This window comes from Dermacentor albipictus, unplaced genomic scaffold, assembly GCF_038994185.2.
Source record: "Dermacentor albipictus isolate Rhodes 1998 colony unplaced genomic scaffold, USDA_Dalb.pri_finalv2 scaffold_34, whole genome shotgun sequence".
In the NCBI taxonomy this organism is placed as follows: domain Eukaryota; kingdom Metazoa; phylum Arthropoda; class Arachnida; order Ixodida; family Ixodidae; genus Dermacentor; species Dermacentor albipictus.
Genome location: NW_027225588.1, coordinates 1392402 through 1464490, shown reverse-complemented (window position 1 = coordinate 1464490; position 72089 = coordinate 1392402). Strand labels below are relative to the sequence as shown.

The 72089-nt window shown below is 46.8% G+C and overlaps 2 protein-coding genes across 2 annotated transcripts; both read right to left on the bottom strand.

Annotated features, from left to right (window-relative positions):
* Positions 1 to 18691: 18691 nt before the first annotated feature.
* LOC139052781 (uncharacterized) lies at positions 18692 to 25695 on the bottom strand. Its single transcript, XM_070529855.1, has 2 exons — positions 19847 to 25695; positions 18692 to 18807 (listed from the first exon to the last, which is right to left on the bottom strand). The coding sequence occupies exon 1, from the start codon at positions 25241 to 25243 to the stop codon at positions 22637 to 22639; it is 2607 nt and encodes an 868-aa protein (XP_070385956.1). The 5' UTR covers positions 25244 to 25695; the 3' UTR covers positions 18692 to 18807; positions 19847 to 22636.
* On the bottom strand, positions 18692 to 51669 carry LOC135921227 (uncharacterized). The gene is made up of 5 exons (XM_070529856.1): positions 51071 to 51669; positions 50126 to 50225; positions 42212 to 42280; positions 30549 to 30737; positions 18692 to 18820 (listed from the first exon to the last, which is right to left on the bottom strand). Exons 1-4 carry the CDS (start codon positions 51163 to 51165, stop codon positions 30645 to 30647), a joined length of 357 nt encoding a protein of 118 aa, XP_070385957.1. The 5' UTR covers positions 51166 to 51669; the 3' UTR covers positions 18692 to 18820; positions 30549 to 30644.
* Positions 51670 to 72089: the final 20420 nt, after the last annotated feature.

Genomic DNA, 72089 nt, shown 5'->3' with positions numbered 1-72089 from the left:
CATATGGTCACGGGCTGTATTTCAAAATCTAATTAAGCAAGAGTATTAATTTCTTGCATGTGAATTATTAGTATAAATGTAAGTTAAGATATGTCATTTATTTCAAGATAGCAAGAAAATAAAGAAACCGGTCCCTAATGGATTAAAGCCAAGGTGGCCAAGGGCAACAGGCAAAGGTAAACCCTAGGAAAAACCCGCGAGCGGTATCTGCTCTTCCATGAACTACCGATACTCCCCGCAAGTACAGTGTACTAGATTTCCTAGTACACTGTACCGCAAGCGCCGCCGTTCAGAGGGTGCCGCCACGAATTGAACAGCAGCGCTTCCATCAACTATCGACCCCCCCCCCCCCTCCAATGATTGTTGCGTGCGCTGTAAAACTCTCAAAAATGTTGAAAAACCCTTCCGGAAAGCAAACAAACACGCGGGATAGTGAAACGCTACGGGTAGGGTCATAGAGCAAACATAAAATTGTAACTACGTTGTAGCTCCCGTTGGTCTCGCTTTTTTTTTTTGCGGTGCCATGTTTTGGTTTCGATTGTAAGTCGAGCCCCCAACTTGAGATTTTCAAACTTAAAAAAAGTGGTCGACTTACAATCGTGTAAATACGGTAGAAAGCAGACGCTCTGCGAGCAGAGCGACTTGAAAATTTTGCCAGCAGTTTGTGCTCATTGGCTGGCTTCGATCACATAAAGTAATGTTGACATAATTGCGAAAATTTTTATTCAGGATATACTCATGACAGCCAACATGCAGGCATGTTTTACATTGTGATAGCAGCTGACTTCTCAGGGGCAATGTAGTGTGGCCATGAACATGCTAAAGAAGACACGAGGCGAAGCACCTCTTTCCGTAGTCGTTCAGCACAGCTGAACCTGTGAAAAATTAAGATCAGTGAGATAGCCACTTACAGCTTCCAACATCCTACAGCCACGAATGATAGGTAGCAGTAAGCTTACAGATAGATGAAAGCTAGTGCACCGGAAAAACATTTAATGGACATACTTTGCAGGCCCAAGTCAGTTTAAAGCACATTTGCTAATGACTGCATGCTGAATGAATACAAGGATACAAAGTAAAGCACTTATCAGGCACATAATGCTGGTACTTGTGCTACTGTTTGCTTTAAACTGAAGGCTCATGCCGAAACAGGTGACACGAACCAGATAATCAAATAGGGTGGATATACAAAGTAATGGCAAACTTTCGATTACCCAATTCTGCCTGCATTAGTAACGTAGCTAGCCATGGCTAGCTACGTTACTTATTTTTCCTCACTGCAGTGAGGAAGAACTCTAGGCAAAATTTCATTCACACATTTCTGCTGGCTGCTAGCTGAATATCGTATGTGACCGTACCTGTGACACTTCTTATTACTTGTCTTACGTGTTCATTTTTACATTAGTATTGCTTTTCGTCAGAAAATGTAAAGTTTGTACTTAATAAGAAGGAAGTACCCAGTTACCTATAACGTATTCATCTACCATGCCACTGGTGTCATCACAAACAGACTGTGCTTAGTCACCAGCCAAAAACAAGCAGTAATTAGGATTTCTGGTTATATGTAAGCCGCTTGCCTCACAAAATATAAAGCAATTTACTTCATGAAATTTAGAAATTCTCGCTTTTCACACCAATGTCCCCATGATAAAAGGAAGCTTGGCTGCCCGAAATTATCAGTCATGACATTAGTGCTGTCAGGCGTGTGCACACTTCAGGACAAGGCTGTATCTCTTGACGCACGTAACTATTACGATGTTCCCTAACCTCCCCCAGAATAGAACTACCTTCAAAAGTGCAGTAACAACTTCTGAAACAATTGATACGTGCACGTAGCAGAAAAGGTCGGTGTGATAGGGCTTACATGTACGGGTACAAGTACACGCACATCGCGTAGAACGAGGGCTTCTACACCCAGCAATGCTGCGACACATCGCACATATATATCACAGTTTCTATGTACAGGCGCCGACTAAAGTGGTATATTCCATAGAGTTTCCTACAAAATTACTAGGGGGAACACTCTGGCGCTAGTGTCTACGGGAGCTACAATGGGAGCGGTTGTCCCAGCATGGGAATTATGGGAAGTACATGGATTTGCCTAAACTTCGTCCTTTTGGCTTCAAACAGCTTTGTGACTTTGTAAACTCGTCATTTTCAACAGTTTATTGCGTAATAAATAATTAAATAAACATCATTAAAATTGCCCGACGGCAGGATTCGAACACAGGGACTCTAGTACAGAAGCCTGATATCGAAACCATTAAGCCACGGATGCATGTATCGGCAAGCGAATGAAACGCACTTATGAACTTATCGCGGGCATGCCAGTGCTTTGAGACGCTTCGATTTGGGCACATAGACAAGCTCAATCGTTGCAATTAATAGCAATTGTACACGTTCCTGGTGTCTTCTGCACTTCGAAGAATATAGATTGCGCTGAAACATACGACAATAAGATTTATATAGCGTAATATACAAAGCCACAAGAACGTTTGAATCCATAAGCACGAAGATCAGACAAATCCATTTACTTCCCATCATTCCCATGGTAGGACAACGACTGCAGCGCCAGAGTTCCCTCTAGTAATTTTGTAGGAAACGCTATCGTATATTCCACGTTTGCCGGAGCAACGGATGGATGGATGGATGGAAGGTAGGAGCGTCCCCTTTGAAACGGGGCGATGGCAGTTGCCACCATGCTCAGATTTTTATTTTGCCTTTTATTTTTATCTGTGTTGTGTGTTATTTAATTTCTCGATTTTCTTTAAATACGTCTTCCTACCCTTTTAACCTTATGTCACCTCTCTGCTTTTGAGCCACCAATCCTCCAATCGCCTTTTGCTAATTTCCACCGCACATTTATTTACATGACTATCATTATCTCTGAACCCTAGGGCCTCAGGAAGGGTGACTGTGGCCGCATCGACATCGGGATTGATACCATCACATTTTAGTATGAGGTGTTCCATTGTTTCTACATATTTACCACACACAGTACATGTGTCTTCTTCTTCGTCAAATTTCTTTTTATAGCTCCGCGTTCTAAATCATCCTGATCTAGCTTCAAAGAGTAGGGCACTGCCTTTTGAGTTATCATAAAACGCTTCCTTCCTGATCTGCTGTTTCCAGTATCGATATAGTTCTACACTATGCTTCTTTTCCATTGAATTTATCCAATTTTTACCTTCCGCATTTTTAACCTGTCGTTTAATGCTCTGTCCTTTTTCGTCCTCGTGTCTGGCATACTTACTGGTTAGCTTCCTAGTTCTTTTCCGCCATTGTGAATCAACGCTCTTTCTGTATAGGTATCTAAGCACCTAGCTTAGCTGCCCACCTGTTATCATCCAATTTCCTCAGGCGTTTTTCGTATAGGATTTTACTCTGAGCTTCCCGTGCTTCGAATGATGCCCAGCCCATATCTCCCTGTACTGCTTCGTTTGTGGTTTTCCCGTGGGCACCTAGTGCTAACCTTCCCACAGCTCTCTGATTTACTACAAGTCTCGACTGAACCTCTGCCCTTAAACACAGGACCGCATTCCCGAAAGTAAGCCCCGGCACCATTACTCCCTTCCAAATGCCTCTCAGTACCTCATACCTGTTGTTACCCCGCAATGCCTTATGTTTCATTATCCCGGCATCTTGAATTCGCCCTTTTGCTATTAGAGACTGTTTGTTCGTACTTTTCCGTGTACATCTGCCCTTTGTTTATCCATACCCCGAGATACTTGTATTCGGCCACTCGGGGTATTTCGTGGCCTTGTATTGTAAGCTCCTGATCAGTTGTATCGTTGAAAAACATCCCACCGGACTTAGCTGCACTAAAACTGAAACCTAATTAAACTGTCTCCTTCGTCCCCACAGTAATTAACCAGAGTTTGCAAATCTTCCTGGCTATCTGCTAACAGTGCAATATCTTCCGCATACATTAAACCTGGTAGTCGTTGCTCAACAACGTTTTCGCCTAATCTGTACGACAGATTATACCCTAGATTGCTTCGTTGTAACCTTCTTTCCATGCTTATCATATAAAGCATGAACAGCAGCGGTGATAGAGGACAACCTTGCCTTAATCCTTTGTGAATCTCGACAGTTGTCGTACTCTTGATTCCTTCCCATGTTATTTCAACATTATTTTCTCGATATAATTCCTGTAGAAAATCAATTACCTCATTACCGATACCTTCAGCTTTTAACATGTTCCACAGGAGTTCCCTGTTCACATTGTCGTATGCACCACTTATGTCCAGGAAGGCTAAATACAGAGGTCTATTTCCGCCTTAGCTATTTGTATGCACTGGGTAAGCACGAACAGGCTATCATCTAAGCGCATACCACTTTTGTCGGCGCCTGTACATACATACCTTGGGAATACATTTCGTAACAGCAAGAACACAGCTCGAACGTCGCGGTCACCTCGACGCATCGCAGCCGGCAAAGCGGCTCACACGCTGAATGGCAGCGATAACGAAGCAATATAATAAACGACTTACTTCTACTGATCGTATCATTACTTCGGAAAGCTGCGAAGGGCTGGCGTTCACCACTTCGCGGCAACGAGCCGCAAACAGAGAACAGATACCAATCGTGTTCGCTGGGTGCGGCCCTATCGGACACCACTTATTTCGCCATGCACTGAACATGTGTCCTGCTCAGAATGCAGGCGTATGTGATGGACTTCTGGTTTGCGACGCGCACGCGTAGCGTGGAACAAAAAATCACGAAGCCGACAGCTTCAAATATTCTTTCCGACGCTCTCGATCGTAAACACAACACACACTTCCTGCGCTCCCGTCTGTTTCTATCGGCGATCGCACTCACTGACGAGGCCTGGAAGGGTGCACCGGCTTGCTGCCTTCGGTGGCTAACTCCGTGGGTGCCAGAAAACTCTAGCAAAAATCATAAGAAGGAGAAAAAAGATTGTTTCCTACGCGGCTGTAGTTTCGGCCTCGCGTGTCCGCTTCGCTTCCTGCTCGACCGACGAACATACGTCGGCCGTGTCAGTGAGCGGCTCCGGCCCGCCGAAGTTAAGCTAACACAGGAGTGTAAGAAGCTAAATAACCTTGCTTTAATTGTCAGATGGCAGAGGGGGCAGCTCAAAAAGTGCTGTCCCCTAGTGAGAGTTCAGATCTCAGCCGACCATCATCATCCGTACAACCGCCTCAAGGTCTCCAACACCGCGAGAGTGAAGGAGATTAGGGGTTCGAGATGGCGGTCATGTTCGAAACGAGATCAACCCACCGTTCTCAGGCAGGAGCGGCTTTCGGCGCCATAGGATCGTATTAGGGCCATTAGGGCGCGCTACCAGCGCCTTCGTAAAGGTAGTTCTTCAAAACTCCACATCTATCTTCATCGTTCGTAGAAAGAAAACTCAGGACCATTGCGAGCCTCAATAGCGTTGTACAAGACATCATCGCACGCCTTCTGCACTGCTATCCTATCCCGTGTGACTCGCACAGGAGCACAAGTGACACGATAAGATTGCTTAAAATTGGTGTTTTAAGTTCCTTAGATAAAAAGAATGTTTTAAGTGCGTAGGTACAGAAAGTCATAGCGCACAACGTCTTTAATTTAACGTTTCATTATTACATTTATTACAAAGATTATTTTTTGAACGAAGTATTGTCATTACAACTGCACTTGTTCAGATTAGTCTTGATGTCGTTGTTTCTGTTCTCTTGTGTGCTGCACGCAGAGAATTCGTTCGGCGATTATTTTTAGTGTAATATGGCGGGATACCGTGCAATCCCGAATAAAAGATTCTAAGTTAGTTTTTTTTTCTTTCTTTTGAGGAAGCCGATGTGTATACACCATATTGCCCATAGAATTGCTCGCATTACCTAGAGGGAAATCAGGCGCTGCTGCGCTGTGGTATGCATGGGAATGCCGGTATGTTGTCACTTCGGATTGGCATCGTTTTCGGAGAGCCAGGCAAGCACCGTACCGTCTGTCACAATGATTCATTTTCTACTGAAAGAGCACGCAAAAAGCTGTTTTAGCTTAAATATTACACAAAAGCATTTTTTCGCTAACTATGAGAACTTGTTATTGCACGTACGGACACTTATATAGTACGTAAAAAGTATCAGCGGGCCGCTAAAGTTGGAAGACACGACGAGATTCACGCTCGCTTTGAAACAGTTGGTCGTCTGTTCTTGCTTTTCTTCGCTTGGTCATGCATTGCAGGCGAGTAAAGATGCGTGAATCAAGTCGAAGAAGCCGTGTCCAACGTGAGTTTGTTGTCATTTTGTTGCGACGGTAGCATATTAAATTTTTATAGTCGCAGTGGGATACCTTTGGAAGTGAGGCGTCTTCTCGGATGACTTTAGTGGCAAAGCATTATATTGTGCCTATGCATTGGTCATTAGTGTCGTTGAGCAAGGTCAGCATACCGCCCACTTCAGGAGATTCGCGGGAACGGAAACAGCCTAGAAATTCAACTGCCACGTGCCGATGCGAGGTAGTTGCATTATTATTATTTTTTATTTGAGGCGGTAGCATATTAAATTCTGATAGTCGCAGTGGGATACATTTGAGCGTGAGGCGTTTTCCTGGATGACTTTAATGGCAAAGCATTACGTCGTGCCGATACATTGTTCATTAGTGTCGTTGAGCATACCAAACACTTCGGGGAATCGCGGTAACGGAAACAGTTTATGAATTCAATTGCTGTGCCGATATGTAACTGAGCATACAACACACTTGGAGATTCGTGGGAATGGAACATCTTGTACTCTGTATGTGAAAGTACTAAACTTGCGTCGCCGTGCAATCTGAGCCGTAGATCGTTGTGAGAGCTGTACAGCCACACTGGCAAAACACTACGCCCTGCTGATGAATACGACACAAGTGTACGCTGAGGAAAAATGGTCGTCATGCAATTTCGCAGCAGTAGACCGTTGTGAAAGCTGTACAGTAACACTGATATTGGCTACGTGGTGCAGATTCGTAACGATTCTGAAGTGCTTGTGCGCAAAGGTAATTAATGAAGGAGCGCGTATTACTAATCCCGGCTGTTACGATGTCTAGCTCGTATACGGGGCGCTCTATGTGGGCGAAACAAGGGCTCGATTCGCTACAATCGCGTGGGGAATAGCTCTGAAGGGCTGCCAGTACACTTGTTCGGCGTCTCCGTGCTTGTACTGCCACAGGAGACGTGACGGCAGGTGCGCACGTATATCACACCATATCCCTTGACAGTGGCCGCTTTCCACTCTTGGTATACTTCGCCGCAATACGCTGCGCATGCTTGATTGCGCGGCACTGTCGCCGTGCGGCGAAGCCGACTTAAAGCAAACGGCATTTTGCAACGCTCGAGGCCATCTTGTCCGTCACTTCGGATAGAAAGCGCATACACGTTCAAGCTATTTGAGCTGCATCATTTTTTCGACGTTTACCCCTCTTTACTAAATGAAGAGGATAACGTACGCCTTTGTGTGTGCGATTTAAAAGATTGATAAAAAGCCTAGTAACCTATGTGCAGTCAGTCAAAAAACACCATTTATGCAGGTGTCCACGCTTGTGTTAAAAAAAAATTCAATTCAGTGATGACCCTTTAGAGGTGGATCCGCACCTATGTTAAACACAGCCGGCTCAGCTCAGTCACAAAGTAGGAGTTGAAGAGAACTTTTTAATGCTCATTATACGACATTGATAGCGATTAATTTGTGGTCAGCCAGTACGTGACACGCATTGCACCAAACAGTAAGACTTCGTCTTAATCCGCAATGCTTATGTGGCGAACAGGAGAGCAAAAGGTGAAAACAATGTTTTCGTACAAGGCAAGTCATCCATGTAGTGGAATTGCGTTTATCGTTGGTGTAATGTTGACGTACTTACTTTCCGAAGTCCAACTTTTACTGCAACTTAGTTTCCGTTGGTGCAGGTGCTTCTACTGGAAACATGCAAACTATGATTCATCAACTCAGTTTGCCGTCTTGTAGATTTAGAAATTTTCCTCTGGTCCTAAGTATTTTCTGAATCTGGAAGAGCTGGCTGACTGCGCATTTCATCTCGAGATAGCTCACACACTTCCAGCAGCACAGGTTAGCACACTTTGTTGAGTGCAGAGGAGCACTGCAAATTCGATCATTTTGATGAGGCACCTATCTAATGCCGCTCATTCGTGCCACAACACTTTTTCAACTTGTACTGTACTTGTTTCCTCCACCTTCCATTTGCAGCACCAGGGCTAAGGCACAACAGCAATAACATTTCTAGCAGAAAATTCTTGCTCCTTGGCATCTGATCCCTCCGTTCATTTGCTACAGCCCTGTGCACTGTAACTCGATGGTTCCAAATTGCTGGCTTTTAGGCCCTTGCCCAACTGGTTTGTTCAGCTAGATGTTAAAATGAATGACAGCTACAATTGCCTGAACACTTATCAATGAGATTGCACTGTAATTTCAGTGGTGTTCACAGCAATAACATATTTGGTGAGGTAAAGGACAGGCAGAGAGTTAAAGAGGACTGTGAAATCCATCAAACGGATATGTTGAGCTAACAATGTGGACTGATTGTACGAGGCGAGCAAATTGCCGGGAAATGCCAAGCTTGATGTGCCGACCTCACATTTTTTCAGCAAATAAACTGTGCAATGTCTTGTTTTATTATTGATGACTGCTCTGCCAGAGTGCCCGAGTTGTCATTTTTTGTATTTATCAAAGCAGGCACTTTCATGCTTTTGTGTGACACAGAATCATTTGTTTCTTACAGCTGTCATCTTCTCGGAAGCAGGCGCTCATTCTTGGAGACCTGCAGAGCACGAACTGCAGCATGTATGCCGAAATAAACAGCTATTGCCTATTTCAAATAGAACCACTGTAAGGCAAGGCCCCTTCTTGCTGCACTGTACTTGCTAATTGCAAAGCAATGATAAGACACAATGTAGAAGGATACATTTTCTTTTATTTGGCGGACAATAGAGTGGCATCAGAAAAAAAAAATATTGAGCAGCCCCACGTCAGTCACTACACTAAGCAGCTCCACTGCAATTCACACGACCTAGGAACCCCAGCCATACAACCGAATGATTATTCGTATACGTGACGCTCAAAATCATTCTTCACTTGAATGCCACGGAGCGCTGTTCAGTAACAACAGTCAGTTTGTGTCCTTGCAAGCAGGAATATTAATTCGTGTTTTGGTTATTGGTGACATAACGAAATTTATAGTTTTTTGGCCCATCAGATGTTTGAATCAGGAATAACTTCTGCAAAGATGTGCACCTTGTCAGCGGTACATGCAGGATGATTTGCAGTGGCCAGAGACTTTTTGGTTGGACTTTGGTATCAATGGAGGTATAATGTGTGTGCATGCTTCAATACATGGGAGATTGGAGGCAGCATCAAGGCAACCTATAGGCACTGTGTGAAAAATCTTGAAAGCTATGGTATTTGCTAATGCTCTTCTGCACTTCATAGAATACTTTCCAGGTTTAATTTCCATCAGAAAAGAAATTCAGTCTGATGTTACCTTGATATGTAAACAGGCTTTTGTCATGTAGAAGGGGGGTGGGGGGTTTAAACTACAACACAATTTATAAGTTTTTCAGCGTTCTATTTCATGTGTGGTACACTTTCTTTAATTTGCCTTGTTGACCTGGCAGTCGCGTAGTCTTGGGCCAGGGATGACTGGATGAGGTGTACTGTTCATTGTTTAATATGGGCTTGTGTACTATAACATGTAAAAATTTTAAAAAGTGATATTTTTATGCTTTAAGCATTTTGCAGAGTGAAGTAAGGTTATAGCGAATTTTTCTTTTTTTTTCTCTCTAAGAGATGAGAGAAGATGGTGTTGCTTGCTCATGATGTTGCTGGGATACCCTAGTACCCAGCTCATGACTCTTTAGAGCAGTGAAGATCACCAGGTAGAAACCACACCAATTTGTAAAAGTTATGAATCTTCAGCATGGAAGTAAATTAGTGCTTTATTTTATTGGATACGTGCCCTTTTGGAAAGTTCTGTGAACAAAATGAAAATTTGCAAAAGGAACAAATAAGAATTTGGAACAAGCATGCTATCAACACAAGTAATGCAGAAGCAGAATTTACACTACATACCAATAAGAACAGTGTAGGTGTGAGAATGTTGCTGATACTTTACTTTTCCACCCATGACAAAGGAAAAAGGATACATCAGTAACTCAGATGAGAGCACAATTCTTGTTATACCAGGTGCGGCTAGCCCGGGAGACAGCAAGAGCCGCAGGAGCCCGGGACTAAGGGCGCCTCCCGCACAAGCAGAAAGACACCTGCTTTTCCTTTCTTTTTTTTTAATAAATGTTTTTCCTCCTTCTCCTTATAATGTTCTTTAATACAATAGTTTACCTGACTTGGAGGCAGTTTTATCTCGGGAGCTCCTACCTGGATACATGGGAACAGAGAAATAGTTTTTCTCTGAAGTCAGCGCACAGAATTCGATGAGGTTGGTTACATGTAAAAAGAAAAAAAAAGGTGAAATGTGAAATGTAGCGACTGTTTCACGGGGCAATTTTTCGTGGCAAAAAATTTTGAAAAGTGCGAAATAAAAAAGAATTCCATGTGAAGTTTACAACTTGATACAAAAGCCATGAAATTGTAAACTTCGTGCTTATATTTTTTAAATCTTACTGACTCTCAGCAATTTTTCCTAAATACTCAAGGTACTAAATCAAAGTTGTACAGCCCAGAATGACTAAAATTTAACTTTATCTCTCAAATGCAACAAATTTCATTGAAGTTGGTCCAGTAGTTGTCTCAAGAGCACTTCTGCATTTATACATGTATTTGAATAAAGATATTACAGTTGGCATTGAACTAAGGCATCCTCCTCAAGGTAAGCGCATCATTTCTGGCCGTAAGCCCAGTTATCACTCAACACTCTACACTACAAAAGAGAATTGCCTTTTCTTACACTTTTCCAGTAATTCCAACTTATAGTTTTCCAGTAATTCCAACTTATAGCACGCTTAACTGAATGCAGCTAGGAAGAAGGAAATTTGACAATGTTTAGTTTATGTGCAGAATTAAAGCGTTTGTTTGTCACTGAATTTTGGCCTTCATGAGCATTCATAGCCTTGAATTTTCTTTGAATGTTGAATCGAACATTCTGTACAATACCTGAAACAGCCATCAGGCCACCAAGCAACATAAGGGCAAATAAGAACTTCATGTGGAAGCACTTTAAAGGTCCGTTCAATTCGCCTGCACCACTGTGAACCAGTTAACGGAGGTTCACGAGAAGTTCAGAAATTGTGCAGCTTGATTTCTGCGGCGCAGGCACAGTGCAACACTCGAAACGAATGCCAAGGTGCAGATGCGGTGCAGGCGTTATGTTATGCGCGATTAATGTGCATGCGTACATTTGAAAGATCCTGAACTACAAGTATTATCGGCTTGTGGGCTTAACTACAAACCACACTTGTAGACACATCAGACGTGCGTAAGCGAGCTTTTTCATGGCGCTTGCGCCCGTGTGCTGGATTGTCTGCTGCACTGCTGTTTCGCACCTGTACGCCTGCACCAAGTCGGCACCGAGAGCGGAGTACGTGCAGTAAAATCATGAACCAGCCCTGCACCTTTTGAGACGAACGGAGTGGTTCAGCGGGCGCACCGCTGGAAATGAATGGTAGGGTGCAGCACCTCGTGAACTGGTTCAGGTGGTGCAGGCGAATTGAACGCACCTAAAGTAAAGCACATTAAGGGGCGCTATAACAGGGTGTCTACAAAGTTGACATTTCCAAATTCCCTGAGTTTTCCAGGTTTTCCCTGAGCACCTTTGCGAAATTCCCTGAATGAGCCAGAACTTTGTTTTATGTCAAGACAGGCCGACACCACGTTGCCCGATGCTGTCACTCTCTAATAAGCATACTGAAACAAAAAAAAAGACTTAATCCAGTTTGAATAGTAAGGAGTAATATCTATTTTATTTAAAAAGAAAACAGAAGGAAGGTGTAAAATGCACAGAGAAAGAAATGGTAAAGCCCATTCCAAAGTGAGTCGAACATTTTCAAATACGAATGAAAAGGAGATGCATGCATAAGTAAATATTTTTTTTTAATATCAGCTATTTCCATCAACTGATAGCAAGCTCATCTGTATGAGGTCCTGAATTTTGTCACAACTAATTATTAAGGTTCTCTCTTAGCAGCTGGAAAGTCAACCTCAACTGTCCTGACATACTCTCAGCCCGTACACAACATCTCAGTGTTGGGTTTCACTGCTTAAACAATTTATTTTGGTTTGGATGAGGGTCACCTGTGTCTCAGCGTCAGCCAACACTTAGTTTTTTTAGCTCAAGCTCCTTCAAAAAGGCGCCGGCAATTCCTTTCCCGTTAATTCCTCAGTGCGTCGGTCCTTTCTGTTCTAATCCTCCTTCTACCACGCTTTCACCACATGGATGAACTGAAGCATCCTCTTGGTCAGTTGTACAGTCAACATTTGATTTTTCGGATTTCCGAGGGGCCGGAAAAAAAACGAAAAAAAAAACGGGCAGTCTGAAAAAAATTAATGCATGTCTTTAACTGCCTTTAAGGGCTAAAATTACCACAGGCAAGTCTGAAAAAGCTCTGAAGGCCTGCCAGTACGCTTATTAGGCATATCAGGGCTTGTACTGTGACAGGAGACGGGGTGAACGCATGTGTAATTAAGGAATACATACTATGTCCCGTGACAATTGCCCCCTTCCCACGCTTGTTATGCTTCACCGCCTAACACAACTGTACTGAGGCAAAGCTAACTTTCGGAGACTGGCATTACGCAACGCGCTGTGCTCTGCGAGTTTCAAAGCCAATCGCGAGGATTACAAAGGGGGAGTCGGTGCCATTACTGATAGCGGCGAATTCTTTCAATGAAAAACACGGCACCGCACGGCAAGAAGCTTAATAGCGAACATAGAAGCAGCTAGGCCTAACGTTGCCGCGGTGGTGGTTACGGCTACCAGCGGATCTGCCTGCGAGAGTGCCGGTTCGAGGCGGCGAGATAATCAAAATAGCGGCGGTGGCGGCTTTGATTAATGCCATTTCAGACCTGCAGTCAGGGCAGTATACATTGACTATATGGAGTACGTGGTGGTGCCGCAAAACCGTGCAAATTATCGGGCATGTCCGAAAAATCGGGCGTCTAGAAAATCGGTCGTTAACTACTCTGGCAATACATCGTGCCGATGACACGGCGTCAATGACGATTCGTTGCGATTCCTCTGTTACTGGAGCCAGCATTAACACGACTTTCGTTGCCTTTCAATAAAGTTACAGCTAATTTTCCCTGATGGAAGCACAAATTCCCTGAGTTTTCCCTGAGTTTTTCCAGACTGTTCAAATTCCCTGAGAATTCCCGGTTTTCCCGGTTGGTAGACACCCTGTATAACGTAAAACGATTCTCAAGTGTTTTGATTCCAATCTCCTGACGTCAAATTTACGTAACCACTGGCGCAAGCATTGGGCGGTGACCTGCAGCGTGGTCTGACCAACCCAATCAAACACACTCCTCGTTTATGGGAGGCCTACTTTGTTCACTTTGCAAACCAATAACATGGCCTACACTCAGCAGTTTTTCTTATCTAATTGGCTTACAAGAGGCGAGGAGCATGGTTTAGTGGAGAGGGTTTGGATGGGGCCGAGCCAGCACAGTGAAAATAGATAACCGCATGAAGAGGGTGGTGCCGGCTTCTGCAATTGGTCCGCTTCGCCTTACTTTGCTTGCGGTGGCTGGTCGAAAATCGCAGCAGCGTGCAACAGAAGGATAAGAATGCCGCTAAAACGGATCCTCAGCAAGGAAGAGCTGGCAGAGCGGTGCTGTATACGTGCCGCAAGGGCTCGGTAACATTTTACTGCCATGCAAAAAGGTTTATCATGTGCAAATAAATACATGCTCACCGGCAGGTGCAAGTAGCGAGGGCCGGAGCGATCGGCGGGCAGCCATCTTCTATTCCTTTCAGAACGGGGCAGTCTCTGGCTATTATGAAAAATTTTCAGTTTTGTTCGGCATATTTAATGCATTTTTTTGCATCATTTATTCGGCATTAATGCACCTTTCTCGAAGCGTTGCCTACTGCTCGTTCTTCTCCAGCACAATATATGTATGAAATGGGGTCAAAAAGGCTGTGTATTTTTTATACTCTTCTTGGAGTGGTGTCTGCCAATACCCTTTACAAAAGTCAATTCTTGAAAGTCAGTGACATACCCGTTAGATTCATAAGTCATCAATGCATGGCATAGGTAATGGAAACAGGTCTGTCTGCTTAATAATCGTACGATAATCAAAGCAAAGCCTGAATGTTCCATCTTTCTTTGGCACTATTGTAATGAGAGGAGCATATGCCGACATGAATGGTCCTATAATTCCTGCTGCAAAGTATCTGCTGCAGTTCCTTCTTCAACCACATCTTTTTCTCGTGTGACATGCTGTAAGGTTTCTTACGGACAACAGTTGTGTCTCACAATTTAATTGGCATTTCAATAAACACCATTGCAAGAGTGTAAAGCTATGTTCACACTACGGTTGTAAAGCGCGTAGCAGCTCTTTCGGCGTATCGAACGTAACGGCTGTACAAAAAGTTACGGCAGTTAAGCCGGCATCTTTGTTCACATTTACTGCTGCGTAAATTACGGCTTTTACAAGAAGCCAATCAAATTTGGAGCTGCAGAATCGACGTCACCAGCGGTCCAATATGGCTCCTGTCAACATGCGAGCGCTGGCCGAGATCGAAGAAATTCACGCTCAAAACAAACTTATAGTCATGTATTCAATCGCACAAAGACGACGCAGGCGACAGAGAAGGGTTTGGGAGCGGCAAGCATTTCTCGACAGGGCCGTGGACGGCGATTTTCACAACCTTTTCGCCAAGCTCCGAGTTGGTGACGCTGTGATGTTTCATAACTTCATGCACATGTCGCCCCAGCAGTTCCGCTTTCTTGAAAACCTAGTGAGACCACTCATCGAAGTTCGGAGCACGCATCTGCGGCCACCGATTTCCTCAACGGGGAAACCAGATGAACTGAAAACAGTCTCGCAAGGCGCACTGCACAAATTTTCACGAACACAGCCAACCTAATCGCCCGGAATGGCGGAATGGCACTACCCGCGCCCGGAGCTGTCTGCAGACGGGAGGACGCACGTGTCGTCACCGGATGTTGAAAACTGAAAGCTTATCGGTCATCGGCTGTGTCGCAACGGTCGTAATATCACAGTCGTAGATGTTGCCGACCCTTTAACACTCTCACCCACGATTTTCACGTGAATTGCGCACGTTGGTAATTTTACGTTTGCAGTCTGAACTAGACGCATACACTTGTTGCGCTTCCGTTTACGCATGTTACGAAAAATCGGCGCCTTACGAACGTAGTCTGAACATAGCATAAGGCTCAATGCATACCAGTTCTGGGTAACTACTGGGAACGTCCTCTGACGTTTTCATAACTCGGTGATTTCCATTCATTCCACTGTTGTCATCTCGTGCCTGAACGATAGTTCATCCTACGAAGAGATGCTGGCTCTCAAAAGCTTTGTATCTGGCCTTGACAATATGAACATGAACATGACATCGTTCATTCGTATTGCTTCAATAGGGATAGCAACACCTTTCGACTGGAACTGTTGCAGAGTTCTCAAGGAGCCTGGCTATTCCAGTATAACTGTGCACCTCAATAATCTTGTTTTTGCAAATTCGACTTCTCTCTGCCAAACTTTTGAGTTTATCAAGCTCACGGATACGCCTGTATTTATTTTATTTATTTATTTCATACTGCAGATCATGTTACAGATGCAAGCGGATCACGTTACAGATCAAAGCAGATCCAAGTACAGAAACTGATAACATAGGGTGTCAAAGGTAAAAGTAAAAAATAAAGGACGTGCAGCATCACAATGCGTTGTCAGTAATCGCAACGGCGAATTCCCCTCTCTAATAGTATGCGGGAAAAAGGGAAATTTGAATGTGTCAGTGCAAGCAAAGTAAGGGGTTAGTGAACCGGGTTGATGGTGACGCGTGCGGCGTGCGGTTAGAAACAATACATACGGTGCAGGATCAAGCACCAATCTTTTATTTATTAACAGGGAAAGAAATTTTCGACGCACATCTTTTTTCTCAGACAGTGAATCAAACGGTCCAAATTGTGAATAAGTAAACCTTATGGCTTTCCTTTGAATTCTCTCAAGTTCTTTAATATTGGTTATAGCATGTGCATCCCACACCACGCATGCATACTCGAACTCAGGCCTGTTTAATGAATTATAAGCAAATATTTTAACCCGAGCGGGGGCTTTCGAAAGTTTATTCTGTAAAAGACATAGTTTGCGAAAGGCAGATGAGCAGATAATTTCAACATGTGAATTCCTGGAGATATCGTCAGTTATTGTTACACCTAGGTATTAAACCTGAAGACTTCATGTAAGGGTGATTGTCCAAGGTGATACCTGTGATCGAAAGTAAGTTTCTTGCATGATATGCGAATGGAGTTCATTTTGTCTTTGTTTAGAACCATAACCCATTACTGGCACCATGCTAGGATGTTAGTAAAGAAATATGTAGGTCATTCTGGTGATTAGAACATGTAATGTCACGACGCAGCACACAATCATCTGCAAACAAACCAATCTCTAAGCCAGGAACAACTGCGTCAACGATGTCGTTAATATAAACAAGAAATAACAAAGGGCCCAGTACACGACCTTGAGGCACACCGGAAGTGACTGCAAGACCGTCCGACTCTTTTCCATCAATTGAAACATACTGCTTAGAGTTAGTTAAATAGTCTGAAATCCAGATAACCAATTCTTTTAGAAGGCCAATAGTTTTTAGCTTCAAAATCAATTTATCATGACGAACTTTATCAAAACCTTTTCTAAAATCTAATATGAGATCACCTTGGCCATTGCTGTCTAGGGAAAGTGCGAGCGAATGAATGATTGTTATTAATTGGGCTACTGCCGAATACCCTTTAAGAAAACCATGCTGAAGTTTGGATAGACTAGAGTGTTGATTTAAGAACTCATTTATGCGATTCACAATGACGTTGTGGTGTCTGGCTCAGACCAGACGCATGACACGGGACCACGCAAGCGCAGTATGCAACTCTCTTTATTCGTCACAGTAAAGCAACTTATATAGGGAAATCATATTGAATGACGATGACGATATGTACACTGAAGAAATGAAACTGAAACAAGAAAGAAGGATACAACATCGCCTCCCGCTTGAAAATACAACATACCGTATTTACTCGCATAATGATCGCACCCCTAAAATTTGTCGTCAAAATTCGATTTTTTTTATTTCCCGCGTAATGATCGCACCCCGAACTTGCCGCAGCGATATGTCGTGTACTAAGTCTAGCGAATAATGATCGCGCTTACCACCTGTCGAATGCTACGCGAACGACTCTTCAAGACAAGCCAAGCGGCCTGCACGCACTAAACATTCTTAAGTAGATGCCTCATTTCATTACTTTCATCACTTTCCGCACTTCCATGACAAAATGAGGTACAACCAAACTTGCCTTTATTATGGGTTGGCTTTATAATGGCTGATGTCAACAAAAACAATAAAGGCGCATTTCGATTCTTTTCATCTGCTTTTGCACTCGTGAGCACGCAACAAATCGCGCGCGGCAATGATAGTAGCCACGTTTACTCTGATACGTTAAAAGTGTGCCCTATTCATACGCCGACGCTTGTAACACAGCTAAGATATTCGCCCACCCTTAGCGGAAAGTAGTGAAGACAGATGCCGCAGTTTCCGCAGCATGCCCGTCAGGTCACTGGAAGCTAAGCGCGCCCACCTATTACTGTCCCCTCAAAGTGGACATGGCTACGTTATTGCCGCAAACTTGCCGATATTAACGATATTATTCATCACTAATACGGAAGAAACTGTTTCAATGCACGTAATGTACTCACGAGAAGAAAAAAATCGCGTTCGGCGCGTTCGGCTCGCTCCGCTAGCCGCCATTTTTGTTTTGGTGTCCCGCACCCGCAATCTCGCATCCCGCAGCAAACGCGGACGAAAAAAAAAATTTTTTTTTCCCGGGAAATTTAACCCGCGTAATGATCGCACCCCTGAATTTGCTTCAATTTTTCTGACAAAAAAAGTGCGATCATTATGCGAGTAAATACGGTAGTAATTTGCAACAACCAAAATAACACGAACTAAACAGTTATTGTTTAGGTAAAGAAAACCCAAATCTTTCGACAGGTCGGCGTACCCTAGTGCTGCGACGCAAAGGTTACTCCGCCGAATCCTCTAAAGGAGCAACCACTTCTTCATTAACTTCAGCCCTTGTTTCCGGCAATCGCAACAGTTCACCCTGTTCAGTGTCTGCGCGGCTTTCAGCCCCAGCGGTACCCGAGTAGTCGTGAGGCAATTCTCATGCCCATTGTTCTGTTGTCTGCGATTGATTGTAGGGAACCCGAACTAGTTTAGACGCATTCCAGCAACGACCGTCGCTCCTCAAAAAGCTATTTTTGTCTTTTCTGCCGACAATCTTGAAAGGACCCATGTAGTTTACCGACGCTTTCCCACCGCCTGCTGGCTTGCGTACACGAACGAAGTCCCCTACACAAAAGGCTGGTCTTTTCGCACCTTGCCTCCTGTCCGTATACTGCTTTGCATACGTCTGCTTCGCCTTAACCCTAGCAGGAACATTTTTATTCGAACTGGCATGGACGCCCTCCTTGTCGGCAAACCCACTGTATTGAGTCTTGTCCTTGGCTGGCGCCCGTGAAGCAACTTGGCTGGCGACACACCTGTTGTCGCATGCGGCGTCGACCTATATATGCCGAGATAGTCAACCACAGCAGCCTGGAGGGGCCGTTGTTCCAGTCGGGCAACCTGCATGAAAAATCTTTCAGCACGCGATTAAAGCGTTCAATCGCGCCGTTTCCTTGTGGATAGTACAGAGAAGAACAACGATGCACAATACCCCTCTCTCTCAAGAATGTTTCGAACATTTGCGATTTAAACTGAGGCCCATTATCTGTGACAATTTCTTCCGGATAGCCTTCTCGGCTGAACACAGTCTGCAAAAAATCGACCACACTCTGTGACGTCACTGTAGATGAAAAGGCAACCTCAGGCCACTTGGAATGATAATCGATCAGCGATATCATGTACCTACAGTTTGAAGGGGCCCAGTCAATCGGTCCCACTATATCCATTGCTAACTTCTGCCATGGTAGCGCTGTAAACGTCACCGGCTGCAGCGGTGCAAACGACGGTTTAGCGGACTTGTCCGCGGCCTGGCAGATATGGCAAAAATGGATTGCTTCTTCTACTTGTTTATTTAAATGTGGCCACCAGTAAAGATCACATAGTCTCTGCTTCGTCCTCACAATTCCTGGGTGACCTTCGTGCGCAAAACCAACAAGGAGCGAGGTTAATTCACTCGGAACAACTACCTGCTCGCCGCGCATCAAAAGGCCATCAACGAAAGAAAGCTCTTCCCGCACGTTAAAGTACGGCATTATTTCTGCTGGCAAAGCTTTTCTAGGCGCCCAACCATGTACCACGTGTACAACAACCTGTTGCAGTGTGCTGTCTGCAGCAGTGGCCACCTGCAGCCGTTCCTTTGTTAGGCACTCTGATACAACGGACACAATTTCTTCCTGCATCGTCTGCAGCGAATCACAGTCAAGAGGTAGGCGTGAAAGCGCATCTGCCACGATATTTTGCGATCCCTTATGGTACTCTATGTCGAAGTTATAATACAAAAGTCGAGCTGACCATCTGGATATACGCAAAGGTCGGCGTCCTGTACCGGCAGCTGAAAGTAACGTCACTAGTGCCTGATGGTCCGTACGCAACAAAAATTTTCTACCCCACAAGTAGACGTGCCAGCGCTCGCACGCGAAGAGACAAGCAAGGGCCTCACGTTCCCCAGCGGAGTACTTCCGCTCAGCAGGAGTCAGGGCACGCGATGCGAAGGCCACCGTGCGTACGCTGTCACCATCGCGTTGCTGAAGAACGGCTCCCAGTCCCTTATCAGAAGCATCTGTTGTAACAATTACATCAAGGTCTGGTTTAAACATTTGTATGACTGGGCTTGAAGACAAAGCTGTCTTAACAAGCTGGAAGCTACGCTCAGCCTCATCATCCCACGTGAACTGTTGACCAGACCGCAGGAGCCTTCTAAGTGGCTCGACAAGATCAGCAAATCGCGGCACAAACCGAGCATAGTAACCAGCGAGACCCAAAAATGACCTCAAAGTGGCAACATCGTGAGGAGCAGGCACTTTGACAATAGCGTCAACCTTAGACTGCAATGGTGTAAGCCCTTTTGAGCTCACCGTATGCCCTAAAAAGGATAGTTCTGAAACAGCAAATGTGCATTTCTGGTTGAGCTTTAAACCTGAATCACTGATGCGTTTTAGCACCTGGTGTAGATTCTTGTGGTGCTCCTCACGTGTCTTGCCCCACACAATCACATCATCAATGTAACAAAGTACGCCTTTGCAATCTTTCAAAATATGCTGCATCATTCTCTGAAAGGCTGAAGGGGCAGATGCAAGGCCAAAACACACCCTCTTAAAACGAAACAATCCTTCGTGTGTGATAAAGGTGCTGAGTCCCCGACTTTCCGGAGTCAGTTCTAGCTGGTGGTATGCCGACGCTAAGTCGAGCTTTGAGAAGCACGTTCCTCCAGCTAGTTCATGAAGTAGTTCCTCTGTATGCGGAAGAGGAAAAGCATCGGCAATTACTGCCCTGTTCACTTCACGTAGGTCCACACACAACCTAATTGAACCGTCCTTCTTCCTAACGACGACGATCGGCGAAATCCACTCCGATGCGTCGACAGGTTCAATTATATCTTCGGCCAGCAGTCGTTGTATCTCTACCGATACCTGTTGCCGTAGCGTGAGTGGCAGGCGTCGGAGCTTCGCGACGACTGGTTTCACAGATGAACGGCATTTAACATGGTGAACAAAGCCTTTCACATGCCCTAACTGTTCCGTGAACAAGTGCGCAAACTCTTGCGTGAATTCTGAAGGCAGCGAATCAGGGCATGTCACCTGGCAGCAATTCAAGGTTGAGCCGTTGATAGTGATTCCCAGGCTCCGAACGGCATCAAGCCCTAGCAGCGAAGTGCCCTTGGTTGTGACATGAAAGAGCACACTGGCTCTGTTTCCCTTGTACGATACGTCAGCAAGAAAGCAACCGCTTAACTTGATTTGTTCTCCGGAATAGTTACACAAATTGGCAGTCGGCGGTCGCAATGAGTAGGTGTTGGCTAGATATTTGTGGTAGTGCTCTTCACTGAGCAATGAAACCGTAGCACCCGTGTCGACAATCAACGACAATCTTATCTTCCTGATAGAAATGTTGGCTCGAATATCTTTCGCCGACGCATTACGGTCACCGATCTGAAGTACCGTGACGGCGTTGGCTTTCTCGGGATTTCGAACGGCATATTTCTTTTTCTTCGATTTGCACATGCTTGAAAAGTGACAAATTTTTCCACAAGAGTGGCAACGCTTGTTCCTCGCCGGACATGCAGTCGAGTTAGCCATATGCGATGACGAGCTGCACCTGTAGCAACTTCCTTGCTCAGAGTCTGACCTTTTTCGCACATCTTGAATTTTGTTCACAGTGCTATGCGCGAATTCCCCGAGCTCTTGTTGCGTTTGCTCAATTTGCTTCCCGATGTCAACAGCACGCTGCAGTGTAAGCGAAGACCCTTCATAAAGCATGCGTTCACGGGTTGTTCGTGACAAAGTGCCTTCCAGTAATTGGTCTCGAATCATGCTATCAGTAGCACTGCCAAAATTGCAAGTAGACGCAAGGTCCCGAAGACTGTTTGTAAATGCTTGAAAGGTCTCACCAGGCAGTTGTCGTCTTTGGCGAAACCGGCGCCGCTCCACCAAATCATTCGTAGCGCTTGCGAAATGCGTATCCAGTGTAGCAAGCGCGTCCTTGAACTGGTCCACCTTGTCCTCGGCCTTGGCATCCGCGGTCACGTCTGCTCCTTGTGCAAGGATGCTGTAGAATATTCGCTGGCCTTCAACCCCGAGCGAGTTGAGCAGAATTGCCTTGCGACGCTTCGGCTGCAGTTCATCGCCGCCAATGGCCTCCAGGAAATTCAGGAATACGCGTTTCCACTGCTGCCAAGGCACAGCCGGGTCACCGGGTGCAGGCAAGAAAGGGGGCGGTGCTGGAAAACACCCGAGCGGCATGGCTCCGATACTGACCCTCGTCGCCAATATGTGGTGTCTGGCTCAGACCAGACGCATGACACGGGACCACGCAAGCGCAGTATGCAACTCTCTTTATTCGTCACAGTAAAGCAACTTATATAGGGAAATCATATTGAATGACGATGACGATATGTACACTGAAGAAATGAAACTGAAGCAAGAAAGAAGGATACAACAGACGTGCCCAATTAATTTACAGCACGACGAAATTAGGGAAATTGGACGACAGTTAGTAAACAGCAAACGATCACCTTTCTTTGGTACGGGAAGGATTCGGGCAGTCTCCCAGTCATCTGATGATTTCCCAGTTCACAAGGATGTCTGAAACATCACACACAAAAACTTTGCAACTAATTCAACATAACGTTGCACAAAAGTCTTCGGAATGTTGTCTAGCGCACATGTTTTTTTGGTGGTGGTGAAAAAACATTTATTGATGAGAAGGCCGAAGTAAAAAAAAAATTAAAAAATTAAAAAGCAGCGTTGTGGGCGGCCTTCAGGCTGCCGGTTGTGGCGTCCAGGCCATGCCTAGTCGCGACGTCCTCCGCCCAGTTCACCAGCCGGAGTTGGATATCCGGCTCGGTGCTGGACAAAGCAGCCTCCCACTGCTGCGGATTGCTTAGGCGCCAAGAGGCAGGGGGCAAGTGTGCCGGGCAGGAGAATAGGACGTGATCGTAATCGGCGCGGGAGCAGTCACATAAGCGACAAGCCGGCGAGTGCGTCCCGGGGTGGAAGAGGGCAAGACGTGCGGGAGTAAGATAGGTATGGGCCTGAAGGTGGCGCCATAAGTGTTGGTGGGGTTGGGAAAGGGATTGGTGCGGAGGGGGGAAGGTGAGACGAGAGAGGCGATAGTGCTGCGTGATATCGCGGTACGTGAGGAGCGCGTCGCGCGTATCCATTCCCGGCGGGGGCGGGCTTGCTCGGTCAGTCGAATCTCGAGCGATGGAATTGGCCGCCTCGTTACCAGGATGGGCCGCGTGAGCGGGCACCCAGATGATTTGGATGGGGCGAGAGGGAACGGTATCGGAACGCAAAATTCCGATGGCCGGGTGTGCCACCCGTCCAACCGCGTAGTTGTAGACCGCAGGTTTAGAGTCGCTGAAGATGTACTTCGCGGAGGTTTGCGTGATGGCAAGGGCAATAGCTGCCTCCTCGGCCTCGACAGAGGTAGAAGTGTAGACTGAGGCAGTAAGAGTGAGTCGGAGAGAATTGTCAGTGACGGCAAGGGCATGTGCTGGGTAGCGGCGGTACGGGGCAGCATCTACGTAAGCCACGGCGGCCTGCCGTTCGTACTGACGCCAGAGCGCGGAGGCTCGCGCTGCTCTACGGGAGGGGTGGTGTTCGGGATACATATTTTTAGGGAGGGGTTTAACGGTTAGGAGGGGCAAGACATGGGAAGGGATGGGCAGTGATGTGGGAAGAGGAATAAGAGGGGAGAGATTAAGGGTGGAGAGAAGTGCGCGACCCGTGCGGGTGCGGGAGAGACGGAGGAGCTGGGCCGTGCGATGGGCCTCAGTCAGCTCCGTCAGGGAGTTGTGGACGCCCATCGACAGTAACCGAGCCGTCGACGTAGATGTGGGAAGGGACAGGGCTGACTTATATGCGTGGCGAATGAGGCTGTTGACTTTGTCTTCCTCGGTACGAGAAAGGTAGAGATACGGAAGAGAATAAATGAAGCGGCTGAGAACAAAGGCCTGGACCAGGCGGCGGAGGTCGTGTTCGCGCATGCCGTGGTGGCGGTTTGCAATGCGGCGTATGAGGCGGACAGTGTGGTGTACAGTGTTTGTGAGTCGAGTGATGAGGGTGGTGTGCTTGCCATTGGACTGAAGAAAGAGTCCGAGGATGCGGAGGGTAGAGACGAGAGGAATGGGTGTGCCGTCAAGGTAGACGGTGAGTGGAGAAGGCGATAGGGGGGCCATCCGCCCAGGCCGAAGGAGCAAAAGCTCCGATTTGGCCGGGGAGCAGCTCAACCCGATGGCCCGGGCGTGAGTTGCTACCGCGTCCACACCTGCCTGTAGAGTGGTCTCCATGTCGCCAAGATTGCCGGTGGTCACCCAGAGGGTGATGTCATCGGCGTAGAAAGCATGAGACAGAGCTGGGATAGCTCGTAAAGCACGTGCCAGCGGGAAGAGGGTGATGTTGAACAGAAGAGGGGACAAGACAGAGCCTTGGGGGGTACCCTTGTTGCCAAGGGAGAAGGAAGGAGAAGAAAGTGGGCCGTATGAGATTTCGGCTGTGCGGTGGGCGAGGAACGCAGTGACGTAAGCATGGACACGGGGTCCGACATGGAGGGAGGAGAGAGCGTCCAGGATGGCGGTGTGGTGTACATTGTCGAATGCTTTAGTAAGGTCCAGCGCCAGGATAGCTCGAGTGCGTTTGTGGTGGGAGGGGTGTAGGACATCCTCGGAAAGTTGGAGCATGACATCCTGGGTGGACAGCTGGGGACGAAAACCGAACATGGAGTCCGGATAAAAGTCATGATCATTCAGATAGGTCTGGAGGCGGGCCAGGATGACATGCTCGAACAGCTTGCCGAGACAGGAGGTGAGAGAGATGGGGCGGAGGTTTTCGAGGGCAATAGGTTTGCCGGGTTTGGGGATGAATGAGACACGTGCATGGGTCCAGGAGGATGGAAGAGTGCCAGCCTGCCAATGTGTATTGAGGAGATCAGTAAGGGCTTCGAGGGAGGGGGTGTCTAGGTTCCGGAGTACCTTGTTGGTGATGCGGTCTGCCCCCGGGGCCGAGGTGGTGCGGAGTGTGAGTAGCGCCGCACGAACCTCGCCCACGGAGATGTCTGCCTCAAGGTCAGGGTTTGGGGAGCCGGAGTAGGTGGGAAGCGGAGTAGGTAGGTCGGTGCAGAGGTAGTGGTCCCGGAGGGCCGCCAGGAAGTCAGTATCAGTGAGTGGGGAGGAATGAAGGAGATGGGAGATATCCTTGCGCTGGGAAGCTTTAGTGTGAGTAGGGTCTAGCAGCACCCTGAGAAGCGACCACGTGTCGCGGAGGCCCAGGTTGCCTGCCATGCGGTCGCAGGTCTGGCCCCATTGTTGTCTAACGAGAGAAGCGCAGTGCTCCTCCATGTCCAACGCGAGTCGGGCCAAACGGAGGCGCAGGCGGCGATTGTGTTTCTGAGCCTGCCACCGGCGGTGGACAGCGTGATAGGCCTCCCAAAGGTGCAGCAGACGGCTGTCTGCCGTAGTGGAGTGTGGTGCTGTAGGGAGCGTGGATGTGGCAGTGTGGACGTCCGCCAAAAGGGTCTCGGTGCAGGCAAAGAGATCGGTGATAGGAGCAGAGGAGGAAGTAGAGAGACGAGTGGAGCGAAAGCGGTCCCAGTCGACTATATGGGTGAGACGAGTAGAGGCGCGAGCAAGGGAGGGGAGTGGGAAAGTTGTACAGAGGACGTAGTGATCGCTACCGAGGAAGACCCCTGTATTAGTCCATGTCGGATTGGCGACATTTTTGGCGAGGGTAAGGTCCGGATTGGTGTCTCGTTGAACACTAGATCCGATCCTGGTGGGGCAAGCGAAGTCATTAAGGACCGAAAGGCACTCGTTGTGGATGAAAGTCCAGAGTGAGTGGCCTTTGCGAGTGTTCTGGGGGTAGCCCCAGCTGGTATGTGGGGCGTTGAAGTCACCAAGAACGACCAGGGCATTGCGACCAGCGCAGGAGAGCGCTCGGCGGAGGACGAGGAGGAGAGGAGCTGAAGGGGCTTTGGGAGGGCTGTACACATTGAGAACAAAGAGGCTTGTCTCAGTGCGACGGCGAGGAAGGATTTCAAGGAGGAGATGGGCACAGTCCGAAACGTCCAACTGGTGCTGCACGGCAGCAAGGTTGCGCTGCACCAGTGTGGCAACGTTTGGGCGGACCTCAGAAGAAGGATGGAAGGAGGTGTAGTCGCGCAGTTTCACGGGGGTTAGGGGTTCCTGGAGTGCTAGGACGGAGGGGAGAGTGTCGGGAGGGATGTTCTGGAGGTGGAGCTGCAGGGTGTTGCGCTTGCTGCGGAACCCCCTACAGTTCCACTGCCAGAAATTAAGGCGCGTGGGGTGTCTGGCCATGATGGATGGCGGAGTCCCCCGACAGAGTTGGGGTAGGTGCCGGGGTGAGTGGGACAGGGAGCGACAGGTGTGCGACGGTGGCCTCAGTCGCGCTTTGGCGGGTCTCTAAGGCCGTGACCCTGGTGTCTAGGGCGGTAAGGTGGGTTTCGATGGCGGCCACACGGGTGTCGATACTGGCGACGCGCTCCTCAAGTCGCGCAAAGCGGGCCATGACGCGCTTCTCAAACGCCTCCAAGAAGGAGGTTGTCTGGCGAATAACGTCACGCTCGGGCGCGACGGGGTCGGAGGAAGGTGATCGGCGTTTGAGCGGGGGACTGCGGTTGGGGGAGGCGGCGCGCGATGATGCAGCAGAGGATGCCGTATTCATCGGCTGCTCAGTTAGCGACGGCGGCTGTGGAGGTGCGGGAGCTGGGGAAGTAGGAGGAGGAGCGGGGGAGGACAGACGCACTAGCGCGGCCTGCAGCTGGCGCGACAGCTCCTGAATTTGGAGCTGCTGGGCAGCGATAGTGGCCTCGAGGGCCGCGGTTTGGGGGTCCGACGTGTGAGGCTGCGGTTTCCAGCTTACCGGTGATGTGGTGGTGGTGGCGAGGGCGGTGGACGCCTCGGACCTAGGCAGAGGCGGGAAGGAGACGGAGCGGTGGCGGCTGGCAGACGTGGCACCACGGGAGACAGAGTGGCGGCGGGGACGGGAAGGCCGGGAGGTGTTGAGGATGGGCGCGGTGGGTGGCACTGGTGTAGGAGGCTGGTGCTTGGAGGTGGCCGGGGGCGATGACGGGCCGTTCCGCTCGAACCGGAGCCCGCACGAGCGCGAGCCCGTGACGTGGGCTCCCTTGCACAGGATGCAGCACGGGACGCAGACCAGGGGCTCGACTGGCTTGTGGGCCTGGCCGCAGCGGTGACAGAGGGCGGACTTGGGCTTGGTGCATACATCCGCTCGGTGGCCAGGAGCCCAGCAGTTCGTGCAGGCTTCGGCTCTCGGGCGGAACGGGTGGCAGCGGTAGACCCCGCAGTTGAAGACGATGGTGGAGGGAAGAGTAGAAGTGCCGACGAAGGTGATGAGAATGGATTGGGAGCGCCCCATCTGGCGTGCGTCAGCGATGGCGTAGGGGGTGTTAACGTTCATTGACTGGAGGTCTTGGACGATCTCGTCCTGGGTTTGGGAGTCCACTGCGTTGTATATGATGCCGCGGAGGGCGTTGTCGGGTGCGGCCATGTAGGCACGCAGGGGGTAAGATATGGCACCCAGGCGGAGTTCCGAGACTCGGAGGTAGAGGCGAGCGCGCGGCTCGGATGGGGTGCTGACAGTAAGGGAGTTGTTGTACGGATTTATCCTTACACGGTCGGCGGTGCGTGCGCTGGCGTAGTCGATGGTCGCACGAGTGCAAAGGATTTGGAGCAGGGCTCCGTTAGTGGTTGTGCGGAGGTCAAGCCCTCCTCCCGGTCTGTAGACGATCTTGAAGTCCTCCGCTGGGAGGCGAGGTAGGGGAGCGTGACGACGGAGAGTGGTAGCGCAGGCAGTCTTGGATGGTGGCGAGGCAGGCGGTGGCGAGACGACGGGCTGTTGGGCCGCGGCTGCACGGTGTGCTTTCACGGCACGGACCCAGCGTGAGTCAGCTTCAAGCTCGGCAGGGCTGATGGAGGTGTCTGCGACTTGATATTCCATGTCGGCGTGTGAGCTGTATCGACGTAGGCGGCGAAATCGGGCGGCGTCGACAGCAGGCGTTGCGCGGAACGCAGCTCCCGCATAGCGTTTTTTTGGTATTTCAGTTCAGTATCATTGAAAATACCCCGGCATAAGAAACAAAATTTACTTCTTAACCTTGAAGCTGTGTGGCTGTAGGGGTGCATGGATTGGAATTTGAGAAGACGCTTTGAAAATAGGTATTAAAATGATGCACAATGGCTCTCTGGTCAGTGATTATGGAACTGCTGACTAATATTCAAGACACAATGGGCTTTTTTCAGCTTATGTTTTTCCAGAACTTTTCCGGCGCGTTCTTTATCAAGTATGGCAAACACGTGCTGAAATAGTGGACTTTGGAATGACGCACTGAATGTACAAGATTCTCCTGTAGTATATTTATTAGTCCCAGTTGCCCTTGCTGCATTTTTATTCGTTTTATTTTGTGCTTCTGATGTACGATACCACGTGTCATCCATGGTGCCTGCTTGTTAACTTTCTTTCACTTGTTTGGCAAAAAGTTATCAATGCAGTAATGGCACATGCACTTAAAATGATACCATAGGATGCAAGCGTCTGCTTCATCGAATTCAGTAAGACGGCTTTCCATATATTCTACTCTGCAGGCATCAATGGAATGCGAGCAAATTTTTAACAGATTTAACTGAGGAAATGTGACCTTTCTTAAGCGATAAAAGGGGAAAGGACATACTCACTAGATACCGTATTTACTCATACCAAGCAACAGAAGAGGCACGACTGATGTTTCTGGTGAAGTGGGATCGTCCAGCTCAAGTAGTCTCTTTTTTTTTCAATATACCTAATAGTTATGGAGAATGCAACTAGTAGGCTTAAATGCAATTGTTATTCCACTGCTGTACTACATTTTTTTATTTGGGGTTTTACGTGCCAAAACCATTTTCTGATTATGAGGCACTACATTTAAATGTACTACATTTAAACAAGAAGAGGACAGCAGACGCTTCTCCCATTCACTCCATTGTCGCAAACGTTTTCCACAACCCAAATGTCGTACAACTATTTTGCAGTGCTATATAGAAAAAGCTTAACCCTTTAAGGCGCCTTGTACGCAATTGTGTACAATTTACTTCTGGTGTTTTTTTCACGTTTAGGGCGCGCAATTTTCTATTAGGTTGGCTTTAGCGCATTCCTAAACTTTAAACTGACAACCATGTGCATTTTGGGCGCCATCTCTAGCATTTCGGTGAAGATGTTCATATCAAAACAAGAAATGGCGGACGCTGGAGCAACAAAGAGCGGTGAGTCAAGTTCTTATTTTTTTAGAGCGTTTTTTTTTATTGTGGCAAACGAAAAAAATTAGACGCGCTTGTGCATCGTATGAAGTACCGAGGAGTGATAATTTCATCCATTCTGAGGAGATGACCGAACGCTAACGCTCGCACGCGCATGTGTACACGATTGTGTACAAAGCGCCGAGGTCGCTGCAGAAATGAAGAACGCTGAGAGTTGCTTTGATTTTCTTTCCAGGTTTTTTGGCCATTCGTCGTTCTTCTTTCTACAGTGCAAACAAGCATAAGAAAACCCAAAAGACAGCTGAAAGGCTTTTGGAGCTCATTGCTGATAAATGTTTCAGACGTTGGGGAAAGTGACGAAGAAGAAGGCATGTGTGAAGCGACCGACGCCTGCGTTGCAGCTGCGTTCACCAACCTCACAGAAGAGGAAGATGCTGCTGCAGGGGAAACGCAAGCTGAAGAAGTGGACACTGAGAGTGCTTTTTCCTTTTCTGAACCTGGGTACCTGCAATTCTTTGCTGGACTACCACCGCAACAATGAAACGCTGCCTAGAGCTAAACTCCTATAGTTGATGAATTTTCGCTTGCAAGCTGCCGAAGCATTAATTAAGTCGGTACTACCCCCCCCCCCAAAAAAAAACGTGGAAGGCCTTCTCTTGCAGAGATCCAAGCACCACAACCAAAGATAGGGCAAAAAAGCAAGAATATTGCTTCCTTGCACCGACGCGCACTACGACTCCTTTGACCATTGGCCCAAATCCCGCGACCAGAAGGTGCGAATTAGGTGCAAGCTCGAGAAGTGCAAACGAGGCGCCCAGATATTCTGCATGAAATGCGCCGTCCCACTGTGCCTGACGAAGGAGAGAAATTGCTTCCTCGCATTCCACAAGTGAATTTTGTGACCACCGAGGCGCTGTGTACACAATTGTGTACGATGTTGCAAATAATAAAGTTTCATGATAACTTTCAAGAATTCGATGGTTTTGTGTTTCTTAGGCCCCAAAAAGAATGTTTATATATAAAAATATTTTTTTCTATGCATAATTGCAAGTGGCGCCTGAAAGGGTTAAATTAAATACCTTCTTTTTGTCACTCACCCAGTGGTTCTGCAAACTAGCGTAACCGTAAAAGTCCAGCCACGAAGTTGGAACTCCTGATGTCCCATCGAACATGTCTGGTTTTATGGTGTCGTCTCGATGATAGTTCTTACGCTGCATCGCTTGTACTATAGCAGATATAAACTGTGTTTGGTATTAAGCTTGTTCCGAGTCTACATGAGAGGCAGAATTACTGCAAAGTCTGGTTGACAATCTACAGCACCTCTTTGGCGAGTTGGTTAAAAGAAGTTATAGTACTTTTCCCTACTGACAAATACCTTCACGGTAACTTAGTCAAGGAGTCCAGCCACAGTTGCACCCGACTTGGTCATGAACCAGGTAAGGAGGCTCCAGGTTCCAAGCCGACTGGCTCATCACTGTCGATCTGGAAACTCTGGACGTATCCGCGTCCATGACAGCGTCGGCCAGCTCCAATCCGGACTCGCATCAGCTTCAGGTTGCCACGGCTGTGCCAAAAATGTAAGAAAATAAGAGTGAGACGGTCTGTTTAGTCAGCGATTTTAATAATCTTCCTCCTCTTTCGTGCCCCCACCCCGCCTCGGTCGTCGTCTTCGTTATCTTCAGGGAGGTTCGGCTTCAGGCACTTCCACAATACGCAGACCAGCCAAGGTGATATTTGAATGAGAACCTTCACGACTGAGCGCCACTACAATGTGACCATTTGGGTATACAAATAGTGAAGATGCCGGCCTAAATTTCACAAGTGCAAAGTGGTAGTAAAAATAGCAACCAATTAGCCCAGGATGTTATCGAATTTAACAAAATTAAAACAGACGTGTGTCAGTGCAGCATATGATTTTTGAACTTGCCAAGAAAATGGCATACTTGTTTGCAAACCTATTAGCAGGGCACCCCTGCCTCCTTCTGTGGTTTCATGCCTTTGACGAAGCATTTCTGCATATTTATTGCTTTGTCTGTTCCAAAACAGATTGGTTGTCAGTCAGTGCACAATGCACCAGGCCATTTTTCTATGTGGACTTGCTTTGTGTTCAGAGCACTGTTCTCACGTGTTAGAAATAAGCAGGGGTGTGCGAATAACGATTTTTGGGACTGAATCGAATACGAATCAAACAGCGCCAGAAACGAATCGAATCAAATGTTGCATAGTTTTCAAATAATCAACAGCCGTTATCACAATAATTATATAATGTTGTTTACATCTTAGTATTCTTAAAGTTAGTAAGTTTCAGCCGTTACCTAGTATGTAATGAAGTGTTTATTAAATAAATTGTACAGAAATTCTGAGTATTGTCTACAAATGCATAAGCACTGCTTTGCTCGGCTGTCACTTAGCTTTTAATTCGGTTCCCAAATTGAAGTTGGCCAACTCCCATATTTCCGTTAACTCGCGCCCAAGTTTCAGAGGACCCACCCCTACCATAGGCTTCCCCGTGCATTTTCTATGGAGCCCTATGTATCCCCATGGGTAAGGTGCCATGCTTTTTGCGTCACAGACACACTTTTGTTTAAAATTTTTTGTTTCAATCGTTTCCTTATAGCATAAAATGCTACCACTAATCTACATTTACATTATTATGACAATTAAATGTCTTAACTTAGAAATTACACATTTTTTTCGGATACAAGCTTTAGATTTTTCGCATGACAGGTTTTGCTAGAGTACTCGCCAAAGAATGCTTACACAATAAACATGAATGGAGCGTTAGGAGCAAAGAAGTTTCTTTGCGTGCACATGGCTCTTCAGAGAGTGTGAATGATCGCTGTATAGCGTTTAAGGTACGGCTACCTAAGCAGCATAGCCTGCCTCACTGCACATGTTCCCACATTTTATGCCCATACCATGCCTGCAGAGGTGAAAATTTAAAGTACTTTTGCTCCAATTTAATGTTTCAGTGGGCGCAGATGACATTGTGAAATATTTAAAAGGTATTCAAAAAGTAAGAATGACAAAAACACTAATTCTATTTAAATCTTCATGCAAAAATATGTTGGTTCTGCAGTTGAAATAGTGTAATTGTAAGAAAAACTAACGACATGTTCCGACGAACTTCATTTTAATAATCTAATTGTTTACTCGGACGCATAACAAGTCAGATTGTTCTTGCTAAAACAAGAAAAGAAATTCAATGCACAGGTTTACACTGGTTGGCGTTCTATTGACTTTAGCACACAAATGGAAGGACAAGGAACGACGAACACGAACAACCGCTAACTTTCAGATTACACTATTGGTCAGATGTGCACATCATACAACTATGAAAGCCCAAAGGAAAGTAAACAAAGAGAAAAGCATATCTTAACAGAAACAGAACAAGACAAAACAAAGAAAGCAAATTTTCGCTTGTTGTTAGCTGTCGCAATCAACGCGCGAAGGAGAGCCATACTTTGGCAAGTATGCACATATCGTTCTTTTGCTCAGTCCCCCGATATCGCAATTACTTGTTTCACAGCGATACTGAGGGAACATTTACATATTGTTTTATCGCACATGCCATTTTTTCTCCGTACACAATGTTTCCTTTGTGGTTACCTTTACTGGCATTGTAGTTGGTAGCATACATTGCGTGTAGCATAACTTACACTCAAATCAAGCACGCAAAGCAGGGAGGGAATCCTCACTGGACACTACGCAAGCATTTGCAGGCAGAAGAACATTCCACTCTTTCCAGAGAATAAACAATCCAAGGCATCATCCTAAGAGGAAATTCAAACATTTTCTTACTGTGGTCTCTTGCGGGATTTGATGATAGCCTAATAAGACTTTCTCTATCTCTACATGATTTGGAATAGTACAGGCTGTGAAATAAGTTTAAGTGAAGCCGTTTTCTACAGTTTTTTAAATCCTGCCATTGCAGCTTACTCTTACTCTCAGTAATGCAAAGCTTCTTTAGAATAATTTGCTATTACAAATCGAACTGCCACATTTCGAACCTTTCCAAGCACGCCAGCTATCTCATTAGTATGGGGACCCTAGCAAACACATGTTCATGCGAGTACCGAATGCACACAAGCCAAACACAGCTGTTCTTAGAGGTTTTCGGGTAGCCGCTGAAATGTATATTGGCAGACACACGATGGCTACTACACTGATATGCATTGTGGCAAAAATTAGGGTTCCTTTCTACATGGGCGGGTACGACCGAGTGCGCGCAGACGAGAGTCGGCTTTTTCCGGAAGTATGTGCAGTTAAACCTCGATATAATGAAGTTAGTAAAATTGCAATTTCCTTTGTTGCATTGAAATTCAACCTTTTAGTCGAATAAGTACATTCGCCAATGGATATTTTTTACACGGAAGGGACTGCAATCGGAAAAAGCAAATCCAAATGAGAAAAAAAAGAAGACGTCTGAATTTGAGAGTCAGTGACCAAAGACACGGTTTCATGCCGCATCAAGGAAATCTGCACATCCACAGTATGAAGTGAAGACAGCCATGCTTCCACATCCACTCTGCCCCTGCGGTCGATAGTGTTGCCCGTAGTGGGACGACACGGTCACGAAAAGGGCCGGCAGTGGGCGCGAATGCTTCGTCTGTCTCTCGCTTCAATGCATCTCCGCAACTTGAGATTATGCAACCTCGAGTAATAAGCACACGGGAATACAACGCACCCTGCGCCACGCCGCGTCAGCCCACCCCCTCTTTTTACACACAACACGCATCCCAATGCCTCTGAAACAGTACACGGGCTGCACATGCGCTCGGCCACGCCAACGGCCACGTGCAGCAACGGCCGCGCTAGGAAAGAATATGCGTGCCAACATCCCCCCACTGGGCCTCTTGAACTTTCAAAGCTAATTTTGCAATTTTTTGTTTCTGTTATAGGCTACTGCAAACGAGCAAATTTGTTTCATCCCCATCCAAAAATTTTGTACATAAGGCATAAGAATTATGAAAGCAAAGCACATTTTATTAGTTTTCAGCTCTCTCAGTCGGAACATCGTAGGAATGCATGAGCAGCACTTTTCACTTTGTTTTATTTAGGATATTTTTTTTTCATGCTGAAAGAAAGGCAGGCGCTCAAAAAATAAGCTTGAGCTTGGTTACAATGTGAGAAGGAATCATGTCATGCCACATAAAGGGCTGCTTAAATTTTCAAATTTTCAACGACACCCCTATGACTATCTTTAGCTAGTGCACTCCAAAGGAAAATGACCTTTCAAACAGCAGACTGAAAAAAAAAAAGAAGAAAGAAAGAAACATAATGCATGCACTCATACTAAACCAGGGACTGTATCAAGATGATGTGAGAAAAGACTTTCCAAAAAGACCATTTCATGGTTCGCAAAAATTCCTAAAAGGATGGCTAACACGTGGCGCCATGTTTTAGATGGAGACGGCATTAAGTTATTCATAGTTTCTTGAACACAACAAATGTGCGCAGAAAAACCGGTCACATCTGCATTTGCAGCAAGGTGTGAACGAGGAACTCCCATTAGCTGGCTGCAGTGGTCCCTGCGATGAATATTCAGGCAGAAAACTGCTAGCCCAATGTGACTGTGCCCGCAAGAAAAACGAATGTGGTAGACTAGATCACATGCACATGGAAAAAACTTTAAGTCAATGCTTGCTGGCACCCCGTGTCTGTATTGGCCTGGAGGACATACTGTGGCACCCAGCTGCTGTAATTTCTCTGGGATGTGGAAAACAACATCGCGAGATACTGGCTGCGAAGTGTTCGACTTCTCCCATATTTCCGTTAACTCACGCCCAAGTTTCAGAGGACCCACCCCTACCATAGGCTTCCCCGTGCATTTTATATGGAGCCCTATGTATCCCATGTTCGACTTCTCGAACGGTTTAGCCACGGTTGATCCCGAGTGTTTGCCATGTTTTAAGCATTGTACGTGGGCTTCTTGGCTGCAAAACAACCCAGTGTGTACATCCCCATCTACTGTGTAGGGCATTAAAGGTTTTCAGTAGAGCAACTTCGTGCTGCCGCATTGGCTATTCAGTTCGCATGATCTTTCACAAAAGTAGCTACGAACACTTTTGCCGGAATAACAGTACTGCCAGCAGCATTCACAGCAGAGAGTGCGGCTTGCCACTTTCGCGAGAATTATCGCTAAACAATGATTTATCACAGAATATCTGGAAGTTCAATTGGATACATTTTGTCTCTTCAATCCACAATTCCGCCACGTGCGCACAAACGAGTCACACGCACCGCTGTGAAAGGCATTTTGACCGACGTACTACCAAGTGAACACGCTACAAGCCTTGTGTGACTGCTTGCTCGACTCTTACGATTACCATATTGTTACGCGCGATTCCCGCACACCGAAGCACGCATCCTGCCGAGCGTGGAAGAATGCGGCAGAAAGACGGGGAAGACGACGATCGGAGTAGCGCTCTTGTTGTTGTTCTGCCATATAGCCTGCAGCCGTCTTTTCCTGTATAAATTTTGTAAATACGATTTCCTATCCCTTTTGGCTACTCTCATCCCCGTGCCATTTTGGTGCAGGTGCGGGGTCCACACCGCAGAACGGAGCTCCACAGCAGCCGACGCTTGGCTTTCTCCACAATGGCGGAAGAGGGGTCAGCGCCCACCGAGGCTACTGCAACGAAAACGGTCGTCCCAGGCACATTCCCAGGCCCAGGCACATTCTGCGGGACTGACGACGTCGACATCGAGGACCCCTGTACGAGCATGCAAGTAAAAACAATCACTGGGATGAGACGATCATGTTGGCAAGCATATTATTTTACCTCAAAGGTGCAGTGAAGGTGTGGTTCGAGAATAACGAAGACGAAATTGGGAGCTGGGATGCATGCAAGGAAAAGATGCTTTCCCTGCTCGGCAAGGCTGCAGGCAAAAGGGCAGCAGCAAAGAAGGCGCTGCCATCTCGTGCACAGACAGCGACAGAGTCATACCCGACTTAAATACAGGACGTGCTTGCCCTTTGTCGCAATACCAAAGACGGCATGACGGAGTCTGAGAAAGTGGGCCACATGTTAAAGCGCAAAGCAGATGATGCCTTCAATCTGCTAATCTGCAAAGACTGCGACACCGTCGATGCCATCATCCAAGCGTGCAAGCACTTTGAGGCCGCCAAAAGTCGACAGATTGCCCATTATTTCGTTCGACTTTCGAACACAGCAGCAACGTGGTCGTGTAAAGACGTACCTGAGTTGTCACTCACCATAGAACACGCGAAGAAGATCATCTGACGTGAACTTGATGCTGTGTCTCCTGCTTCTACGTGCAGCCATACCTGTGACCATAGCTCCCAGATGGTGCCACTAGTCCACGCTGTTGTTCATCGGGAGCTCTCCAACGCTGGCCTGAACTCTTTGTGTGCCACAGCTCCTCACCAGCCAATCGAGCGCTGTCCCTCACTTTTGCACGCCCAAGGTCAAAGGCTGCCATTCTGTACTCGCAATCCCGCCAAGTGAAGGACTGCTGATGACCGTCCCATTTGCTTCAACTGCCATCGTATTAGACACGTGGCCTGCCATTGTAACAGACGGTGGTTTTGGTATCAGGCGCCCTATGGATAGAACCGTCAACCCGACATGGAACATGGCAGAATTCAACCCTACAGCGAGCCTCCCCACACCACCGGCAATGACGCTCCCTCCATGCCGTATCGTTGTTCACCATCCCCACGTGGTCACAAGTCCCGTTCGCTATTGTCTCTTCGCCAATCATCTCGCTCGCCCCTATTCCGCCGCCCTACGTCGCCAATTGAACAACTCCCTCAGGAAAACTAGACGATGCAGCCCCTAGAGGTGATGCTGCATCGACGACTCGCCTGCAACATCCTCTAACCACACTGCAGACCAGAAGGAACCTGACAGACGTTAAACTGGACGACGCACATGTAGATACCGGGGTTCACATATCTAGTGATCAGTTTGGAGCTTCGTCGCCGCCTTAAGAAGGTCCTAGCACCACGCACAGTATCGTTCATTAGTGGCGCCGATGGCGGAACATTTTCCATGCCAGGGATGTGCTCCGCTCGAATAAGTGTTGCTGACCGAACCACAAGCATACTACTTTGCCATCCTCGAGAAATGCTCCCATGAACTCATCCTCGGTATGGAATTTCTGTCTGCCCATTCTGCCCTTATTGACTGTGGAACCAACTTGCTTCACCTAGACCTACCATGCTACCATGACGCTCCTACTGCACGCCAACCGCGCTTGTGCTCAGTGGATTACGTTTGTCTACCTCCTCAAGCCGTTATATACATGAACTTGCGCTCTTTTTCTCCCATTCCCTATGGCGATTACATCTTGACTTGGATCGTTGACGTGTTATTCGACGAAAACGTCACTCTTCCTCACATCCTTATGAGAATTAAGGATAATGGAACGTCTCTACCCATACTGAACTTTGGCTGCTGCACGTAACTTATCCCAGGCGGCATGACTCTAGCCCACATCTCTTCTATCGATGAGTGTGCCGTTTCTGCATTCGTCCCCGACGCTTCTTTCTCATCTGCCCCTTCCCCTTCCTCACAATATCACTGAAGGTGATATTGACAAGATGATCGCGTCCGACCTCTTTCCTGCTCAGACAGCCAATATGCAGTGCATATTGATCTCCTACTGCGACATCTTTGACTTTATTCACCGTCCGTTCGGACAGACATATGTGGTCACTCATAAACTTAATACTGGGGACGTCAGCCCAATCAGACGACGTCCTTATCGCATGTCGTATGTGGAGCGAGAAGTGATACAGCGTGAAGTCGACAAGATGCTCCCCAAGGACGTCACTGAACCGTCATGCAGTCTATGGGCGTCACCGTGTGACCTAGTCAAGAAGAAAGATGGCAGCTGGCGCTTCTACAGACAACTGCCACTTAAACAAAGTAACGTGCAAGGACGTCTACCCTCTGGCGTGGGTCGATGACGCTCCCGACTGTCTACACAGCTCTGCATACTTCCCTTCTAACGACCTGAGGTCAGGATACTGGCAGATTTCCGTCGATGATCAAGACCATCAAAAGACCGCATTTGTTACGCCCGATGGTCTTTACAGTTTAAGGTAATGCCCTTTGGACTGTATAATGCCCTAGCCACACGTGAAACGATAATGGACTCCCTCCTTCATGGATACAAATGGTAAACATGCCTCGTTTACCTTGACGATGTCATCGTCTTCAACACACATTTCAAACCCACCTTAGCCACTTGTCGGCAGCTCTTGAAGTTTTCCGGCAAGCAGCCCTTCAGCTCAACTCTGCCAAATGCCGTTCTGGCCATCGCGAAATCACTGTGCTTGGCCACCTTGTGAGTGCTGCAGCCGTACAACCTAACCAAAAAAAAAATTCGCGTTGTCAAAGACTTCCCTATGCCACGTTGCACTAAAGACATACGGAGCTTTCTCAGCTTGTGCTCCTATTTTCCACATTTTGTCAAGAACATCGCCAATGTTGCTTGTCCACTCACGCAACTCTTGAAGAAGAAAACGTCATTTCCTTGGGACCCTGAACAGGCCATTGCGTTTCACACGCTCGCGACGTTACTTACATCACCACCCATCTTGGCCCATTGTGACCCGTCAGCCCCCACTGAACTTCGCACTGTTCTCGCCCAGCATCAACAAGGACGAGACCGTGTCATCGCCTATGCCAGTCGCCTACTTTCCTCTTCAAAGTGCAAATTTTCTATCACTGAGTGCAAGTGCCTCGCACTAGTTTGGGTTGTCGGCAAGTTTCGACCATACTTTTTGGCTGCACTTTTTCGGTCATCACAGACCACCATGCGCTCTTCTGGTTGTCTTAACTCAAAGCTCTGACAGGATGACTGGGTCGCTGGGCACTGAAACTGCAAGAATACAGCTTTGACGTCACTTACAAATCTGGCTGACTGCATCAGGATGTGGACTGCCCATCCGGTCATCCAGTTGATCCTCCCGACTTGTCAGCGCACGATTCGGACGTCTGTGTCTTCGGCATGTCAGATTTAACCGACATACGCAGCGAAACAGCTCCGCGATTATTATTTGCGGTCAATTATCCACCGTCTACGCTCTCATCACCCTGCCCCATCCCTACAATTATTCGTGCTTCGTGACAGCAACACCAGCTTTGATGGCCCAGAGCTTCTCCTGGTTCTTCCCGAAACACTCCGTTCCACTGTTCTCGAACAGCTTCATGATGCCCCAACCGCTGGACATCTCGGAGCAACTCGCAAATATGATCGCATTCGGCATCGGTTCTTCAGGCCCGGCCTCCACCGCTCTGTGCATCGATACATTGCTGCTTGTGAGTCCTGCCAGCGCCACAAGCATCCATTCTTGTCGCCAGCCAGTCCTCTTCAGCCCATAGACATTCCCGGTGTACCGTTCTACCACGTCGGCCTTGATCTCATCGGGCCATTTCCAACATCTCTGACTGGGAACAAGTGGATTGCCGTAGCTACAAACTACGCGACACGATACACTATCAAGCGGGCACTGCCGACAAGCTGCGCCACGGACATTGTGGAATTTCTCCTTTACAATGTTATTCTTCACCACATGGCTCCTCGACAGCTACTGACTTACTGTGGTCGCTCATTTCTGTCGATGTCGACGACATTCTTCGTTCGTGTCCCATACGTCACAAGCTAACCACTGCCTGCCAACCGCAAACCAATGGGCTTACCGAGCGCCTCAACCGCACGCTGACCACAATGCTCTCCATGTACGTTTCCTCAGACCACCGTGATTGGGCAGCACCTTGCCTTATGTGACATTTGCCTACAACTCGTCACGCCAGGACGACGCTTGCTTTTTCCCCTTTTATCGCATTTGGCCCATCCCACATTGCCCTTCGAGGCTCTTTTATTATCACCTGTGCCCCCTGTTACAGACTACGCCCGCGATGCAGATTCTCGGGCTGCAACGGCACGCCAGATTGCAAGGGATTGTCTTTATGCCTCCCAGCTGCCCCAGAAGGCCGGCTACCATCGCCATCACCGAGTCATTAATTACTCTCCTGGCTCTTTGGTCCTCCTCTGGACGGCTTGCCGCTACACTGGCTTGTCGTCAAAGCTTCTTTCCCACTACTTCGGGCCTTACAAGGTCCTACGCCAGATCACTGCTGTCACGTACGAGATCGCTGCACTGGACAGTCGATCACCTGCCGCGTACACCACTGATATCGTGCACATGCCCCGACTTAAGCCATATGTTGCCGGACACGATCCTACTGCTCCTTAAGCGCCGACACGTTGCTCTTGCTTGCGGGGGTTCCACGTAACATGCTATTCCCGCTCACTGAAGCACACATCGTGCCGAGCCTGGAAGAATGCACCAGAAAGACGGTGAAGACGACGATCAAAGTAACGCTCGCGTTGTTGTTCTGCCATCTAGCATCAGCCGTCTCTCTCGGTATATATTTTGTAAATACAATTTCCTATCCGTTTTGGCTACTCTCAACCCCATGGCAATATTATTTTGTTTTCAGTGACTTTATCAATCATACATCATACGGCAGCTTGAATTTGGGGTATCCATGAGAACTCGCACCTGGCGTGCTCAAATATGTTTGGCACTGCAGCACTGAGGAGTAAAGGATGCTGTAAGAGTAGGCAACTAAATTGCTGCCTTGGGAATTAAACACATTATTTACAACCTTACAATCAAGGCTGCAATTGCCCAGCCAGTGAGCTGCAGCAAAGGAATGAACTCGAGTCACGTGATGTCACTTTCTATGTCATAGCGATAGCAGAGTCGATCTCTCCAGTGGTAGCCCTGGAGGACCATAGGCATCCCTTTTCTGTGCATGTGCTTGTGTTGGACTAGGCAGATGATGTCAGTTTGTTCTTCAAGATTAAGGCTACGTTCACACTGTAACAGCAAGACATCTTCTTACTCAATGCCATAGCCCTTGGACTTACATAATTACCAACAGCCCTTTGTCCACCAACCTTCACTTTTTCATGTCTCTCACATCTGCCTTGATGTCATAAAGGCACTTCAGCTAGCTGAAGCAATGATGGTGTTTGAGTATCCACCCAACCTCACAGTTTTCCAAATTCGGAGTTGCTTCTTAGGAGCTTAGATGGTTTGTCTTAGCAGACAGAGGTCATTAAAAAAAAAAAAACAACTCATAAACTTCTTTTGCTGTCCTCCTAACCTTGTCAATAATTCCGTGACTTTCTCTGCGTCCGTTCGGCCATGGCCAAAGCAAGTTAGCACTTAACAAATGAAAGTGTTATACCTTTGCAAGGCGAGCTAGTAGACTACCACCGTCTCTTCAGCCAGCTTGAAAATGGCTCACAGCCATCATGGCAAGATTGGAAAAAATGAAGTGTGGCAGACGATATGTTGCTTGCGGATGTCCCCTATGTTTATAGACTATTACATTGACAGAAAAAGAAAACGGCTTCCCAATACAGTGTGCATGTAATATTTTTGGTCAGGCAAAAACAGCCATTGGCCCAGTCCTGTGCAAGCACTGTGTATAGCAACACACCATTTTAAAGCTCGTTGCTTGCATATGTTGTGCAGTACATTGGCAATGCTGGTCGCTTGTTCAATAGTAGGCTTTGGAAATATCTTATTAAACAAGGCTGCTTGTTCCAATTTTGCTGCACATTGTGCCAAATTCGGGTGCGAATGGCTTTTGCAGGACACGTCAGTTGAGTTCAAGCAAAGAGACAGAGTAATCCAACAAATAGCTGAAGCCTCCAACACACAAAGTAAATTGTCACTCTTAAGAAATTGTCTTTCTCGTACCACTTTAATACAGTCCCTTGTGTAGTAAAGGTTTTGGTATGATGTTTTGTTTTCTTCTATGGCACAATGTTGTAGCTAGCTAGGCACCGGTGTTTTGATGTGCACACTCTCTTATTTGCATTGCTACAACGACATGTGCTAAAAAAAAGATTTTCCTTTGTAATAAAAGTTTGGGGCCAGTGCCTGTCCTCTCCATATTTTGATCTGTTTTTGATCTCACCTGTGCAATTGCACCAAACATAAACTACAAAAGTATCAGTACTCAAAATCACAAAAGTATGCACCTGTGTAATGACACTGCCGAGATACTTGAAGTGGGCAGTCACACCATGAAGCACAGGTAGAATGGCATCCTGAGTAAAAACAAAATAAGGATTGTAAAATGTGCATCAAACATTTCATTCTGGGAAGCTTTTAGCATACACAACGATTACCACATTTGTTGTCAAAACAGTTTTCCATAAAGTTGAGCGAGGTTAACCAACATCTGGCCATGGGACTGTTAGCCAGCTCTCGTGGAAATTGTGGTGAACGTGGCACGTCCTTTCATGTGAAGCTTTTGCGAGGTACATGAATAAACGAGACCTTAGGTTTACATAATGCATGAGGTTAGAAGGATGTGGGGCATCCTGCACCAAGGCCACGAGTGGCAATGCCCAACGCTTGCAGTGCCACACTTAATGCACACACAGAAATGCACCGCAAGGTGAACAGGAGGAGAGCTGCTGCTGTAACTCAATTACTAAAATATTGCACACATCGCACAGATGTGACCACAGCTCCCATCAGCAGAGAGCAGTCCTTCGGTTCACTTCCCTTTTCCTAAGCACTTCAACATTTCAAACATGAGGGACGTTCTAAAAGTAAGTTTTGTCATTTATTTTCACATGGGAACTTTATTGCCAAAAAAAATACACCACGGCATCATGAACCATATGCCTGGCACTACTTTTCCACACAGTCGCCACCTATATTGAAACATTTGTCGTAGCGTGCAATCGGTTTGGAGAAACCCCTCTGGTAAAACTCGTTGCCCTGCAATGCAAGGAATTGTTGCACAGCCTGCTCCACCTCGGCATTGTTTTGGAAGTGACGTCCCGAGAGTGTGGCTTCCAATGCAGGCAACAGGTGAAGGTCCTTTGGGGCAAGATCGGGGCTGTAGGCTGGGTGATCCAATCTTTCACATCCGAGGCAACGAATCTGATCTTCATTCTCCACACACTGCCTTCCTTCAATGAGCATGCAACACCAGTGACCAACCATTTGATGAGACATGACCTCTTCACCATACACGATCTGTGGTTGTTCACAGATGACAGACGCACTAGTACCACATGCCCATTCATACCATATAAGAGCGCGCACTTCCATTGGCGACCACGTTGTCAACACACGTCTGTCTGCCATCATGATTTGTACTCGAATAACCTCGGGCCCGGCGGTCTGCTGCTACTCTCTTCTTAGGCACTCTGCGCATGTGTCATTCCTCCTCCGCTGACACTCCTTCCGTCGTTGAACCAGCAACAGGCGTGGATTTTTATTGCGAGTGTTTGTTTCGACTGGTGTACTATCCTTTCTTAAAAAAAAAAGGAAAGACTAAACTTACTTTCGAAATGTCCCTCATGTAAGACCAAAGTTGATTTCTTATTTTCTTTCCTTGTCTTCATTATTTGGTGGTACCATATGGTTGTGTGAAACAAAATCAAGCACCTCAGTTCCCATTCCTGTTTTACTACATGCTGTAAAGTGATCCAAATGTGCTCTTAAGACTCTAAATGTATACTATAATCATTTTCTTTGAACAATATTTTTCTCCTCGCTTCACTACACCTTAATGTACTGCTAATAAACTCTAGCCAATGCTTTACAGAAAGACCTGTATTCATACAATGACACTTCCAAATAAAATTGCACAGTCTATGATTTCAGGATGTACACATACGCACTTTATACATGTTTACAATGAAAACATAAATTTTTGCTTTAAAACGCACACTAAACGTACTGTATAACAGTCAAACTCACCTGGTTCCAAAATACATTTTTGTGATCACACATGGCTACAATTATAAACCTAATCCTGGCAGTGACTCAAGACACTCCCAAAAGCCTTCCTAGTTCAATCAAGGCAAATTTTCGAATTAAAAGCAGTTGGACGTAAATGAGGCAAATAGTTTTATGATGCTAAATAATGAACCATTGTGGTACATGGTGGTAAAAGGCGATATTCCTGCCACATAGGTGCTGTTTGTCATATAAGCACATTCGTACATTTTTACTTACTTTCTTAGGTCTTGAATCAAGCGATTTGCTCATGTGAAAATTTTTACTACAAAGCTGTATCGTGTAATCACTTGTCGTTTCATACTGGTCTTATTACTACTTTATGTGCATGCAAATGGGCCAATACTACGTTCAGCTGAAGGCCAAGCACTATGCTGGGACCGTATTCTGATATGTTCGGCTTCCGCGAAACTATCGCCTTGGCCACATCTCCGCCAACGGCGCATGCTGATGGACAGTGTAAGCAAAACCGGAAAGTAAACAGCCCCTGCTAGTAGTTCTGGCCTACGTCATTTTAATGTGATTGTGTTGATGGGTGATATATATGGAATAAACGAACATGTGTTTTGGCGTCTTTTGGCATTCGGTTGGCGGTGGAGCGTAGTAGAGATAAGATAGGTGGTAGTTTATAGGAGCCTTTTCGGTGGTGTCTTACATGCGTTGTTTCATTTAAAATAAAACATCTCAGGCCTCCTTATTCAATTTATTTTGCCTAAAGTGGCCGTAACCAGCCGTAGTCAAGCACGCAGAACCTGTACTGCGGCCACTACACTCGAAAACAACAGACCCGAGCCGCTCTGCGCTCGCACGGTGCGCTTTCTCGTGTGATGTGAAGTGTTCGACAGCGCATGTTGGAAGTGCACGCCGACATCACGCGTAAGCAGTGGCTTGATTTATAGAACGCGACTATCGTCCCGGCGAAACTATCGCGGAAGGCGAACGTTTCGGAAGGCTAACACTGAGCAATGGACTAAGGGAACGAGTAACTCTATTAAAAAGTGTGGTTCTTTAGGCACATCAAACATATATACCTGGAAAATAAATACTTTGCTAAATGATGACCTAATGCAATTGGCACTAAGCACAATGCATCACACAAGAAACTTGCGTTTACCGGACACCACTACACACTACACTCTGGCCTCTTCTGCTTCTCCACAATCTGGCAGAATGTGCTCCACCTGCCTGTAAACCCTGATAGATGCCCGTTTTCAAAAAGCTGGGCAAACTTGAGAAGGACGTAAATTTAAGGTCCGCAAAGGAAGTTTTAAACAATTACCCCCATGTTTCAATGGATGCAACGGTGAATGGTAAATGGTGGTGAATGGTGAATGGGAACGGCAAGGTAAATGGTGTATTTTAACTGTGCTTTCAACCACGCAACACTATTCGCAAGAAAGCCCATTTTTGCAATAATGTGATAGGGAAGAATGACAATAATGTGACAGCAAACAACCTAGTGAATATTTCTTAACGATTACAATAGGTTTTCATTGTTATACTGAGGCACAGACCTGCACACTTCCAATGGCACCAAGTTTTGCTGTTTTGGTTTCTTGTTTTATTGTCACATAGCAATTTACGTCATACACTTCATCCTGGGGAGGTATTCTTTAAGAGTCCACCTAGTGGACATGTCCATTTTGTCTGCTGCTGAAGTGCTGATTGACTGTGCCACCTCACTGCCCTGCCAGACCTGCAGACCAGCCCAGCCAATCAAAACTTCAACAGCAGACGAAATGGACACGTCCACTATGTGGACTCTTACAGAATACCACCCTTGAAGTATGCCATGGTGGGTTCCTTCAGTATTTTAATTTTCTTTCTAGAAAAACCATGCCTACATATCTTTTGTCCCATGGAACAGGTGTCACAGCAATCACTCAGAGAGAAAAGAGAGATAAATTTGTTTACGGAAAGGTGGAGAGGTCAGCTTGAGCTGCGACTTGCTCTGGCCTGCGACTCTACACTGGGGAAAAGGGACGGGGAGGTGATGAAGTGATGAATGATGATGATATGGGGAGGGGTGCATATATACAAGTACACAACGTTGTGACATCTCTAAAGCTGTGCGTCCAGCCAATTGGCTTGTAGACAAGCTATAGCAGCAATTCATTATCAGCCCATTCATCAGGGCCGCGCTGTTTACATTAGGCCAAGCGCTTAAAAGAAACTAATCTAATAGCAGCCTCTTATCAACGTTTGCAATGAAAGAGACCAGTTGCTGCCTTTCTTGTGTCTGTTTGTGAGAAAGGAATGCGTGAGAAGCATTAGACTCAAACCCGACTATATCGAACAATGTCTGAACACGGTATAGTTACTATGAGTATATATAGCAAAAATTACGCATACATCGAACAAAAGTAGCAGCGACTCCCGATATATCAAAGGACAAGCAGCGCAAAAGTGCCCCCAGAAGGTGGCTCTCCCTCCTGCGGCGGCTTTCCCCGCCGCCGTGGCTCCATCCAACCGCTCTCCCTACGGTGACCGCGCTGCGTTGGGCAAGCCGTCGACACCCCCCCGCAAAAAATGATCTTGGCCCGCCCACGGCGCTTGCTCAGACAGCCAATCAGAGGCTCTTGTGCCCTCGTCGTGCAAGATGGCACAAGCGCGAGTTGTCTCGCTGCTTTTCTGGTTCATAGTGTTTGCGCCTTGTGGGCCTTCTTCCACAGTGTTGCCGCGATTAAGCAGCAGAATTTGCTTTTCGCCGTGAAGCTTGAAATCATAAATAGAGTCGAGCACGGTGGGAAGTCTGATGAGCCCGTAGCGTGCAAGATTTTGAGGAGCAGTCTCAGCACGATCGTGAAGAATAAGGGGGAGATTAGGGCTCAAGCAGACAAACTCGCAACCCGGTGCCCGTGGCACCCGACGCGGACGCACGGTCGTGCACAAGTGGTTCATCTGAAATTGCTCCAGATGTGCCGGCTTCGACGTGCCCGGTGATGACTCATTTCCGATGAGTGCGACGAAGCCAAGGCCGGTGTTGCCGAAGTTTGGAGTGAGCTGTCAGAATTTCCAGAAACCGTTGACGAGTCAATGGTCGACGAGTTTATCAAGTACAGATGATGGTGTCGCGACCACGGGAGAGCGCAATAATGAAGACTACATTGCCGACATTGTACCGAGCACAAGTGAAAGTGGCCACAATGAGGAAAGCAATGACAATCCTTCACCCGCATCCTCCGAGGTGATTGGCGCACACGCACTATTCTGGTGCTTCTGCGCGAATGTGGAGGGTTGCGGCCTCAGCTGCTCCGACTCTTTAGACAATGTGGAGAAGTGCGTACGTCGCAGGCAGCGAATTTGCCCAAGCAGAAGAAAATACATGACAATCTCACGCGAAACTAAGCTAGTTTCATCAATAAAAAGATTTTATAAATGGAATTTGCTTTTCTGATGTGCAATTCTTTAGCAGGCTTATATCGAATTATTCCCTATATCGAACTGATAGGCGTTTTCTTTTGCAAGTTCGATATAGCCGGGTTCTACTGTATTTAAAGCAGTTTTCGCTTCAGTGTCTGCCTGTTCATTCCTTATCACACCACAGTGCGAAAGCATCCACTGAAAGGTGATATTGTGGCCACTTCTATTTACATGGTCGAGATGCTCTGTAATTTGTCGAGATGCTATGTAATATAGGCGGGAGAAAACCTTGACTGTAGAATATTCTGATGACCCAATAAGAGTCCTCGAAAAGCTGCAACCTGGGTGTGTGGCAAGCAGCGATGACAGAGGATGGTGCCTGTGTTGGGTCAACAAGCAAAGGTACATTCGAACAGGCTCGCAGAGCAAGTATACACCAATAGGACAAGCACAAGCTTCTGCTATGGTTCCATTGGTTGACATGCAACGTGGGAAGCCCAAACACTTGCTTGCAATGCTTGCGCTTGAATGCTCTCCAGCGTGCGCACACAGCTAAGTCCCATGCTCGAAAGTGTCAGCATGCTGTAATGTATATGCCCTACGAATATGGCTTGGCACAATTGAAGTAATAATGACTCTGAGGGGCCTCACCGTGTTCCTGGAACGATGCAAAGGATGTGAACAAAACTCCTCAGCTCTGACTTCAGTGCAGCCATGTGTTTTGATCGAGATACTCCCCGGTCTATGACTTTGCCAACGAATCTGTGGTGTCTTACTGCAGGTATCACTGTTCCATTAACGATTATGGGATATCTCGTTATTCGCTTTTGCATTAATGCAATCACGGAACATTTTTCTGTTGAGAGGTGGACGTGTTGACACCGCAGATACTTAGGTGCGATTGTCACTGCACGTTGAAGCCTAGCACGCATTTGGGGACAGGTGGCTCCACATGCCCATATGCACATGTCGTCGTCATATGTGCTAAACTTCACCGTGTTAGGAAGTTTAGATGCAAGGCCAATTATTGTAACATTGAAGAGCAGGTTGAACTGAGAACTCCTTCTTGTGGAACACCTCGATGGATATTGTACTGACCGGTGTTGCGATCACTTGTTGACATATACATGGTACGGCTACTGAGATGGTTAACAATCTGTAGCGACTATTTGCCACTTCGTTGTCTTTGCCATGGGGGTAATTGCCCGTTTCTCCGGAAATCCAGTTTACCTCGCCATGGGGGCCATTGCCCCCTGCTCTTTCCTGAAACCGAAGAGCAGCTGCCTGACTGGGGCCCCACCACTGCCACCCAGCAAACCTGTTTTTACTTTTGAATAAAGCCACTAGACTCTCCATTCTCAATCTGTCGAAACATGTATACCTTTCCTCTGCCAAGATGAGCTCCCAACAAATCCATGCATATAGCTGGCCACTGACGTCTAAACGTTCCAGCGCATCAAGCATTGCATAATGGAGTACATTGTCGTATGCCCCCTTAAAGTCAGGTAAACAGCTCCAACTATCCAGCGGAAACTTCTTTCCCATTCAACAGTGGCGACCAAGTCGACAACACTATCCATGTAAGAACGGCCTCTCCTGAACCCATCCACATAATCAGGAAAACAATTATTGCTCTCTAGGAACCATTCCATCCTGGACAAGACCATTTTTTCCTTTCCGTTACTTTACTGACACAGCTAGCTAAGGCGATCGATCTGCAGGAGGAAAGCTCATTAGGGCACTTCCCCAGTTTAAGCAACACTACAATGTGAATGCATTTCAAACTATCTGGAACATTTCCTGACTCGAACGTGGTATTATAAAATGATAAAACGATACATTGTGCTTCTGTGCCAAGATGGCAGAGTGCAGCATACATGATTCCCTCAGGTCCTGGCGATGATGAGCATCGGCAAACAAATTGCAGTGTCAAGATCTCGCATAGTAAATGGTACTTCGTGTCACCTTCAGCCGACCGGGGCACGATGGAGACAAGATATGAAGCCACTGCATTAGACGTGTCCACCGTAAGTTTACAGTAGTCCTCTGCTACCTCTAATTTGGTCCGGCATTGATGTAGAGCCATGGCCCGGAATGGGTGTCTTTGTTGAGGAGTTGCCTGGAGACTTCGTATGACCCGCCAGATCTTGGATAGAGGTTTCCTTGGGTATGGGGATCCATGGAATGTCCTCCAACGCTGCCCCTCAATCTTGCCGAGATGTCAAAGACCATGTCGATGAGCTTGGCGATCCTTCGAAAGATGTAACGGCGACTTTGTTCTTGTGTATCGCAGCTCCGCGGCAAAGGATTGCATGAAGCAACTCGTATTGTGTGTCGACCGGTGAACTGCGCCTCAGTAGGCTAACTTCTCTGGTTTTGTCCAGCAGGTTAGATGCCATGATGTCCTCTATTTCGAATGGAGATGTCATACTCTGACAGCCGGTATCGACAGTTGTGAGGTGGTCACTATCATGAGTCCCTACATTCATCGACCAGCAGGCTGAGGACAGAAGTCTCATTGATACAAATATTAGGTCAACACAACTGCCGTAGGACAATGCATGAATCCATGTAGGAGGTATGTCACTGAGCACATTTAGTCCCCGACTACACATAAAGCCGGCCGAATTGTTGCCACGAGAATTCATCACAGTGCTACCCCACAGGGGATGGTGTGCGGAAGTGAAGCCACTAAACTAGCCATTGCACATAAAGGACACAGGGGGAGAAAAAAAATTTGGAAAAAGAAAAAGCTCTAGGCAAGAGCATACCGAGCCTTTTGTTGCCGACAAGGGGAACTGCAGGAGGGCATGTGATGTCCGCCTTTGAAGCTGCTTCATCCTCACAGCTGGAAATGGAACAGCTCCAGTCCTGAAACACAGGAGAAGAATTAGACATTGCGATGATGAAAAGAGCATGCAACACTTGGCCGCAAGTTTATACTGGGCTACTTGCACTGCTACATTGCGTCTTGTATGTTATTTAGCTTGCGTTACAGGTAAACTAAGCTTGCCAAAATTTTAAATCTGAACAAGCTCTGCTCTTTACAAACTAAAGCCTTTACCCAACTCATGCACCAATTCACTTAAGATGTTTACTGATCAACTAAGTCAGAACCAAAAATGAATGGCTTCTAAAACAAATTATTTCAGCCTGTATAGGATGCATAATTAAGGAGTGCTACTGACACTGAATACCAAGGCAGTATCTTAATTGTACAATAGACGACGTACCTAAAGCACATTTTTCTCGCAGATTTGGGCTATTTGGTCAGCCATGTTTCCTTGTCTTTCTTTTTTCACCAACAGCAGAAATTGGGTTGTTATTAATACTCGTGCAAGTTACGATGACGCTGTGAAGTGCGACATGATCCTGAGACGTAAAGCGCGCCTGTTTGTCTGAATTTGTCATCTGTCAATCAAAACTGAATATTGGTACTCAATGACGTAGCAGCAATAAACATTAAACAAGTCCACGCGTCCACGTACAGAACCAGCTGTCGAATGACAACACTGCACAAGCACCGACTAGACAGATATGCCATAAAAGTATTTGCACGGGATGCACAGTAGCGGCCTCGGCAAAGAACACCGACCGACGCGGCCGTGTGACCTAACGCCGACAACGCTATCGCGTAAATTGATATGTCCCGTCATGGCAACCGATGGCCACCGCAACGCGTTTTCTGCACAGGAGCTGGCACCGCCGGTACTCACCCGCTCCGGCCGCCGAGAGTCAAAGTAACGGCGTATCCGGTAATCTCAACCCAAGCAGTACAGCTGCGGCCACCAAAAGAATTTTTTAAAGACATAACGCAATGATCCCTATTACTCTAATCGGCAGCGCGTGTGGCGTAGACTCGCAGTGCCGTTGGAAGCGCCCCACACGCTTTTAACGCAACCCAAACGCGCCGCCGATATTTGCCACCCGCAGACCGAAGTCGACGCGTGCTGGCTCGCGGCTACGCGCCGCAGTCGCGCATTGCCTGCACAATCAGGCGGCGCGGCCGCAAACAGACAGACGCTCGCATGGAGCGTACAGGAGAAGCCAACGTAGAGAAGATACATAGTGAGCGCTCAGCAAGCGACCTGGTGCGCACATACGTTCGAGGGGATTGGCGCCACGTACTACGCGGCAGCTAGCAGATACCGCGCACAAACAAGCGCCGCCGGCTCTCACTCAATTGACCGTTGTAGATACAAAGACGCCCACACGCGCATCGCAGTGAACCTTAACGAGTAGACACATTTTAAGGCCGCGGTTGGGCGGCCACGCTTAGCTCGCCCCGCACTACACGTAACTTCTCCGGTCGTGGCTCGCGCGCGTTGGGGAGCATGTCGAACGCTGACGGCCATCAAATAATCAAAGACCTCAAAGGTGTGGCAGTGTTCCTCATCATATAAAATCATGATTTCTAAGTGCTCTAGTATCTCTCACTCAACTCGCCTCGAATGCGACAGAACTCGCACAAACACGGTGATCGTGCGAAGTGGTTCGGGACGGCCAGCTGTTGCACTGCCTTCTCATTATATCAGCGCCTCCGGTCACTGAGAACACACGTGCATACATGGAACGTGCAGCGTTTGTTGAGAATCACTTACCGTGGAGTCCTGGGGGTTCAAAACTGCGAGACACACCAACGACCATAGCAGAAATCGGCGCCGTTGTGTGTAACGGCTACCACTGTTGCTAGCAGCGTTGGTTACTATGAGCACAGAGAAAGGAATGCTATGAGCTAGACATCGTAACAGCCGGGATTAGTAATACGCGCTCCTTCATTAATTACCTTTGCGCACAAGCACTTCAGAATCGTTACGAATCTGCACCAAGTAGCCAATATCAGTGTTACTGTACAGCTTTCACAACGGTCTACTGCTACGAAATTGCATGACGACCATTTTTCCTCAGCGTACATTTGTTTCGTATTCATCAGCAGGGCGTAGTGTTAGTGTGGCTGTACAGCTCTCACAACGATCTACGGCTCAGATTGCACGGCGACGCAAGTTTTAGTACTTTCACATACAGAGTACAAGATGTTCCATTCCCACGAATCTCCAAGTGTGTTGTATGCTCAGTTACATATCGGCACGGCAATTGAATTCATAAACTGTTTCCGTTACCGCGATTCCCCGAAGTGTTTGGTATGCTCAACGACACTAATGAACAATGTATCCGCACGACGTAATGCTTTGCCATTAAAGTCATCCAAGAAAACGCCTCACGTTCAAACGTATATCCCCCTGCGACTATCGGAATTTAATATGCTACCGCCTCAAAAAATAATAATAATAATAATAATAATTCAACTACCTCGCATCGGCACGTGACAGTCGAATCTATAAGCTGTTTCCGTTCCCGCCAATCTCCTGAAGTGGGCGGTATGCTCACCTTGCTCAACGACACTAATGACCAACGCATAGGCACGATGTAATGCTTTGCCACTAAAGTCATCTGAGAAGACACCTCACTTCCAAAGGTATCCCACTGCGACTATAAAAATTTAATATGCTACCGTCGCAACAAAATGACAACAAACTCACCTTGGACACGGCTTCTTCGACTTGATTCACGCATCTTTACTCGCCTGCAATGCATGACCAAGCGAAGAAAAGCAAGAACAGACGACCAACTGTTTCAAAGCGAGCGTGAATCTCGTCGTGTCTTCCAACTTTAGCGGCCCGCTGATACTTTTTACGTATTATATAAGTGTCCGTACGTGCAATAACAAGTTCTCTTAGTTAGCGAAAAAATGCTTTTGTGTAATATTTAAGCTAAAACAGCTTTTTGCGTGCTCTTTCAGTAGAAAATGAATCATTGTGAAAGACGGAATGGTGCTTGCCTGGCTCTCCGAAAACGGTGCCAATCCGAAGTGACAACATACCGGCATTCCCATGCATACCACAGCGCAGCAGCGCCAGATTTCCCTCTAGGTAATGCGAGCAATTCTATGGGCAATATGGTGTATACACATCGGCTTCCTCAAAAGAAAGAAAAAAAAACTAACTTAGCATCTTTTATTCGGGATTGCACGGTATCCCGCCATATTACACTAAAAATAATCGCCGAACGAATTCTCTGCGTGCAGCACACAAGAGAACAGAAACAACGACATCAAGACTAATCTGAACAAGTGCAGTTGTAACGACAATACTTCAATCAAAAGGTAATCTTTGCAATAAATGTAGTAATGGCATGTTAAAGACTTTGTGCAATATAAGTTTTTATAACAACTCAAATAAGACGTTTTTGTTATAATAAGAACTTAAAACACCAATTTTAAGCAATCCTATCGTGTCACTGGTGCTCCTTTGCGAGTCACACGGGATAGGATAGCAGTGCAAAAGGCGTGTGGAAGTGTCTGCGATATCTTTCACCTTGCCGAATCCACTGTGCTTGAAGAAATCTAGCGACATTGCACCCAATTATAAGGCGCGCTGTAATATAGCGTACGCTTGTAGCGTACGTTTTCAACGATTTACGTTGGCCGGCGAGATCTTTGGATCTGAGCGGCCATATGACGTCGTTGGGGCAACTTCGCGTTTGTAGCGACAGGTGGCGCTGTCGTCTGGTATGTGGGAGAATAAGTCTACGGTTTAAATACTGGCGCAAGCAAAACTAAAAGGTGAAAGTCACCGTTGGATGTCAGAAATACGTGAGAAACAGAAGGCCGCACCTAGAATATTTTGGAACCACATAAAATGATTAGGCAGGAAGCTTAGACGAAGATGAAAACAGACTCGAAGGAGACGCGGCAATAAATAACATCCGAAAAGCAACAGCCGAATCTTTCCAAGGCAATGACGAGGTTATACTTGTTGAAAAAAAGAGCATGAAAGAGACCCAAGGGGAAAAGCAACTGGTGCTAACAAATTTAAACTGGAAGAAAGCGGAAGAGAAAATTCCTAAGCGTACAGCCACAGGGCTAGACGAGGTTCCCATTAGGCTGATAAATGAACTAGGACCAAAAAGTAAGGAAGCTCTGCTGAAAGCAGTGTAAAGAACTTTAAAAGATAGACGAATACCAGACAGTTGGCGACAAAGCAGAATGAATTTGATTTATAAAGGAAAGGGGGAGAAAGACAGAATTCACTCGTATAGACCGTTGACCATTACATCGGTAATATACAGGCTAGCAATACAGGCAATCAAATTAAAGCTTCAAGCATGGACAGAGAATAATGGAATTTTGGGAGAGCTTCACAATGGCTTCAGAATAGGTAGGCGTTTGGATGACAACTTGTTTGTTCTTACTCAGTGTATTGAAATATCAAAAGCAGAAAGCAGACCGTTGTATGTGGCCATTTTAGACATTACAGGAGCCTACGACAACGTGGACCGCAACATATTGTGGGGTATCCTGGAAGGGGAAGGCTTAGGTAACGATTGTATACAGCTTTTGAGAGAGATATACGTAGAAAATACCGTTTGCGTCGAATGGGAAGGGATGAGGAGCGAGGAGAAAGTTCATATCCACAAGGGACTGAGGCAGGGGTGCCCTTCATCCCCGCTGTTGTTTATGATGTACATGGTGAGGATGGAGAGGGCGCTAGAAGGAAGTAATATCGGCTTTAATCTCTCATACAAACAGGCGGGTACAGTAATAGAGCAGCAACTCCCAGGTTTATTTTATGCGGACGAGATTGTGTTGCTAGCTAACAAGCAAGGTGATTTGCAACGTCTGGCTAATATCTGTGGACAGGAAGGCAACGATTTAGGTTTGAAGTTTAGTGTTAGAAAATCAGGTGTTATGGTATTCAATGAAAACAGTGAACAGACAGTGGAGATACAGGGCCAAGAAATACCTCGGGTAACAGAATATAAATACCTTGGTATATGGATAAACGAAGGCAATGGATATATGGAAACAGAGGAAAAACCCATAACAGTAAAGGGGAAGAGAAAAGCAGCCATAATGAAGCACAAAGCGCTATGGGGCTACAATAGGTACGAGGTCCTCCGAGGTATGTGGAAAGGTGTAATGGTTCCAGGACTTACTTTTGGAAATGCGGTTGTTTGCTATAAATCAGGGGTACAATCAGGTCAGTGGGTCGCCTCGCATTGGGCGCTCACGGTAAGACTACAAATGAAGCTGTGCAGGGTGATATGGGCTGGACTAGTTTTGAAGTGAGGGAAGCTCACAGTAAAATTGAGTATGAAGAACGGCTGAGGAATATGGAAGAAAGTAAATGGGCTGGGAGAGTGTTCAGGTATCTGTACAGGAAAAAACATGGCTGTGGCTTAGCTAAGGTTAAGCCCAGGATGCGAAGCATACTAGCCTTTATTTTGGTTGAACCACTGTTTAGCCTGGTGAACTGCTGTTGCTTGGCTATATTTAGTTCGGCTAGACGAAGAAACAACTCATGCGTTACTCTGCTTCGCCTTCAAGAGTGAAACGCGACAGCGTTCCCGTCGACCCGCCAAGGGGTGTAAGACAATGGGCTACGGCGCAGCGACTGCGCGCCCCGCATCGGACGCGGTCAGCGTCGAGCAACGCAGCGTTCGGCGCGGCAACGAAATGTGCCCCTGAGCGAACGACGCACGCCTGAGCCTTAGAAACAGCTCGTTTCTAAGGCAACACCGCATTCACTAGAGGCGCTTTTGTACCGCTTTGAAGAATCGTACTCGTGGCTCAGTGGTAGCGTCTCCGTCTCACACTCCGGAGACCCTGGTTCGATTCCCACCAAGCCCATCTTGCGAGAGTTCAGCCAAAGCCACCTAGAAAATCAGTCTCTGTAGCACGCCGCAACCTTCGCTTCTCATTCCAACGAGCAGCTCTGTCTCCAGGAGGCATCTCACCTCGTGAGTGTCTAGCAGAGGCAAGCGCAGCTGCTTATATTAGCCCCGAGAATTAGGAGTGGTGCCCTCTCGCGGGTGACGTCACGGCCAGGACGCCGCTCGCTCCGGCTCGCTCGGCTGCCGTGCGCGCTCGTTCCCTTCGTGTATGCTTGGGGTATGGGTGGCTCGAGCCGTACGTATTGAAGAATACGTCGGCTTCTTTCAGCTGCAATACCTTAACCACAGTTTCTTCTTCAAACGCGTGTGAGTCGAGAAACTTTGCGGCTTGGATATCGCAAGCTAAGTAGCGTTAAAGGGGTCTACTAGGTTTTGCAATGCATATATGCGCCGTGTCTATCGGTAAATTTTGACTAAAAAAAGAATATCTGCAAATTCAACGCGCGAAGTTGTGTATGATGCTTCGCTAAACATTTAACATTCCTTTAGTATTTAGCTATGAGAGGCATTGCATTTTACGTGGAAGAAAAATTTGGTAATTGGCGTCAACATGTTATCTGATTTTAGAAAGACACGGCCCAGCGAAGCTCTCATCATGATTACTATTACTATGGTGTGTTGTTCTATTCAAATATGGCCATTCATTAATGCGTAAAACAATAGTTAGGCGCGCATTTCTTATGAAAAAGTTTGCTGCTACTTTCATCCCCCTCTGAAACAGGCCTCCAAAAAAACGAATTGCTCATGGCTGCTAACACGACGGCGCGTCATGTAGAGTATTTACATAGTTAATTCACAAACACCATAGTAGCAATCACCTGAGAGAAAAGTTTCGTTGTTAAGATCGAGAGCCACTCAATTGAAAGTGATGAAATGTTTCATAGTGGCTCTCAGTAGCCTTTATCGACAATATGGCACACCCCTGATCACGTAACGGTAGCAATCGACTGTCCGTATGGCGAGGCACGCTATGTTCGCGAAACCCATCAGTTCACTACAACTTCGAAATAAAACCATAAACATGTTTTTTACAGCGCCAACTGGAATGGCTAAAGTATTCTCGAGCTACTACACCGCAGCTTAGATTTCCTGTATACAAAAGGAAAATTCAAGCACCTTCTGTCTCACCATGTCTCGATCCAGCGTTATTCAATTATACAAACGGATAACTATTCGCTTCGTCGGAACATAAAAGAGAACCTTGCAGGCAAATTAAGTTTGCTCCAATCCAATCGCAAACATTCATAAAGAAAGCACCACAAGCCTTGCTTATACTTTAACTTGATTTCTGACCCTCCACCGGGGGAATTTCGATATCTTCAATATGTCCCATACTACTAATCATTGACGCTTCGACTTCTTTCTGGCTGCAGCGATGTGGTCCAGCAGGCATACTTCACTAAAAAAATTGGGCCGAGCAGCCTGTGTCAGTTCGCCAAACAGATTCGTCATGTATATTCCTCACGCAGCAAGCACCAGTAAATTTCTCAAGTGAGTTTGATTTGATTTAATAATTTCCATTTACACACACACATGTACAGAGGAGTGGTAAGTGGAGGTGGATGAGGGAAAAAAGTCGCACAGACGCGGCTTGAGGTAACCTCACCCCCTTAGGTACAATATGGCTGCATGGGGTAACACATCAAGCGCCATATAAATTATATTTATATAGTGGCCATAAAACATTGCAGTTATACAATATATGAAAGAACAGTGAAATATTTCCACAATAACAATGCAAAACACACTGCGGCATTGAAATAAATAAATGATATACACTAGGTAACATAGACAAAGAAAGAGGAACGCAACATACATTATTAATCATTAACAAACGCGCTCTAAAGAGGTGAGTTGAACGTGTAGCACGGAAAAGGGAATATATATTGGTACATTCCTATTTGTACTCTGTAAATAGCTGTAAGCCTTCATTAACTTTGCTTTAAGTTTCCGCCGCTTAAAAAAATGAACTCGTGAAGAACCGCCTAATGTTGACAAGCAGTTAAAGAAGCAAGTGAGGCGTGTAGAATCTAAGCTCCAGTATTAGTTAAGTCCCCGTGCTACTGCCGAGCGTTTCTGTGAGGAAATGTAAAAATTCGATATTATACCATGAACTACTCGTCGTGAGCAAACCTGTTTTAGCGGAATAAAATCAACGTAACTGCTGTAGAAGTCATATATAGCCAGCTCTGTGACATAATTGTTGCACCGCGGCAGGTATGGTATCATAACTGGATTCCTATAGGCTATGTTATTGCGATTGTCCATCCGCGTATGAAAAACCCGCAATGGGCTGGTCTGCGTCGCTTCGGCTGGCGCTGTAGCGTTGCCTTCGAGAGCTGCATTGTTGTCTAAGAAATTAGCTTTATGAATAAATGTTCGCAAAGGAAGACGTCGTAAAAATATATTTGAGACGACCACCATAAGTATACAAGCAGAGAGAACGAGGGCGAACAAACGAAAACACCGCAGAAAGCGCCCGGACAACGCCCGAACTGTAGCAGACGACAGGCGCGAGTCCGTGCCCTGACGTCACGCGAGCGGCGCTCGCAGCGCCGCTCGTGTTCGTTCTCGGGGCTAATACCGCCGCGACGCCGCGAGCGACGGCGCGAGTTGGAGCCGCGTTTCTCCTCTGTCGTGACGTCACGGTGTCACGTGGTATTGAAGGCGACACCGCCGCGCCTGAGGAGCTGAGTTGAGCTCTCGTAATATGCTTCGCATAAAACATTGATTCACAGAGGAGGAAAAGAACTAGGAAGCTTACCAGCAAGTATGCGGCCTGTAGGGTGGACAACACAACAACAAAGGTCAAGCGGAAAGTCAGAGAAGCTGAATTAATCTCATGGGTGGCGGCAATGGAAAAGAAACCTGCCATGAGTAACTACTTAAGAGGAAAAAACGAAATCAGGAAAGAAACCATTTATGATAACTCAAAGGGAAGCTCATTACTTTTCGAAGCGAGATCGGGATGCCTTAGAACACGCACCTATAAAGCGAGATATAAGAAGGAAGAAGAAGCATGTGCTTGCTGTGGTAAAGCTAGGGAAACTACGGAGCATGTTTTATTAGAATGTGAAGACGTCTACCCAGCGGTCGATTTAGGCACCACTGGCCTCCTTGAAGCCCTTGGGTTCAGAGGGAGCAGTGGTAAAGCAAACATGTCCGCAATAGACATTAGTAAGAGGCGACTGGAGGATTGGTGGAATAAAAGTAGGGAAACGACAAAAGACGGAGACGTACAAAAGCACAGTTCGCAATAGGGGATCAGAAAATTTGGGCGTGGTAGTTCATAGTGTTTTTTTTCTTTTTTCATTGTTTAACCTAGGTAGGATATTAGGCAGTATAGTAGCGAGAGCGAAGTGGTGAACGCCAGCCCTTCGCAGCTTTCCGAAGTAATGATACGATCAGTAGAAGTAAGTCGTTTATTATATTGCTTCGTTATCGCTGCCATTCAGCGTGTGAGCCGCTTTGCCGGCTGCGATGCGTCGAGGTGACCGCGACGTTCGAGCTGTGTTTTTGCTGTTACGAAATGTATTCCCAAGGTATGTATGTACAGGCGCAGACAAAAGTGGTATACTCCACGCAGCGGGAGCCGGAGCACTTTACGCCACACTGCATCGGGTCACCATCTACAGGCGGCATCTGGGATCGAGAGAGCCAATGGGTACCCTTTATTATCAGCAGACATGATCCCAGATGCTGGCTGTAGATGGCGTTGCGATGCAGTTTGCCATGGTGTTCCTGTATATGCTCCCGCAGGGAGCATATACAGGAACAATTGCGGGAGCATATACAGGAACACTAGTTTGCCGTTGCTCCGGCCAACGTGGAATATACCACTTTTGTCGGCGCCTGTACATAGAAACTGTGATATATATGTGCGATGTGTCGCAACATTGCTGGGTGTAGAAGCGCTCGTTCTACGCGATGTGCGTGTACTTAGTACCCGCACATGTAAGCCCTATCACACCGACCTTTTCTGCTTCGTGCACGTATCAATTGTTTCAGAAGCTGTTACTGCACTTTTGAAGGTAGTTCTAAATTGGGGGAGGTTAGGGAACATCGTAATAGTTACGTGCGTCAACAGATACAGCCTTGTCCTGAAGTGTGCACATGCCTGACAGCACTAATGTCATGAATGATAATTTCGGGCAGCCTTCCTTTTATAATGCGGACATTGGTGTGAAAAGTGAGAATTTCTAGATTTCATGAAGTAAATTGCTTTATATTTTGTGAGGCAAGCGGCTTACATATAACCAGAAATCCTAACTGCTTGTTTTTGGCTGGTGACTAAGCATAGAGTCTGTTTGTGATGACACCAGTGGCATATCTCGGATGACTTTAGTGGCAAAGCATTACATCGTGCCTATGCATTGGTCATTAGTGTCGTTGAGCAAGGTGAGCATACCGCCCACTTCAGGAGATTGGCGGGAACGGAAACAGCTTATAGATTCGACTGTCACGTGCCGATGCGAGGTAGTTGAATTATTATTATTATTATTTTTTTTTTGAGGCGGTAGCATATTAAATTCCGATAGTCGCAGGGGGATATACGTTTGAACGTGAGGCGTTTTCTTGGATGACTTTAATGGCAAAGCATTACGTCGTGCCGATACATTGTTCATTAGTGTCGTTGAGCATACCAAACACTTCGGGGAATCGCGGTAACGGAAACAGTTTATGAATTCAATTGCCGTGCCGATATGTAACTGAGCATACAACACACTTGGAGATTCGTGGGAATGGAACATCTTGTACTCTGTATGTGAAAGTACTAAAACTTGCGTCGCCGTGCAATCTGAGCCATAGATCGTTGTGAGAGCTGTACAGCCACACTAACACTACGCCCTGCTGATGAATACGAAACAAATGTACGCTGAGGAAAAATGGTCGTCATGCAATTTCGTAGCAGTAGACCGTTGTGAAAGCTGTACAGTAACACTGATATTGGCTACTTGGTGCAGATTCGTAACGATTCTGAAGTGCTTGTGCGCAAAGGTAATTAATGAAGGAGCGCGTATTACTAATCCCGGCTGTTACGATGTCTAGCTCATAGCATTCCTTTCTCTGTGCTCATAGTAACCAACGCTGCTAGCAACAGTGGTAGCCGTTACACACAACGGCGCCGATTTCTGCTATCGTCGTTGGTGTGTCTCGCAGTTTTGAACCCCCAGGACTCCACGGTAAGTGATTCTCAACAAACGCTGCACGTTCCATGTATGCACGTGTGTTCTCAGTGACCGGAGGCGCTGATATAATGAGAAGGCAGTGCAACAGCTGGCCGTCCCGAACCACTTCGCACGATCACCGTGTTTGTGCGAGTTCTGTCGCATTCGAGGCGAGTTGAGTGAGAGATACTAGAGCACTTAGAAATCATGATTTTATATGATGAGGAACACTGCCACACCTTTGAGGTCTTTGATTATTTGATGGCCGTCAGCGTTCGACATGCTCCCCAACGCGCGCGAGCCACGACCGGAGAAGTTACGTGTAGTGCGGGGCGAGCTAAGCGTGGCCGCCCAACCGCGGCCTTAAAATGTGTCTACTCGTTAAGGTTCACTGCGATGCGCGTGTGGGCGTCTTTGTATCTACAACGGTCAATTGAGTGAGAGCCGGCGGCGCTTGTTTGTGCGCGGTATCTGCTAGCTGCCGCGTAGTACGTGGCGCCAATCCCCTCGAACGTATGTGCGCACCAGGTCGCTTGCTGAGCGCTCACTATGTATCTTCTCTACGTTGGCTTCTCCTGTACGCTCCATGCGAGCGTCTGTCTGTTTGCGGCCGCGCCGCCTGATTGTGCAGGCAATGCGCGACTGCGGCGCGTAGCCGCGAGCCAGCACGCGTCGACTTCGGTCTGCGGGTGGCAAATATCGGCGGCGCGTTTGGGTTGCGTTAAAAGCGTGTGGGGCGCTTCCAACGGCACTGCGAGTCTACGCCACACGCGCTGCCGATTAGAGTAATAGGGATCATTGCGTTATGTCTTTAAAAAATTCTTTTGGTGGCCGCAGCTGTACTGCTTGGGTTGAGATTACCGGATACGCCGTTACTTTGACTCTCGGCGGCCGGAGCGGGTGAGTACCGGCGGTGCCAGCTCCTGTGCAGAAAACGCGTTGCGGTGGCCATCGGTTGCCATGACGGGACATATCAATTTACGCGATAGCGTTGTCGGCGTTAGGTCACACGGCCGCGTCGGTCGGTGTTCTTTGCCGAGGCCGCTACTGTGCATCCCGTGCAAATACTTTTATGGCATATCTGTCTAGTCGGTGCTTGTGCAGTGTTGTCATTCGACAGCTGGTTCTGTACGTGGACGCGTGGACTTGTTTAATGTTTATTGCTGCTACGTCATTGAGTACCAATATTCAGTTTTGATTGACAGATGACAAATTCAGACAAACAGGCGCGCTTTACGTCTCAGGATCATGTCGCACTTCACAGCGTCATCGTAACTTGCACGAGTATTAATAACAACCCAATTTCTGCTGTTGGTGAAAAAAGAAAGACAAGGAAACATGGCTGACCAAATAGCCCAAATCTGCGAGAAAAATGTGCTTTAGGTACGTCGTCTATTGTACAATTAAGATACTGCCTTGGTATTCAGTGTCAGTAGCACTCCTTAATTATGCATCCTATACAGGCTGAAATAATTTGTTTTAGAAGCCATTCATTTTTGGTTCTGACTTAGTTGATCAGTAAACATCTTAAGTGAATTGGTGCATGAGTTGGGTAAAGGCTTTAGTTTGTAAAGAGCAGAGCTTGTTCAGATTTAAAATTTTGGCAAGCTTAGTTTACCTGTAACGCAAGCTAAATAACATACAAGACGCAATGTAGCAGTGCAAGTAGCCCAGTATAAACTTGCGGCCAAGTGTTGCATGCTCTTTTCATCATCGCAATGTCTAATTCTTCTCCTGTGTTTCAGGACTGGAGCTGTTCCATTTCCAGCTGTGAGGATGAAGCAGCTTCAAAGGCGGACATCACATGCCCTCCTGCAGTTCCCCTTGTCGGCAACAAAAGGCTCGGTATGCTCTTGCCTAGAGCTTTTTCTTTTTCCAAATTTTTTTTCTCCCCCTGTGTCCTTTATGTGCAATGGCTAGTTTAGTGGCTTCACTTCCGCACACCATCCCCTGTGGGGTAGCACTGTGATGAATTCTCGTGGCAACAATTCGGCCGGCTTTATGTGTAGTCGGGGACTAAATGTGCTCAGTGACATACCTCCTACATGGATTCATGCATTGTCCTACGGCAGTTGTGTTGACCTAATATTTGTATCAATGAGACTTCTGTCCTCAGCCTGCTGGTCGATGAATGTAGGGACTCATGATAGTGACCACCTCACAACTGTCGATACCGGCTGTCAGAGTATGACATCTCCATTCGAAATAGAGGACATCATGGCATCTAACCTGCTGGACAAAACCAGAGAAGTTAGCCTACTGAGGCGCAGTTCACCGGTCGACACACAATACGAGTTGCTTCATGCAATCCTTTGCCGCGGAGCTGCGATACACAAGAACAAAGTCGCCGTTACATCTTTCGAAGGATCGCCAAGCTCATCGACATGGTCTTTGACATCTCGGCAAGATTGAGGGGCAGCGTTGGAGGACATTCCATGGATCCCCATACCCAAGGAAACCTCTATCCAAGATCTGGCGGGTCATACGAAGTCTCCAGGCAACTCCTCAACAAAGACACCCATTCCGGGCCATGGCTCTACATCAATGCCGGACCAAATTAGAGGTAGCAGAGGACTACTGTAAACTTACGGTGGACACGTCTAATGCAGTGGCTTCATATCTTGTCTCCATCGTGCCCCGGTTGGCTGAAGGTGACACGAAGTACCATTTACTATGCGAGATCTTGACACTGCAATTTGTTTGCCGATGCTCATCATCGCCAGGACCTGAGGGAATCATGTATGCTGCACTCTGCCATCTTGGCACAGAAGCACAATGTATCGTTTTATCATTTTATAATACCACGTTCGAGTCAGGAAATGTTCCAGATAGTTTGAAATGCATTCACATTGTAGTGTTGCTTAAACTGGGGAAGTGCCCTAATGAGCTTTCCTCCTGCAGATCGATCGCCTTAGCTAGCTGTGTCAGTAAAGTAACGGAAAGGAAAAAATGGTCTTGTCCAGGATGGAATGGTTCCTAGAGAGCAATAATTGTTTTCCTGATTATGTGGATGGGTTCAGGAGAGGCCGTTCTTACATGGATAGTGTTGTCGACTTGGTCGCCACTGTTGAATGGGAAAGAAGTTTCCGCTGGATAGTTGGAGCTGTTTACCGGACTTTAAGGGGGCATACGACAATGTACTCCATTATGCAATGCTTGATGCGCTGGAACGTTTAGACGTCAGTGGCCAGCTATATGCATGGATTTGTTGGGAGCTCATCTTGGCAGAGGAAAGGTATACATGTTTCGACAGATTGAGAATGGAGAGTCTAGTGGCTTTATTCAAAAGTAAAAACAGGTTTGCTGGGTGGCAGTGGTGGGGCCCCAGTCAGGCAGCTGCTCTTCGGTTTCAGGAAAGAGCAGGGGGCAATGGCCCCCATGGCGAGGTAAACTGGATTTCCGGAGAAACGGGCAATTACCCCCATGGCAAAGACAACGAAGTGGCAAATAGTCGCTACAGATTGTTAACCATCTCAGTAGCCGTACCATGTATATGTCAACAAGTGATCGCAACACCGGTCAGTACAATATCCATCGAGGTGTTCCACAAGAAGGAGTTCTCAGTTCAACCTGCTCTTCAATGTTACAATAATTGGCCTTGCATCTAAACTTCCTAACACGGTGAAGTTTAGCACATATGACGACGACATGTGCATATGGGCATGTGGAGCCACCTGTCCCCAAATGCGTGCTAGGCTTCAACGTGCAGTGACAATCGCACCTAAGTATCTGCGGTGTCAACACGTCCACCTCTCAACAGAAAAATGTTCCGTGATTGCATTAATGCAAAAGCGAATAACGAGATATCCCATAATCGTTAATGGAACAGTGATACCTGCAGTAAGACACCACAGATTCGTTGGCAAAGTCATAGACCGGGGAGTATCTCGATCAAAACACATGGCTGCACTGAAGTCAGAGCTGAGGAGTTTTGTTCACATCCTTTGCATCGTTCCAGGAACACGGTGAGGCCCCTCAGAGTCATTATTACTTCAATTGTGCCAAGCCATATTCGTAGGGCATATACATTACAGCATGCTGACACTTTCGAGCATGGGACTTAGCTGTGTGCGCACGCTGGAGAGCATTCAAGCGCAAGCATTGCAAGCAAGTGTTTGGGCTTCCCACGTTGCATGTCAACCAATGGAACCATAGCAGAAGCTTGTGCTTGTCCTATTGGTGTATACTTGCTCTGCGAGCCTGTTCGAATGTACCTTTGCTTGTTGACCCAACACAGGCACCATCCTCTGTCATCGCTGCTTGCCACACACCCAGGTTGCAGCTTTTCGAGGACTCTTATTGGGTCATCAGAATATTCTACAGTCAAGGTTTTCTCCCGCCTATATTACATAGCATCTCGACAAATTACAGAGCATCTCGACCATGTAAATAGAAGTGGCCACAATATCACCTTTCAGTGGATGCTTTCGCACTGTGGTGTGATAAGGAATGAACAGGCAGACACTGAAGCGAAAACTGCTTTAAATACAGTAGAACCCGGCTATATCGAACTTGCAAAAGAAAACGCCTATCAGTTCGATATAGGGAATAATTCGATATAAGCCTGCTAAAGAATTGCACATCAGAAAAGCAAATTCCATTTATAAAATCTTTTTATTGATGAAACTAGCTTAGTTTCGCGTGAGATTGTCATGTATTTTCTTCTGCTTGGGCAAATTCGCTGCCTGCGACGTACGCACTTCTCCACATTGTCTAAAGAGTCGGAGCAGCTGAGGCCGCAACCCTCCACATTCGCGCAGAAGCACCAGAATAGTGCGTGTGCGCCAATCACCTCGGAGGATGCGGGTGAAGGATTGTCATTGCTTTCCTCATTGTGGCCACTTTCACTTGTGCTCGGTACAATGTCGGCAATGTAGTCTTCATTATTGCGCTCTCCCGTGGTCGCGACACCATCATCTGTACTTGATAAACTCGTCGACCATTGACTCGTCAACGGTTTCTGGAAATTCTGACAGCTCACTCCAAACTTCGGCAACACCGGCCTTGGCTTCGTCGCACTCATCGGAAATGAGTCATCACCGGGCACGTCGAAGCCGGCACATCTGGAGCAATTTCAGATGAACCACTTGTGCACGACCGTGCGTCCGCGTCGGGTGCCACGGGCACCGGGTTGCGAGTTTGTCTGCTTGAGCCCTAATCTCCCCCTTATTCTTCACGATCGTGCTGAGACTGCTCCTCAAAATCTTGCACGCTACGGGCTCATCAGACTTCCCACCGTGCTCGACTCTATTTATGATTTCAAGCTTCACGGCGAAAAGCAAATTCTGCTGCTTAATCGCGGCAACACTGTGGAAGAAGGCCCACAAGGCGCAAACACTATGAACCAGAAAAGCAGCGAGACAACTCGCGCTTGTGCCATCTTGCACGACGAGGGCACAAGAGCCTCTGATTGGCTGTCTGAGCAAGCGCCGTGGGCGGGCCAAGATCATTTTTTGCGGGGGGGTGTCGACGGCTTGCCCAACGCAGCGCGGTCACCGTAGGGAGAGCGGTTGGATGGAGCCACGGCGGCGGGGAAAGCCGCCGCAGGAGGGAGAGCCACCTTCTGGGGGCACTTTTGCGCTGCTTGTCCTTTGATATATCGGGAGTCGCTGCTACTTTTGTTCGATGTATGCGTAATTTTTGCTATATATACTCATAGTAACTATACCGTGTTCAGACATTGTTCGATATAGTCGGGTTTGAGTCTAATGCTTCTCACGCATTCCTTTCTCACAAACAGACACAAGAAAGGCAGCAACTGGTCTCTTTCATTGCAAACGTTGATAAGAGGCTGCTATTAGATTAGTTTCTTTTAAGCGCTTGGCCTAATGTAAACAGCGCGGCCCTGATGAATGGGCTGATAATGAATTGCTGCTATAGCTTGTCTACAAGCCAATTGGCTGGACGCACAGCTTTAGAGATGTCACAACGTTGTGTACTTGTATATATGCACCCCTCCCCATATCATCATCATTCATCACTTCATCACCTCCCCGTCCCTTTTCCCCAGTGTAGAGTCGCAGGCCAGAGCAAGTCGCAGCTCAAGCTGACCTCTCCACCTTTCCGTAAACAAATTTATCTCTCTTTTCTCTCTGAGTGATTGCTGTGACACCTGTTCCATGGGACAAAAGATATGTAGGCATGGTTTTTCTAGAAAGAAAATTAAAATACTGAAGGAACCCACCATGGCATACTTCAAGGGTGGTATTCTGTAAGAGTCCACATAGTGGACGTGTCCATTTCGTCTGCTGTTGAAGTTTTGATTGGCTGGGCTGGTCTGCAGGTCTGGCAGGGCAGTGAGGTGGCACAGTCAATCAGCACTTCAGCAGCAGACAAAATGGACATGTCCACTAGGTGGACTCTTAAAGAATACCTCCCCAGGATGAAGTGTATGACGTAAATTGCTATGTGACAATAAAACAAGAAACCAAAACAGCAAAACTTGGTGCCATTGGAAGTGTGCAGGTCTGTGCCTCAGTATAACAATGAAAACCTATTGTAATCGTTAAGAAATATTCACTAGGTTGTTTGCTGTCACATTATTGTCATTCTTCCCTATCACATTATTGCAAAAATGGGTTTTCTTTTGAATGGTGTTGCGTGGTTGAAAGCACAGTTAAAATACACCATTTGCCTTCACCGTTGCATCCATTGAAACACGGGGGGAATTTTTTAAAACTTCCTTTGCAGTCCTTGAATTCACGTCCTTCTCAAGTTTGCCCAGCTTTTTGAAAACGGGCATCTATCAGGGTTTACAGGCAGGTGGAGCGCATTCTGCCAGATTGTGGAGAAGCAGAAGAGGCCAGACTGTAGTGTGTAGTGGTGTCCGGTAAACGCAAGTTTCTTGTGTGATGCATTGTGCTTAGTGCCAATTGCATTAGGTCATCATTTAGCTAAATATTTATTTTCCAGGTATATATGTTTGATGTGTCTAAAGAACCACACTTTTTAAAAGAGTTACTCGTTCCCTTAGTCCACTGCTCAGTGTTAGCCTTCCGAAACGTTCGCCTTCCGCGATAGTTTTGCCGGGACGATATTCACGTTCCATAAATCAAGCCACTGCTTATGCGTGACGTCAGCGTGCACTTCCAACATGCGCTGTCGAACGCTTCACATCGCACGAGAGAGCGCACCGTGCGAGCGCAGAGCGGCTCGGGTCTGTTGTTTTCGAGTGTAGTGGCCGCAGTACAGGTTCTGCGTGCTTGACTACGGCTGGTTACGGCCACTTTAGGTAAAATAAATTGAATAAGGAGGCGTGAGATGTTTGATTTTAAATGAACGCGAAACAACGCGTGTAAGACGCCACCGAAAAGGCTACTATAAACTACCACCTATCTTATCTCTACTACGCTCCACCACCAACCGAATGCCAAAAGACGCCAAAACACATGTTCGTTTATTCAATATATATCACCCATCACCCATCAACACAATCACATTAAAATGGCGTAGGCCAGAACTACTAGCAGGCGCTGTTGATTTTCCGGTTTTGCTAAAACTGTCCATCAGCATGCGCCGTTGGCGGAGACCTGGCCAAGGCGATAGTTTCGCGGAAGCCGAACATATCCGAATACGGTCCCAGCATAGTGCTTGGCCTTCAGCTGAAGGTAGTATTGGCCCATTTGCATGCACATAAAGTAGTAATAAGACCAGTATGAAACGACAAGTGATTACACGATACAGCTTTGTAGTAAAAATATTCACATGAGAAAATCGCTTGATTCAAGACCTAAGAAAGTAAGTAAAAATGTACGAATGTGCATATATGATAAACAGCACCTATGTGTCAGGAATATGGCCTTTTACCACCATGTACCACAATGGTTCATTATTTAGCATCATAAAACTATTTGCCTTATTTACGTCCAACTGCTTTTAATTCCAAAATTTGCCTTGATTGATCTAGGAAAGCTTTTGGGAGTGTCTTGAGTCACTGCCAGGATTAGGTTTATAATTGTAGCCATGTGTGATAACAAAAATGTATTTTGAAACCAGGTGATTTTGACTGTTATGGGTCATTCCATGCCAAACGTCCCGACCCCAAAAGTGACCATCGCTGAAGTTCCTGAAAGAATTTGGGCTAGTTGACTTTTGTGTGAATAAGCATTCGCCAAAGTATTTTCGTCGCAAAAAAATTTGTGATCACGTGATCGGTCTTTGAAATTTCCGGGAAGAATCAAAAGTTGGTTCGATAGAGAGAGAGAGAGAAACGTTTATTAGACGAAACAGTGTCCCGAGCGAGGCCGGGTATCACCCTAAGGTGGGAGGGCTCCTTAGTCCAGGAACCCTCTGGCTTCGACTGCCCTCTTAGCCCTGGCGACGAGTTGTCGTTGGTCTTCCAGGTCCCCGAGGGTTAGCTTGGCCTCCCACGTTTCGAACAGGTCGTTTGCCTGCGTTTCTGGTTGCATTTCGCTGCCTTCCTGCCACGGGCATTCCAGGAGCAAGTGTGCCAGAGTGTCGGGTACGTTGCACAGTGGGCAGAGGTAGCCGTGGAGTGTCGGGTAGAGGCGATGCATCATCGTTCCGTGCGTGTATGTGTTACTTTGCAGGCGTCTAAGGATTAGGCTTTCTTCTCTGTCGAGTTTAGGGTGCGGTGGAGGGTACACTCGACGCTCGAGCCTGTAATGCTGCAATATGGCCGAATAGTTGGTGGGTACGGCGGTAATTTTTTTTATTCAAGTCTGAAAGTAGGTACAATAATAAACTTTAGTTTAGAACATTGTACTGGCATCCTTCTTTCATATTACGTTATAATTGAATGAATTTTAGAATTTTCCGAATTTATTTGGCTCCCTAAAAAAGCAAAAGAAGTTGCGTTTTCAGACATTTCTTGCATAACTGCGTTAACTTATCAGCTGCAATAATTTTTTTGACTTTTTGCCTTTTGCTATACTGTATGTGAAAAGTAATTCTCAATTATTAAGAAATATATCTTTTGAGAAAAATACCTCCGAAGTTGGGAAAATTATGACTTTTTGGCGAGATTCAGGCCACATTTAAGCATTAAGGCCCTCCAGATAAAAATATGTCAGATAGGTCAATATACGCACCGGCCTCCTAGTTTGTGATATAGAAAGTTTCATTCGAGTAAATTTAGTTTGAAGCGAAAAAAAAATTATTTAAGCGAGCAATCCATGTCATTAGTAGCCACTGCTGAGCTCGGTCTCACTGCACGATGCGTATGAGCCACCAGAGAGTTTTGGGCTCACATATGCACTCCGGCTCTTCGTCGAAAAAACGTTGACTGTGTCGGCTATGTCGCTTGACGTCAGTCTAAACATATCGTAAATGGCCTGTTTTTGTCAGTTCACCTCTTGTAATTTTTGTGGCTCGGGGCTGTCAGGTTGGCGAACACGGCATCGATGTGGGTGTCTTGCAATAACAGTTAATGGCTAACTTTGCCTCCTGCAGAGCGGGAGGCAACATGGCCGCTTCTTTTCTGCTGTTCTGCACCAGAATGAAGACGGCTGTTGACCGGGCCACAGACGCTCACAGCTGGAGATTAGAGCCTGATTCAACTTGTCGGTTGCCTTCCGTTTTTTCGCTCACTCAGGTTCAACTCTTCAACACATGAACCTTTACAGGCAAATGAAAGACTCCATAGTATTCATGCCCGCTTCTTTACTTCAACTTCTTCGGTATTTGAGTATGAGGTGATAGCAACCCGAAGAGTTGAAACCGTCACTGGTTTGAAGTGGTGGAATAATCGCGCTCTTTAACACCGGTTGCTCTGCTGAATCTCAAACCAAGTTCTGTTCTTTTTCCTTGTATTTTGCAATTAGGTACCCACATTACTGTAATTCCCTTGATATTGTTACGGGACAGCCGCCACAGTGTTTGGCCCAGTCAAACAGATCCTCTGGAGATTGAACCTGGCTGTGATATGGCCGCTGCAAGCTTTCTCTTGCTGCAAGACGTTTGAGTGTGCTGCCGACACCATCGCATGCACTTTTGCCGTGTGAAGTGGCGAAGAAATTCCATTCTGCCGATAGATTAAAGTCCTGTTCATGGTAGCAAAGATTCAAAAAGTTCTTTTTGTTCTTATATTGGGATGAAGCTCCATCAGAGAAATAATGATTTTTTTTTACTTCAGGCAGATATTGTTTTACTACCTCGAGCACTGCACTCTGAAATGTGTCTACTGCGACTGTATCATGCTCCAGGCAGTCAGAAACAACAGCGAAACACCACGCAGAAACCTCTCCAGGGTCGCTTTGCGCCTTCAGAAAATAGACAACTACGGGATGTATTGTAGCTTGGGTGTTAACCCAGTGGTACGACTATGGTGCGTCCTGAAGCATAAAACTGTAATTTTCCGCGAAATCCAACACCATGACGACCTCGTGTTGGCTTAGGTTAAACTTCAGTTCTCGAAAGTAGTGAGCTTGCTGCTTACTGATAAAATGGTGGATCTTAAGTTGATTCAACATGTCTGTGAACTTTTCGGAAAACTCCTCTGCTGTCAAAACCATAATTTCGAGTCTACAGCGGACTCCACTTATCCATTGCCGGACAAGGATGTTGGGTCTGCTCTCTGCGACATGGGCAAGACTTTGTCGAAGCAGATTCTCAGCGTGCTTTATGCCAGGGCAGGATGCGCATTTGCCGAAAATGCAATCTTGGTTATGAAGTCGGCATACAAGTGCAGCCAGGAGCTCTTCAGTTGTCTCCTTGAGCCCACTAGTATGAAGCATTAGTTTAAAGTTCTGATGGCTCATGCAGACACACACTGTGTGTGTGCCGCTTCCACCAGCCAAAACACAGTGGGAAGGACGCAAAGCGGCGAACGTTGAAAAGCCACACTTTAAATTGTAAGTCTTCTTCCATTCTTCAT

What these genes read in the sequence shown, in the direction of transcription:
- LOC139052781 (XM_070529855.1), bottom strand. Translation starts at nt 25,243, where the DNA reads ATGGAGGAGCACTGCGCTTCTCTCGTTAGACAACAATGGGGCCAGACC.
- LOC135921227 (XM_070529856.1), bottom strand. Translation starts at nt 51,165, where the DNA reads ATGTCTTTAAAAAATTCTTTTGGTGGCCGCAGCTGTACTGCTTGGGTT. An exon ending in ACTCTCGGCGGCCGGAGCGG is followed by an intron (nt 50,226 to 51,070) that starts GTGAGTACCGGC and finishes CCTGTGTTTCAG; the next exon opens with GACTGGAGCTGTTCCATTTC. An exon ending in TCGGCAGTGTCATTACACAG is followed by an intron (nt 30,738 to 42,211) that starts GTGCATACTTTT and finishes TTTTTGGCACAG; the next exon opens with CCGTGGCAACCTGAAGCTGA.